At 41.1% G+C, this 72,089-nt stretch overlaps 1 protein-coding gene across 1 annotated transcript; it reads left to right on the top strand.

Moving 5' to 3' along the window:
• The first annotated feature begins 50,555 nt into the window (after positions 1-50,555).
• On the top strand, positions 50,556-51,362 carry LOC117359668 (cytosolic acyl coenzyme A thioester hydrolase-like). Its single transcript, XM_033942873.1, has one exon. It carries the CDS (start codon positions 50,706-50,708, stop codon positions 51,102-51,104), a length of 399 nt encoding a protein of 132 aa, XP_033798764.1. The 5' UTR covers positions 50,556-50,705; the 3' UTR covers positions 51,105-51,362.
• Positions 51,363-72,089: the final 20,727 nt, after the last annotated feature.

Here is a 72,089-nt window from a genome sequence, read left to right as displayed (position 1 = left end):
GTTTTGAGAATCTTGCCCTGACAGTCTGTGTGATTTTTGTAAGTACTTCACCTTTCTTTGCCTTAGGTACAAATTTAAGCTCGATTTACTAGCACGCATGTTCTTTGCTCTTCTCTCAAGAGGCAAGCACTCTCTTTTTGTCACTGTAAGCATCAGCATTATGAATAAGGCTTTTTTTTTAAATTTTTTTTTAAATAATCATAACCCATTCATTCCATGAATTGAGGCTGTTAAAAAAATCAAATATATATATAAATGCATTGATTGCATTAATATGCACTAAATGCAAATTAACATGCATTAGTGCATTTAGATTAATGGTCCAGTCCTTGAGGACCACCAATAAATCAGATTTTAAGGATATTCCTAATAAATATGTGTGAAAGCTATTTGCTTGTCTACTGTCTTCCTTGTGTACACATCTCGCATGCATATTCATTAGGTATATCCTGAAATCCTGACCCACTGGAAACCCTTGAGGACTTGGAGTGAATGCTAAGGCCTTAGGTGTCAAAGTCCCTCCTCGACGGCCGCAATCCAGTCGGGTTTTCTGAATTTCCCCAATGAATATGCATGAGCTCTATTAGCATACAATGAAAGCAGTGCATGCAAACAGATCTCATGCATATTCGTTTGGGAAATCCTGAAAACCCGGCTGGATCGCGGCCCTCGAGGAGGGACTTTGACTGTAAATCTTAGGCAGAGAACTGCCTCATCTGTATGAATGCAGTTTTTCATGAAGTTGTATTTGGAAAGGCAGGTTAATAAATTTAAAATGAACAACAACAGCAAACCCAGCGATGCCTCCCTTAATGCGGTTAAAAGTACGTTTCCAAAACTTAGGAACTTTTACTCGGGTAAAGGAGTAAGCAATTTTTAAATTACTTTATGTCCTCTGTGTGTTTGAAAAATACCCTCAATATGATTTAACCATTTGCAAAAGAGATTCATCACGTCATTCTCATCAGTCAGTTTTCATCTTTCCTGACTATAGCAATCTCACTGGCACATATTAAAAAACAAAGGGGAACCATAGACAAGAAAGTGATCATGTCTTCAGTGCACACAGAATATATGATCAGGCAGGCAGAGAAACACCTCTGATTATTTGCTTACCGTCACCCTGTGCTGTTCAAACTGAACAATTATCATTTGAAAATGTATGTTGTGGCTAAAGGCAAGGCGGCATGTTCAATCCTGAGGCACAGTAACAATCTAAACATTACATAAAGTCTGGGGGATTACTCTACAAAATCTTCCTGTGTCAGAAGTTTGAGTTTTTAAAATTGTATGCAAGCTGGTAGCGTCTTTGGAAAAAAACAATAATTAAACTAATATGTGCTTTAAGAGCAAACACAAAATCATAAGAACAACTGTAGAGGAAACAGAATTTCAGAATAAATATTTACATTAAAAATGGTAAATATTGTTACGATATTTGCTATAATCTAGGGCATTGCTAGTTATGGTACTGTATTTGTTTAGCTCAGTCTTAAGAGTAGAATTTTCTGGATCCAGCTATTAATGAGTTATACCAGCAGATGGCAGTGTAGGGACAGTATTGATGAACAGGATGGCTATTTCTATCATACAAGAGAGGAAATGATAAAACAGAGGTGCTCAGTTCTTCAGAGCTGCTATTAATTGCATTTTTATTTAAAATAATGGCATCATTCTGGAACAATAAGCTGGTTTTAAGAGTCTCCACCATCCTCATTTAAAAAAAGCATAGTCTCGAATAAATATAGAAACAAGTTAGCAGATAAAGGCCAAATGGCCCATCTAGTCTGCCCATCCACAGTAACCATTATCTCTTTCTCTAAAGGTAAAATGACAAGATTTAAAGGAGATAGTCAATGGAAGTGGACATTATTTATTTATTTAGATTTATGTCCCGTCCTCCCAGAAAGCTCAAGGCGGGTAACAAGGGAACATACACAGTTTCAAACAGAAGACAATCTATCTAGAATCTAAGGGTATAAATGGTAACAGCAATCTACATCACAAGGTGGATCAAACAGACTGGACAATCAGTCTGTGAACATAGGAGGTCATGGGGAGACTTGCACAAAGACCTTTAGTTTACATATAGCATGTCAGGTTGAGTTCTTAGGAAGAGAAGGTTTTCACTTCCAGGTCCATGGAAGAGTCAATGGAAGGTTTTTACTGCTTTCCTGAAGTCCATCAGGCTATCCATAGACCTGATATTTGTGGGCAGTGAGTTCTACAATCTGGGGAGGAAGTGGGTATAGGAACGTTTATGAGCTGTTTCCAGTAGGAGGAATCTCCTGGGGGAGGGGGGGGGGATGCTGAGCCATTTCTCATTTTCTGAGTGAAGGGAAAGGTTTGGTAGTAGTTTGGTAGATATGTATCTAGTGTGTTTGCGGTGAAAATTCTTATAGACCAGTATGAGGCCCTTGAAGACATAGCATTTGCTGATGGGCAGTCAGTGGGCTGAGTGTAGTGCTGGTGAGACGGGGTCACAGATGCCAAGGGTCTTTAAGAGATGGATTGCTGCATTTTGCACCCACTGCGGGTGATTTAGGTTTTGTGACTTACTGCTGAAGCAATTCATTGTGTGGTGAAGTTTGAATAGCGATGACTCACATACACAGTGGTGTTAACTGTATAAAGCTTTTTGTTTTTTTGGCAGAGAAAACGTTTTATATACAGAAAGAAGGGACTTGCAAGCATAATAAGAGGGTGTGCCAAACAAATGCATGTAGTTTTATGTGGACTGTGCACAAGTACGAGGGGGTGCTGAAAAGTTCTCAGCCCAACCAAGAAAAGAATGACATGGAATGGTGGATATGGTTCAATCACTGAAACAATGTCAAAACACAGAATTTTGTTTCTGCAAATTGGCACTTAATGAAAAAAGATAACACTCAGAATTTAGGAAGTTGGTTGGTTGGGCTGAGAGCTTTTCAGCACCCCCTCATATTCCTTGAGGTATAGTCAGGGCAGGCCCGAAATGGTACACAAGGAAAAGGAGTGGTATAATTGAACATTGGTCTAGGGCTGGGATAGGCAATTCTGGTCCTCGAGAGCCACAGGCAGGTCAGGTTTTCAGGATATCCACAATGAATGAGATAAATTTGCATGCACTGCCTCCTTGAGATGCAAATCTATCTCATGCATATTTATTGTGGATATCCTGAAAACCTGACCTGCCTGTGGCTCTCGAGGACTGGAATTGCCTACCCCTGGTCTAGGGGATCGTGAGACAGGAGCAGTCTGTCCCCTAGTGATATTCTTATGGGCCTGCCATATAAAGGCCTGACTTATTTATTCAATAGGATTATCTTCCTCTCTGATTAAGATTTAGATTCCGATCTATAGTAATAACGTTTTTTATGGTATATAAATTGTGCTGAAAAGCAGACCAACTTAAGGGGCTTCACAAACTTTTTCTCAGCACTAAATATATGGAGTAAAATAAATATTCCTTTTGGGCAATGAAGTTAATGACACTTTAAGGTTTTGCATAGTGTCTGAATATAATCTTGTATTTTCCTTTGCTTCTGTCCAGGTCTCGGAACATTTTCAGAAATCTGCCTTTGATGTGTATCACAGACAGAGAGGTAACACTGCTTTGGCTCACAATGACTTATCAGGCTAGATTTAAAATGCTTCTGGATTTTTAAAATTCTTAGATTTTTTTTACCTTAAGCCAGTGGTCCAACACTGATAGTTCTTTACCAGCTCAAGTGGACACTACGATTTAGTCAGCAAAAATTATTGCACTGTCCATCTTTGAAAGTGGTATGTAAAAGTGCAATGCAAGTTTGAAAGGCCCATAGCTTGGAATGTGCCTCTGAAGACTGTTTGATTAGAAATATATCTTTGGCTCTTAGGAAGAAGCTCAAATCTGCTTAATGTGGATATTTCCTCTGGTTCAATCTAAGAGAGATGTCGAGAGAGGTTTGTTAGAAATTTATGCCTTTATCTGATTCTGTTGTTGGAATTAATATTGAAATGTTTATTTAGAGCTCTGTGTTTATTGTAAACTGCTCAGGATATCAGATGGATGGTCTATCGATAATGCAATGAAATGAAACTGGTCTTTGGCCAAAGACAGGAATGTAATTCTTAATTTGTAATATGGCCTATCCTCTGATCATCTATCTGTTCTCCAAATTTGTAGAAGTTCCTTTGCTACACTGCACCAAGTCAGGAGTTGTTATCAATGTAGTGGGTTTTCTAGAACAGGTCATCAGTGATAATGTGTCTTCATTTCATTTCATGACCTTATCCTCATAGTTTTATTGCAAATTAAAAGCCTTGGGAGTGGGGGGAGGAGGCGGTGAATTATCAAAGTGTAGTGAAAGGCAAGCTTTTACCACACCTTGCTATACCACTGGAGTGAGCAATCTGTGGTATAACAGTCCCACAGGTTGCTGACTCTTTTGTAGTAATGAATAATGCTGCATGTGAGCCATCTCACATGCAATGTTATTCCAGTGTCCCGTGAGCATCAGGCCTCAAAGCTGCAACCTGATGCTCCCATACTAGAACCGGTAGGTTCTGTGCCATTGCCCCATCCTCCCACCCCGATTTCATCCCTACCCTACAATCACATCTCCCAACTTCCTGATCATGGTCCTGGCCCCTACTCCCTATCCTCTGATATGGCCTATGATTACATAGTAGCACAGTAAATGACAGCAGATAAAGACCTGAACGGTCCATCCAGTCTGCTCATTAGTTATTCTCATTAAAAATACATGATTAAATTAACTTGTTTCTTCTTTGATATTTCTGGGCCATAGACTAAAGTCTACCTGGCAGTGGCGTACCAAGGGGGGGGGGGAAATCCTCCCCGGGTGCACGCCCCAAGGGGGTGCACAGCTGGCCACCCTCTAGTGTTCTCCCTAGGCCGGCAAACTGCGGCTCGCAAGCCGTATGCGGCTCTTTAGCCACTTGAGTGCCACCGCCGCCATTGGGAACAGGCTGGCGCTGAGTTCACCCTGTTTCTTTTCCCGTGGGGCTGACCAACTCTCGCCGCCCGACGTCAATTCTGACATCGGAGAGGACGTTCTGTGCCAGCCAATAGCTGCCTGGCTAGCCTGGAACGTCCTCTCCGTAGCTAGAATTGATGTTGGGCGGTGAGTGTTGGTTGGCCCCATGGGGAAGAGAAGCAGGGCGAACTCGGCGCCGGCCTGTTCCCGATCTGGCGGTGGAATGGGGGAGGGGAGGGCAAGGAGAAAGAAAGAAAGAAGGGGGCGGGACAGGGAGCCAGAAAGAAAGAAAGGGGGTAGGCTGAAACAAAGAAAAAGAAAAAAATGGGGCACAGAGAGAGAGAGACAGACAGAGAGAGAAAGACAGACATAGAGAAAGAAAGAGGGCATGGAGAGAGAAAGAAAGAAGGGGGCAGGGTGAAAGAAAGAAATGGGGCACAGAGAGAGAGAGAGAGAGAAAGACATAGAGAAAGAAAGGGGGCATGGAGAGAGAAAGAAAGAAGGGGGCAGGGTGAAACAAAGAAAAAGTTGGGGAAGGGAATGAGGTCTGGAGGCGAGGAAGCATACAGGAGGCTGAAAGAAGGGAAGAAATATTGGATGCACAGTCAGAAGAATAAAGTGCAACCAGAGACTGATGAAATTACCATACAAAGGTAGGAAAAAAAATTTTATTTTCAATTTAGTGATCAAAATATGTACGTTTTGAGAATTTATATATGCTGTCTATATTTTGCACTTTGACCCCCTTTTACTAAACCGTGATAGCGGTTTTTAGCGCAGGGAGCCTATGAGCGTAGAGAGCAGCGTGGGGCATTCAGCGCAGCTCCCTGCGCTAAAAAACGCTATCGCAGTTTATTAAAAAGGGAGAGGTATATTTGTCTATTTTTGTATAGTTGTTACTGAGGTGACATTGCATAAAGTCATCTGTCTTGACCTTTTTGAAAACCCGCGGAATATAAATGATAATTAACATTTTCTCTGTGTACAGTGTGCTTTGTGTTTTTAAAATTTTATTTTTGGTAGATCATTTTGACTTGGCCACGAAGGTAAGGGGGAGGGAGGGAGGGAAGCTGCTGAAAGACATCTAGTAATCCTTGCAGGCTTGACTGTGCAGGGAATTATTTTTGTAAAATCATGTTTTGTTATGTGACTGGCATTATTTAGACTTTAATTTCTATGAATGAATAGAATGAAAATGATATAAAATTACTTGCTTGTTTTTATGTGCGTGCGCTGAAGGAAAGTGGAGAGAGAGTGGGCTGAGGATGCTGAAGGGAAATTGGGAAGAAAGAGTGGGGAGAAGTCGCTGATTTATAAATTGACAATTGTACAGAATATTGTTTCTTTTTATACTTTAATATAATAAGTTCAATATAAAACAATTCAAGGCTTGTGTGGATGGAATCAGATGGTTTGCGGGGATGGGGACTGAGTTGACTGGGAGGGGACAGAGACAGATTTTTTCCCCTTGTCATTCTCTAGGCTCTGCCACGAATCGATTTCAACTATGTGTGGACGAGCGGGATGTCAGTCGGGTTGACATAGCCGTCGAAGCGCAAGCGGGCATGGGTATGGCTTTCAAAAAAAATCTTAATCGTTGTACTGCTGATTTTGGCTCTTTTGACTAATGAGTTTGCCTATCACTGCCCTAGGGCCTTTTAACCGGGCACTGCACACGGCTAATTTAGATGATCGCCCGGCTGCCATCTATCAAAAATCCTGCCGCTACTCAACATTTTTTTTAAAAAACAACCCCCATCTCTCACCGGCTTGGCGATTTCCCACCTTAGCCTGTAGTGAACTCATGCTTCGGGGCTTTAAGGTGTGCGTGCCAGCTTCCCTTCTCTTCCCTCCGACACTGGAAGTTACGTTCTGGTGGGGGGGGGGGGAGGAGAAGAGAAGTCGGCACGCACACGTTTGAGCACAAGAGCATGAGTTCACTAGGGCTAAGGTCAGCGACGGAGGGAAGCTAAGGGAGACAGGTCAGCGACGGAGGGAAGTTAATACTTATCTTGTTGCTCTTCCTTGCTTCGGGCCTTCCTGGCTGCCAGGTCCTGCCTACTTTCTGTTTCTGCGAAGGCAGGACCCGGCAACGAGGGAGGCCCGAAGCAAGGAATAGCAGCAAGAGGTCAGCGATGGAGGGAAGCTTGCGACTCCGCCGATGGGAAGAGAAATGCTGCTGGTGCTGCACGCAAGGGTGGAAGGGGGAAGAGAGATGCTTCTGCTGCACCCAATTGGGGAGGAAGCAAGAGAGAAATCCTGCTGCTGCACCCAATTGGGGAGAGAGAGGGGAGAAAGAACACCAGGGAAGGGAGAGGAAAGAGATGCCAAGACCATGGAAGTAAAGAAAAGGAAAGGAGCTACCAGACCAAGGGGGGAGTGTGGAGGTCAGGAGGGAGGGGGAGGAGACAGATACCAGGCCAGTTGGAAGGAAGGAGAGAAAGGAAGGAGAAGAGATGCTAGATAATGGAGTGGGAGGGGGAGACGGAAGGAGAGGAGAGAGATACCAGGGCATGGGGGAAGGAAGGGAAACTTAAGGAGACAAAATGCCAGACCAGAGGGAAAGAAAGGAGAGGAGGTGCCAGAGGGAGAGATAGGAGGGGGATGCCAGGGCATGGGGGGAGAGAAGGGAAGGAGATAGAGATGCCAGACTATGGGGTGGAGTGGGAAGGAAGAAAGGAAAGGAAAAGAGAGAGATACCAGAGTATAGGGGAGGGGGTGAAGCCAAAATGAATCATGTACAAAGGAGAGAAAGGGCACAGGATATAGTTTATTGAAGGGACATAAAAAGAGGGAAGATGCCATAAGGAACAGAGAGAGGGTGGACAGTGGATGCAAGGGGCAGAGAGAGGGTAGACAGTAGATGGAAGGGGTAGGGAGAGAAAGAGAGGGCACAAGCTGGGTAGAAGGGGCAAAGAGAGGGCAGATGTTGCATGGAAGGGAGAGAGGACAAAAGCTGTATAGAAAGAAGAGAGCAAAGAGAAGATGATTAAAGCAGAAATGGCAAAAGGTAGAAAGATTTTTTTGTTTCTTTACTTATAATCAAGTAGTATTGTAACTGTATTGATAAAAGTTTATAAATAGGACATGGAAATAAGGCAATTTTTTGGACTAAACCCCTTTCCTCAGGACAGGATACCATAACAGCAGTATACTGTACTGTTCTGAAGAAAGATTTGGCCTCTGAAAGCTAATTGAAAAATGGATTAGTCCAATAAAATGGTGTTTTCTTATTTCTCATTATTTGTTTTATTTTTATTTGTTAATTTGTAAAGTGGTGATTGTTATGTATCAAGTTTTTTTCAAATTTACATCTACTGTCTTTATATTTTGCACAATATTAGAGGACATGTGTTACTGTTTTTGTGGTGTTGTGGTGTTGCATTGTATGCAGAGTCTGGTTTCTTGGTGGTTCAGTTTAACTTTTGTCTACATATTTCTATTTTTAGTTTGTGATTATTCCATATGGGCAAGGGTGTATCTGTCTGTGTGTATGAAAGGGACATGGCTTTCTGATAGCATCGACTGTACAGGATCAATTGACTGTGCGGGATCTGGCTTGTTTAGTTTTACAATGTATGTGTTGGTGTTCTAGTGCTCACTGCAGTGTTCAAGATGCTGCCTTTTCCTAGGTACACTCTTGTGCGATATGTGGATTGTTACTAAAAATCATATTTTTCATATAGATGGGGGGTTGGGGGTGTCAAAAAAATGATGGGCCCCGGGTGTCACATATGCTAGGTACGCCACTGCCACCTGGTATTGTCCTAGGTTCCAACTGCTGAAGTTGCCAACTAAGCTTACTCCAACCTATCCAACCATTCCGTTGTTTGCACGATATCAACTGTAAAGTCTGATCAATAACCTCCTCATGATTAGGTTCATTGGTGGTCCAAAGTAGGGTTACCAGATTTTTAAAGTTAAAAAAGAAGACACCTGGCCCTACTCCATTCTTCCCCCCAGTCACGCCCTGTTCCAACCCCGGCCCTACCCCCATTACACCTTGGTCACGCCCCCACACAAACCTTTATTGTCTTCCCTGAACTCGAGGCCATGTCATCGCATGGCATCTGCACATGATCAGAGGCCCTCCCAGACACAGCCCTGAGCTCAGGCTTTCTAAAAACTTTACAAACTGATGGGTTTTAGAAATCCATCGAGGCACCTGAACAGTCCTCTAAAATGAGGACTTGTCTGGGTTTTCACAGACATCTGGTAACCCTAGTCCAAAGTACATTGGGCAGGAGCGATCCTAGTTGTTCCAGCCCTGACCAGAACCTTATCCAAAATGGCACCCCTAATGAGAACATTACCCCCTAGTGGTAGTAGTGTAAGAGTACTTCTAGGTGTGCCATTTTGGAGATGGTACCAACCAGAGGAGTAGTAGAACTAAAGTAAAAACATTTAAACATCATATAACCCACCGTCTTAGTAAAATAATTATAAATGATAGTAAAACTCATCATACTATATTGCCTTTAAAACAGAAACCTTGTTTGATATCCCTTACTTCTTTGGTTTTTGCATAACCTTAACATATTATCAGGTATTGTCAGAAGCATTGTAACCATTGTTGAGTGCCATAGACATAACCATGTTTCAAGTGGCAACTCTGCACCTTGGAGGCCAAAGTGCCAAACAGAAGAAAATGCACTATTTCATATTCCATAACATCGAAAACACGCTGTTTTCCACCGCAGCAACCCTTCCCAGTGTACATTCCTTTACGTGTTCTCTCTTGCTCTAGAATATTGTAGTTCTTACCTTTTTACGACTTGAGTTGTTTTAAAAGTAATTTAAAAAGTTTTCTTTTTAAAGATGCTTTTAATCTTTAAATTATGTTTAAACTTTATATCAGTCTCCTTCTTTGATTGCACTCTTCCCTCCCTATTGTTTTTTTCCATATATGGTTCTCCTCTGAACTTTAAAACACTGAATTGTAGTTCTGTCTTCTCTTACCTTGTGTGCTAGTCGGTCTGTAAGCCTTGTTTAACCCATTATTCTAAATTTTAAATTGTATGTCTAAATGTATGTTTATATTTTTTATCAATTTTGTACCTCGCTTAGTAAAATTAAATAAGCGATTTATCAAACTAAAATAAAACTTGAAACTTCTGTTCCTGTTTGTCCCAGGTTAAAGCGCCCGTGGATGTATAAACTACCCCTAAAGATGTCTAGTAATTTTAAGTTTGTATTATAGTCAATATATGTTTTTATTATTATTGTACACTGCCTAGAAGTCTGATTAGGTGGTATAAGAAATTTTAAATAAACTTGAAACATGGCTGCAAAATTTTCAAACAATCTAATAAGAAATTCATGTCAAGCAGCTTGCCAGGCTGTGCGAAGTGAAGATGTGGGGAAGCTAGCTGAACAATGTACGTTGCAGAGTGAAGAAATATATGGTTCACTAAAAATTACATTAAGGAGATTGTGGTGCAGTGGTTAGAGCTACAGCTTCAGCATGCAGACGTTGTGGGTTCAAATCCCCCATGGCTCCATGTGACTCTGAGCAAGTCACTTAATCCTCCACTGCCCCAGGTACATTAGACAGATTGTGAAGGACAGATAGGGAAAATGCTTGAAGTACCTGTATGTAAACCACTTTGAATATGGTTGTGTAACTACAAAAAAGTGGTATACAAGTCCCAATCCCTTATCCCACTTTTATGAACATAAAAAATGTACCCCCCCTTTTACAAAACCACAGAAGTGGTTTTTAGCACGCTGAATGCTCTGCACTGCTCCCGACACTCATAGAGTTCCTATGAGCGTCGGGAGCAGCGCAGAGCATTCAGTGTGCCGGCCTGTGCTAAAAACCGCTTCTGTGGTTTTGTAAAAAAAAAAAAAAAAAAAAAGAGGGGGGGGGGTTGGTGGGTTATTTATATACTGCAGTACCTTAGGAGTTCTATGTGGTTTACAAAAGAAAATTGAAACAGTGACAAGAAAAACCAAATGACCTAGAAATTACTAAAATTTCTTAAATAAGTAGGTTTTCAATCATTTCCTGAACTGCTGGTAAGAGACGGAGCTAACTAACAGATTTACAAACTTTTTATCACAAGAAGCTGTCTGAAAAGATAGGAGTTGTTGAAAATAGCTCTCGTATAAATCACCCTTTACCGATGGAAAAGCAAACAAATTACAATTACCTCTTGGGCATTGTGAATTAATGAATAAAAAATGATCCACAAGAAAATCAGGTGCTAAACCATGGAAGACTTTGAAGCATGTACAACCAAACTTAAATCTGACTCTGGCCTCGACTGGTAACCAATGTAGTCTTTGGTGTGACATCATCTGAATTTTTTCAGATTGAAAATTAATTACACTGCCGTGTTTTCTATGATGCGGAGTCTATGATGACTTTTCTGATAACCTGCTAAGTAAACTATATTACAGTAATCCAAAATAATTAGAATTAACGACTGTATCAACAGACTAAAAGAAGAAACATGAAAATATGGTCTAATAGTCTACAGTTCCACAACAGATAGAAATTTTTCCTTACTAAAGCATCTGTATTTGAATTCATTGTGAGATTTTGATCTAAAATAACCCCTAGAAGTTTTATAGTAGGATTAATCTACAAAATATTTGTCTCTGTTTCTTTCTTCATGCAAGGAGTAGTATAGAAGGATTTTGTTTTTTTTTATGTATTGAGTTTTAACTTAAATTTTAGTCATCCATAATTTTACAGTTGTGATTGTGGTGGAAATTAACTGCTTTTAAGCTTTTATATTGCCGGCTGCAGCGGTATTAGCTACGACACTCATAGAATGCCAATGAGCATCAGAGCTAATACTGCTGCAGCCAGTGATAAAAATGCCTTAAGCCACTTTGCAAAAAGGGTGTGTGTGTATGTGTAAGTAAACTAATCCCCCTTTTACATAACCACGATAGCGGTTTTTAGCGTAGGCTGGCGTGCTGAATGCTTTGTGCTGCTCCTGACATTCATAGCACAGAGCATTCAGTGCGCCAGCCTGCGCTAAAAACCCGCTATCACAGTTATATAAAATGGGGGGGGGGAGGTTAAGATATATGTTTAATTTTTATTATTATTATACTTCTTATGGACATGTTTTGATAGTTAAGCAATGAATTTTTTTATGCCAAACTATACAGAAAAAATTGGACTGATGATTAGACTGAAGAATCAGTAGTCCTGAGACAAATATTTGGTGCACTTATGATGGCCCTTTGAGAACATAAGAATAGCCTTACTGGATGTTGGGAGGAGTTAAGATGGCGGCAGTGTGAAGCTAGAGGTTTTACCAGCGGTCTAGGAGTATTTTCCTCTATTGACTACTTTGCAATGCCTCATTCCAAATGGAAAGGTAGTGTCCGTGCTGAGCCCGCTGTGGTCCGGACCTCTACCCCTGTCCAGCGATCCATCCTGGACTTTGCCGCAGCTTCCTTTGGCCCCGATGCTCCGGGAGGTAGGCTCGGGCTCTCTCCGGCCGGAGGAGCGGCTGGGGATTTCAGGCAGGAAGTTTCTCTCTCCCCTCCGGAGCCTGTCCCGCCCCTGCACCCTGCTCAACTCGCGGTCCGATTGAAGGTTTCTTCTGCAGAAATTAGCGCTGGGGAGACCCCGTATCAGGGGCTTGGACTCGTGAAAATGGAAGGAGATCAGGGAGCAGTGAGAGCCAGTACTGTTACTGGCTCTCAACCAACAAAGTTAGAGGCGATTACCCTCGAGAAGATTTGGGACTCTCTCGAGCGGCTAAACACCCAGGTGGCAAGATTGTCATAAGAACTGACAACATTTGTATGTACCTTGGACACTTTGGGGAAATCCTTGGAGAACACTAAAGGAGAATTCTCAATGGAGATAAAAGAAGTTAAGGACAATGTGGTAAATATTCAAGCTATAACTAATAATTTGATAAAGGAACGAACAGTTCTGAGTAAAAAAATTGAACAAATGGAAAATTACAACCGTAGATTGAATGTGCGTCTGTTGAATTATCCAAAGGCCCTGGGAGTTACACCCATTGATATGTGGAAAAGGTATTTAACTGAAATATTAAAGTTTTCCCCTGAGCATTTACCTCCACTTAATAGAATTTACTATTTGCCGAAAAAGAAAATTGAAGGAACCACCCCAGGTGCAGAGGAAATTTTGCCAACAGACGCTCTCAATGTTACTGAATTATTAGAAACTATTGTTTCCAAATCTACTGAGAGGGCCACATTGTTCATATCTTTTGTCTTCGAACAAGATATGAATGCAATTATGCGATTGTATTTCCGAATACAATTATTGTTTCTTGGAAAGAAAGTATGGATGTTTCCAGACGTCACGAGAACAACGCAGGAGCAAAGAAAATTATTCTTAGCAATGAGAGTAGAGACTTTGACCCTTGGAGCGACATTCTTATTAGCATATCCATGCAAATGTTTGATTAAATATCAAGGTGTTAAATATGTCTACTATGCACCAGAACAGCGACGTGCTTTTCTAGATTTGAAAGGTCTAGCTACCGGGAATGTTTAAGAGCAGGAAGGAAAGAAGGGGTTAAATGCCGTTAAGCCTTTCAAGATTATTGTTATTTTCTTATTTTTGGTATCTCTTCAATTTTCCTCCCTCCATTGAGTTAGTGGTCTAAGAAAGAGGGACTTTTTTCCTAGTAGCAGTAAATGCAAGTTTGTTTCATTTTCTGTTTTACATGTACAAGAGGAATATTCTTGTGAATTATGTAAAAATTTCAATAAATATAAAGAATAATTAAAAAAAAAAATAGCCTTACTGGCTCAGACCAACATCAAGCCCAGTAGCTCAATCTCACGGTGGCTAATCCAGGTCACTATTACCTGGCCAAAACTCAAAGAGTAGCAATATTACATGCTACCGATCCAGGGCAAGCAGAGGCTTCCCCTATGTCTTAATAGACTATGGACTTTTCCTCCAGGAATTTGTCAAAACCTTTCTTAAAACCAGCTACGCTATCCGCTTTTACCACAACCTCTGCGTTCCAGAGCTTAACTATTCTCTGAGTGAAAAAAATATTTCCTCCTATTGGTTTTTAAAAGTATTTCCCTGCAGTTTCATCGAGTGTCCCCTAGTCTTTGTAATTTTTGACGGAGTGAAAAATCGATCCACTTGTACCTGTTCTACTCCACGCAGGATTTTGTAGACTTCAATCAGATCTCTCCTCAGCCTTCTCTTTTCCAAGCTGAAGAGCCCTAACCGTTTTAGTCTTTCCTCATACGAGAGGAGTTCTAGATAGTTTCATATAAAGAGTTTGTAAGAGGGATTTTTTTGGTATTGGTCTTTAGGTATAAAAAAGCACTTTTTTTTTGAAATTTGTATAGGTTCCCAGTAATAAATTTACCCCCACATGGTGAATTGCCTTGATTTAATGCAATGATCAAATGGCAGCATTTATGAACTCTAATGACATTAAGCATCTACTGGAATGCATGCAAGAAAATAAAATTAAGGGGACAGATTTTATGATAGGTTCTTCAGATAAATTACAAGATGCTTAGAGGCACATGTAATGCTGGAGCAGTAAGAAAATTAAGCAATTAATCACTGCACTATGCAAGAATGGAGACAAAGTGAATCTGAAGAATTATAGACCAATCAAGATTTTGTGATGGCTTTAAAAGTTGTTCAGAAGGTCAAGTAAAATGGAATAACGTCCATGTTTGTTTCAGTGCTGTAAACACTAGAGGACGTGAGTTTAATTTTAAGTTTCTAAGGGGCATGTTTTCTAGGCAGCACTGAGCACATAGTAGAGATGTTGCCACATGTTAAATATTACTGCAATCTGTGGTAATGTTCAATGTGCATAAAAATGTGTGATAAAAATTCTGCGCCAGCTGCTTAAACACCTAAATGGGCAATGTGTGGGCAGGACCGAGGCAGAGCAGAGGAGTAGCCATCAGTGACAGATAGTGGGCGGGCCATGACTGCGCACTACCTGTCATGACAGCCAATAGTGCTGCTGTAAATATTACCCCCTAAAGAGGAGGTGGTAGGTGCAGCAGAGATACTGATAATGGCATTGGGCTGCTCCTCTTTTCAGCATTGATCTACCCATCAAAGACCATGAACCTCCTCATTAATCAAGACCCCCCACCTGACCTCTTCCCAATGACTAAGAGACTCCCTAGTAATCAATATTCCTTCCTCTGATGCCCCAATAGAAGAAGACCACCAGAGCTGTTATCCCTAGCTAATACCACCTGACCTACCCCCATCACCACCCCATAGACCTGCTAGACCCCCAGGACTAACCCAGGGGTCATCCATGGTGAGCTGGTAGGCCTAGGCAAGAGTGCTCTCCCTTTTCTTCTGCCTGGCCTGGCTCTGGGTTCAAAATGGCAGCCTCTGACCATTAATGGTAGTCTTGAAGTACTACACAGGGCAATTTCCCTGCCTTTTAAAACCTGGAGCCATGTCAAGTAAGAATGGAGGGAGAGTGCTCCTGTACAAGCCCTCTAGTCCATCATGGATGGGTTTGGGCAAGTCTTAGGCATCTGGGTTGGTGGGGGTGGATTATGTAGGGATTGTGTTGGGGTCTTGATTGGGGGAGGGGGTTGACCAGGTAGGGAGATTTGGTCTTTGGAGGGTTAGATAAGAAGTCAGATGGAGGTCTCGATTATTAAGGAGGCAAGGTTGGGTGGGAGAATCATAATCATTTGGGAGGATGGATCTGTTAGCTGCACTGTTAGCATTGCATTACCATGTAGTAAGGCTCTGCATGTAACGCACGGCCTGCACAGTGAGCATCTGACCTGTACTGTATATGTGGGGCAGATATAGGTTATGCCCTATGCATCTACCGTACAGACTTTGCACTTAACGTATATTAACTTTTGCAGTTAGGGCACAATAGTTCTAAACTTGCTGCATTTTAGTAAACATGCCCCTAAATTTATTTATTTTATTTATATACTACTTATATCCTAAGTGGTTTTACATTCAGGTACTTTATCATATTTCCCTATCTGTCCTGGTGGGCTCAAGTTCTATCTAGAGTACCTGGGGCAATGAGGGGATTTGGGCCTAGATTCACTAACAATAGCGACTCAATCGCTGTTGGCTGATTCTCTGGCCAATTTTCCAACAGTGAGTGTTTCATGGAGGTACAAATCATTTGCATGCAAACTCCCCGACTCAATCGTTCAGTGAGCGATTGAGTTGGGACAGAGCCCTGACAGTGGTGACAGGAGAAGCTGTCACTGCTTTCAGAGCTCCCTCCCTCCCTCCCTCTATCGCTTTAAAAAAAAAATGCCATGAGGGATGCTGACTCCCTCCTGCCATTGGCGCTCCTTCCTCCCACCCCCCACCCCCAAACAAATGGCAGGAGGGATGCGCACTCCCTCCTGCCATCGTTACTCCCTGCTGACTGCCCTCCAACTTAGATATGGCAGGAGGGATGCCAACTCCCTCCTGCTACCAGATGCCCTGCCCGCTCGCTGCCTGCTGTCGCCATCAAACTAATGGCAGGAGGGATGCCAACTCCTTCCTGCTGTTGGAATTCCCCCGCTGAACCCCCCATGGTATACCCCCCACCCCCCAGTACCTTTCAAAGTTGGGAGCAGTAAGGGTGCTCAGTCCCTCCTGCTCCTTAGGCCTCCTCCAGTCTTCGGGAGCAGGAGGAACTGCAAAGTTCTCCTGCTCCTACGTGGGGCCGCGACGCAATACTGGCCTTAGGTCCTGCCCCAGTGCAACATGTGGTACATAGGAAGGGGTCTAAGGCTCTGATTGGCTCAGGCGCCTCAGGCTCCTCCCAAGGCCTAAGGCCGGCATTGCATCATGGCCCCTCGGAGGAGCAGGAGCAGGAGGACTTTGCGGTTCCTCCTTCTCCCGAAGACTAGAGGAGGCCTACGGAGAAGGAGAGACTGAGCACCCCTCCTGCTCCCAACTTTGAAAGGTATTGGGTGGGCCTGGGCCTGGCCTGATGGCGGGGGGAGGGGGGTTGCGATGGCAGGAGGGAGTTGGCATTCCTCCTGCCATATTCACACAAGTAGAGGTGGGGGGAGCAGTATCAGGAAGTTGTTTTTTTTCAGGAGAGCCGGGCCCGATGGCATGAGGGAGTCGGCATCCCTTCTGCCTTTTTTTTTGGGGGGGAGGGGGGGAGAGTGGGGCAGCGAGGCTGTGTTTTTGCGTAGGAGGGCTTTTTTTTCATTTTTTTTGTTGCCAGATACATGCAAAATATCAGTGCCATTAAAAAAATGAACAAAAAACAGGCAGACCTGTCGGTAACCATGTTACCGACAGGTCTGCAGCAGTCGGGTTATAGGCTAGTAAAACCCGATTCAAAATAGCCAAGCAATTGTTAGTGAATCAATCGCTTGGCTATTTTGCATGGGGTTTTACTAATTTGCATAAGTGGATCAGATGGGGTCAGAGATTCATCTCACAGTAGTTTAGTGAATCGGGTCTAGGTCGGGGAGCGATCGCAAAACCAGCGATCGTCGGTACATAATCGGAAACTTTAGTGAATCTAGGCCTAAGTGACTTGCCCAGGATCACCAGGAGCAGTGAGCAGATTTGAACCCACAACCTCATAGTGTTGAGGCTGTAGCGCAACCACTGCACCACACACTTCCCTATACATTCTTTGAATGCATAGGACAATTTGCCTTGAGTGAATCAGGTAAACGAAATCCCAGTTCTATTTGCATGATCTAGTAATTGTGCACGCTATTTCATACGCACTAATCAAAATAGTATGTATTATTGCAAAACAAAAAGAAATTTAGGCAAAAATGCAACAGAAATGTCGATGGATGCAGTTTAGAAGTGGAGAATAAATTATGGTGAACGGAAAGAATTGCACAAATGTAGAAATCTACCAGTTTGATAAAGAAAACACAAAATAGCATGTTTGCTTGAAGAAGGAAATATTTCATCAAGAGATGTTGCCTTTGCTTAGCTGTGGAAGACAGAAATAATATGACTAACAATATGGGGACCATCATACAGCGGTTTGGTAGACCATGAAGCTATTTGCTTTTGATATGAAAGACAACTGGAAGGGGAGCATTTTATGCTTGACAGTCATCTAAATGGGAAAAGTAATACAATTAGACAAAGAATAATGAAATCATTAACAGTGTCTGGGTCACTTAACTGGAAAAAGACATGACAGGTGAAACATCTGATGAACTAGTCTGAGGGAAAGCTAGTGAGACAAACACAGACTGTGAATTAGGTGATGATTTGAGAAAGGCGGAGGTGATAACTTAGAGCAAGAAACAGCTCTCATATGTAGACAGGAGGTGTGAAGCCTAAAGAACAGGCACTCATGAGGTTAATTCTATAAGGGAATGCTGAGATTCAGGCACTATAAAAGCACCTATTTGAAGCCCAGTCTATAAAGCAGGCACTTTTTATTATAGAAAATTGGTTTAAGCCATCTCACAGGGGCTTCCTTTGCAGATGCAGACATTGGCGCCACCCATACTTTGCCCACTTGCAAAGAATGCACCATAGTTATGCACAAATTTGTCCGCATATGTGTACAAATGACAAGGATACAGGCATTTACTAAATCTAGGCAGTTCCTTAAAGATCTCAATCTGTATACTTTGGAGGAAAGGCGGGAGAGGGTAGATATGATAGAGATGTTTAAATACCTTCGTAAAAAATGCTAAGCTTCTAGAAACCCTTAAGGACTCTGTGACCAATACTGTCCGTACTCAATATCTAACAAAAATTGGTCCACAGTCAACATTTATTCAAAACAGGAAAAAAGATTGAAAAGGACAGATTGCTAATAAATAAATGATCTAAAAAAATTGATATATATATGTGACTATAAACCCCAATCCTTAGACAAGAAAATACTTTCAAGTTTATTGTGGATTTGTATATATTATTATTATTTAACTGTAGTTTTTTATTTTTTATATATTTATATGTATATTATTTATTTTTTATTTGTTTAATGGACATCAGTATGAGCCCTGTGAAAGGTACCCGGTATCAGGCTCAGGCAGTAACTTTGCGATGACTAGCATCATCCAGATAAAATCTGGATAAAGATTGCTGCCTCATACATCATGTTTGTCCATGGCCAAAAAACAAATCCACAAAAATACCTGATACCGGGTACCTTTCACAGGGCTCATACTGAAATCCATTAAACAAATAAAAAATAAAAAATAAATAATATACATATAAATATATAAAAAATAAAAAACTACAGTTAAATAATAATAATATATACAAATCCACAATAAACTTGAAAGTATTTTCTTGTCTAAGGATTGGGGTTTATAGTCACATATATATATCAATTTTTTTAGATCATTTATTTATTAGCAATCTGTCCTTTTCAATCTTTTTTCCTAAATACCTTCGTGGCATAAATGCGAATGAGTCGAGTCTCTTTCAATTGGAAGGAAGCTCTGGAATGAGAGGGCATAGGATGATAAGAGGTGATAGGCTCAGGAGTAATCTAAGGAAATACTTTTTCACAGAGAGGGTGGTAGATGCGTGGAACAATCTCCCAGAAGAGGTGGTAGAGACAGAGACTGTGTCTGAATTCAAGAAAGTGTGGGATAAGTACATGGGATCACAGAGAGAGGAAGAGATAATGGTTACTGCAGATGGGCAGACTAGATGGGCCATTTGGCTTTTATCTGCCATCATGTTTCTATGAATTACCCCCTTTGAGAGTAATTTTCTAACTGGGCACATGGGTAGGTGCCTAGGTAAGTGCTACTTTATAAAAACATACATAGGTGGCAGAGAATGCACCTGGTTGGAGACACAATGGCCTGCACCTTTCTGAGAAGTGGTGCAAATCAAGGCTCTGCTGAAACGCTGCTCCCGTGTATATCCACCTGAAAAGTACAAACCATCATGTCCTGGCCAGTCCGTATTCTATAATAGATTATGCGTGTGCTTCTGTGGCCACCTGAGGATTCTCAGCTGAACTGAGGCTCCACCTACTACCTCCTGGGCTTGATTAAGCAGCCCTTTAAACTCTGTTTGAAACCCCCCTAAACACAACATCATTCTGATTCTAGCAGAGAGAGGAGGAAGGGAGTCATCTGATTGTCCCTCCTCTCCCCACCTGAGGTTTCTAAGCTGAATTGAGGCCCCCACCTACTACCTCCTGGACCTGATTGAGCAGCCCTTTAAAGGCCGAAGGGCCACACCAAGGGACCTTGGTTCAGCCCTTCGTGCGGACCAAATAGGACCAAGCTAAAACCTCTGCCCAACTTCACCCATAAGTAACAACAGTCCACAAAGCTGTTTAATTGGAGGAAATCACTCTTCAAATTCACCTTCAAGTTTCAAGGCCCCAAAATTTAGAACCGCCTCCTGACCTGCTTATGTCAGACCTCCTGCTATTTTCAATTTAGGAAGGTGCTAAAAACGCAAATGCTTTCATTATAGTCTTGCTATGATTTATGCTGTCTCTGTTGCTAACCTTATTAATCTTATATAAGCTGCAGTGATTCCCAGTTGACATTTGCGGGGTATAAGAAACAATGTGGTACTTATGTGCATGAATAACCCCTGAAATTACCCTCCTTGCCTTCCTGGTGGGTTCATAAGAACATCCTAACTTCTATGGCAGGGGTGTCACACTGCAATTCTGGAGGGCTGCAAATCAGTTAGATTTTCAAGAAATGCCCAGTGAATATTTCTGAGAAAGTTTCCATGTGCTACCTCCATTTTATCCTGTAAACCTGACTTATTTAACGCCCTCCAGGATTGCAGGTTGACGCTCCTGAATTAGGAAGTTAGGGTTTTCGTATGAACCAGCAGGAATTTGCACACCTTCAAAATTCATGCAGTGTGAGATTATCTCTCTGCCTGTCTATGTGAATATAGGGCTAGATTCACTAACCTGCCTGATCCGTGTGTGATCCGTGGCAGGCTGACACATTTTCAACGCGTCCTCATGCAAATGGTGGTGATCGGAGGCATGCCTTCCCCCTCCGACTGCACGGATCGCTGGAGAGCAATCCTGACGCATGCGCAAACCATCTTCTTTGCCTGTAGATGGTTTGTGCATGCTCACCGTGAAGGAAGGGCTGGGAACTTTCGCAAGCCCATGGTTTTAACCCGTGGGTTGAAAGCGGGGCTGCACCATGGGTAAAAACCACAGAATCGGGGCAGAGAGCATGGCGGCAAGAGCAGAAGAATTGGGGCAGAGAGCAGTCCTCAGCAGTCGCTTGTTTTTGGATCGGCCAGCCCAGCCGGTGTTCCTGAAATTGTTTTGCGAATTGCGTCCTTCCTACTTTGCATGCCGTTCCCTCTCATTTGCATGCACGGATCGGATCGGAGGGTGATCAGCACAGGGGTTCGTGAATCGGGTTGTAGGAAAATCAGGTCGGTACACGAGCGCAAACACGATCGGTGAGCTTAGTGAATCTAGCCCTTAATTATTTGTTGGACTCAAGAACAGCTTATTTGGGAACAGCAGAATGTTTGTTTATTTTTTTAAAGGAGGGGGTGGAAACTCATACTTTTTCTCCAAAAAGCTTACAATTTTGATTAAAAGGGCCATCCAATCAAGATGCTTTCTGTAGGTTTTTCTTAATGGTGCCAGAAGAGAGCAGCAGAAATAAGCAAAGCAAATGTCCCTATGATCTTATTTAAACTTATTTTCTCTTTTTTTTTCATCTATTACTTGATATGATTTCTAGATGAATTATAAATATTTTTTAGAAGCCTATAAGTTATGCATCTATTGATTTTTATATAGATATAGGGCTTATCACAAAATATTTTTCAATCCTATTCCTAGAGAGAAAATTTGTAGAGGATAATTTTATAACAGGATACATAGGTTGTGGTGGGGGGCAAGTAGGTGCAGACTGGATGGGCCATATGGCCTTTATCTGCCATCATGTTTCACTGTTTCTATGTTTTGAGGCTATTCTATAAAGACACTTGGAGGGGCCCTAAATGCTGAAAGTAGCAGCAGGGAAAATGTCCATTCTCAAAAAAAAAAAAAAAAAGAAGCCCAAAATGAGTTTTTTTTTTTGGAGAATGGCCTACCTCTACATTCAGCAGTTTAATCGCCCAGACCACCACTACGTCTAACCTTACAACATATTATCAACCCAAAACTTGCCCAAGTCCCAACACCCAAAACAAGACCTTTTAGGCGAAGGAGGGGCATCTCTCCTGCCACGATTGTTGCAGTGGGGGGTGGGCAGGTTGCCTGGGCTGCTGAGCTGATCGCGGCAGCTGTGATCAGCTCAGCAGCCCCTATTCGGAACTTATACCTGTTTTGACTTGGTCTAAGTCCAAATGTATAAGTTCTGATTGGGCAACCTGTTAAAGTTTTTGGTTATACTTGCTGTATGACTAAGTTTAGGTCGTTCCACCTCCTGCCCTTTTCCCGCCTCTTAAAACGCCTCTTTTCGCTCTAGGTGTTTAGAGGCGGCCTAAGCTGGTTTTAGATATATCTGAAACCAGCTTTGATTAATGGTACTTGGATGATCTGTCTTTTTGATCATCCATGTACTGATATAGGCCACTTTTTGAATGGGTTTTTTTTTTTAATTATGAGCCTCATAGGAATCTCTTTATAGAATAACAAAACAAACAAAACCTGTACAACTGTATCTAAAAGGCAGCTACCATATGTACAAATCAGTGGCATAGCTATGGGTAGGCTCAGGTGGGTACAGGCCCACCCAGCAAGTAGCACAGCTGTGAAATGGTTAGCAGAGATCCCCAAGTCCCAACAGCTAAAGCAGTGGTTCCCCAAAGTCTCTCCTTGAGGGCTGAATCCAGTCGGGTTTTCAGGATTCCCCCAGTGAATATGCATTGAAAGCAGTGCATGCACATAGATCTCATGCATATTCATTGTGGAAATCCTGAAAACCCGACTGGATTCGGCCCTCAAGGAGGGACTTTGGGGACCTCTGAGCTAAAGACTTGCAGCATCTCTCTTACCCCCTAGGCAATTGGACATCTCTTAACTCTACTCCCCCCCCCCCCGGTACCTTTTAAAGCCTTCAGTTTTTCACTGGCAGTGAACAGTGACTCATACCCGCTGCTCGTACTGGCCCTGAGCCTTCCCTCCACCTAATTTGAAATGGGAAGCTGCTTCAGAGAGAAGGCTTGAGGCCAGCATGAGCAACAGGTATGAGTTGCTGCTCGTTGTCAGTGAAGAGCCAAAGGCTTTACAAGGCACTAGGGAGTTGGGGGCATAGAGTTCTGAGACACCCAGTCAACTAGGGGGTGAGGGGAGGAAGCGATGCTGGGCAGGGGAGGGGTTATCATACCCACCCAAAATCACCCCAATATGTAATATGCCTCTAGTACATGTGGGGGCAATTATCTGGAGATTGGGATGATGTAAGTGGAGGAGTGGCCTAGTAGGGCTGCAGCCTCAGCACCCTGAGGTTGCAGGTTCAAGCCTAGCACTGCTCCTTGTGACCCTGGGCAGGTCACTTAACACTTCATTGCCCCAGATTGTGAGCCCACCGGGACAGATAGAGAGAAATACTTGAGTATCTGAATGTAAACCGCATGGACGAGCATTTTCGATAGGACATATAAGTCTAAGGTTGGCCATTTTGGGTAGGAAGTCTACAAACCCAGGAGAAAAACTGTCCATTTTCAAGGTTGCCCGATGTCTATCTTTTATTTTTGAAAATGACCTAGGTAGAAACTTTGGTCCTTAGGACATCTACCTTTTTTGGCCATTTAAAAAAATAAAAACACCCACGTAAAAAATGCACAAAAGCAAGTTTTGTAGACGTACCCAACTACCATGTGTGATCGTGGCAGAAAAATCCCTATCAGCTGAGCCAGTTTCGGGGATTCCTGCCAGCTCAGCTGAAGGGGATTCCCCCTGCCAGGATCAATTGGAGTCCTATACCCCTCCCCCCACCATCCCCACCATCCCCTCCACATCCCTAACATTCCTGTCCCCTATCACTCGACACCCCCAACATGAGACAACACCGCCTCACATCACCTGATACCACTCAGTTTCAGGCAACAGTACTCCCCATATCACCCGACACCACCTGACATCAGGAAACACCGCACCCCACATCACCCAACACCACCCGACATCAGGTAACAGCACCTCCCACTTCACCCGACACCACCTGACATCAGGCAACACCGCCCCCCACATTACCTGATATCCCCGTACTTTCCGATGCAAAATTGGCAGGAGGGAAGCCCACTTTCTCCTGCCTACAGGCTGCGTGCTGCGAATGATGGGCCTTCTCCCTCCCAATGCATCTTTGGATTCAGTGAGAGGGGCCTAAGGCCCTGATTGACTCACTTGCCTCATCATTAGTCTCAAATTGAAAAGCATACTTCTTTATTTTAATCTCAAACCCTTTAACACATAGATGTTTAAATGTAAAAATGTACTTGGTTATTTAACCATATCAATACGGTCCAAACACCAACTATGGTCACGTTTCACGTACACCAGATGCTGCAACAGGGCTTGGACCTATAGAATAAAACATGATTTTAAGGACTCATAATCTATCTGTAACAAAGCCTATAAAAATCACACTCACCAAACATTGCTGCGGTCACACTCATATCATAGCTTCCAAATGGTGCTCACTCCATCAGAATGCCAAAATATCTAAAGTCATATATACTCCTCAACCAATCAGAATACCTTTAAATTAAAGAAGCCCAATCCACTTCTAAATCTAAACCAGGATTCAATATATAGATTCATCGCTGTTCTTTGTAGTTAAGCAGTCTCTCTGAATCATACAGCCCCCCCTCAGATCATATGAAATGGAACCTTCTGTTTAAGGTTCCCCCATTTTAGGCGGGTGATGTTAGTTTGAAAGGATTTAAGAGATTCGGAGCAGCTGTAAGGTGATAGGTAACTGTATTCCCAATGTGATGGAAGGTTCAGCTGAGCGGGACTGACACATTTTCCAAATATAAGTTATGGCTGTATCTTAGTGATTATTATGGTGGTAGTTTTAGGCTACTAGGATTTAAGCCTTAGTGGCTGCTGGTGTTCTTGTGACTGTTGGGTTTCAAGTTTCAAGTTTTCTTTATTTTTGATATACCGTTTATCATACAGGTATCTAAACGGTTTACAATCATATGTAGTAAAAGTTTAAAAAAAAAGAATAAAAACATGGCTAAACTAAAAAAGGGGAAACATTTACACATGAACGTACATGATACATTAGGAAAGGATGGGAAGGAAAAGATAATAAATATATCGAGATGAAAATAAAAATAAAAGAGGGAAATGGGAGAGGGAGGTACAATTAGGCTGGGGAAGTCGCTTCTAAAAAAAGCGTTTTGGTTGCCTTAAGAATTCTGTAAAGGATAACTGAATTTCAAAGGAAATAGTATTTACAAGGTAAAGGCATCTTTAAAGAGGAACGTTTTAAGTTTGGATTTGAATTTATCTAAAAGAGTTTTCTAGACGAAGATCAGTGGGGAGAGCATTCTACAGTGTGGGAGCTGTGACAGAGAAAATGGATTTGTGTTTGGTGTCGTAAAAGAGTTCTCTTATTGGAGCAGGTTTTGATTACTAGATTACTAGATTGGAGAGTTCTGCAAGATGCATATGGAATTAAAAGTTTATCAATGAAGGCTGTTTTTTGCGTGCTATTTGCATGTTTTTTGTTTGTTTTGAAAGCAAGTGAGTGATGGGCAGCCAATGAGTTTTGTGAAGAAGGGGAGTAACATGATCATATTTTTTTTTGTGGTAAAGAAGTTTAACAGCAGTGTTTTGTATTAGTTGGAGGCGACGGGTTTCTTTCTGGGTTGGTAATGGGTCAGAGATTATAAGGTTGCTGAGTTGATGCTTTATTGCAAAAGTGGATTTTATGTTGTTATCAACTATCCCCTCCCCCCCAGTGACATAGGAAGGGGAGTGGGGCGGTCCTCCCCGGGTGCCGTCTTGGTGGGGGCACTGGCTCCTCTCTGCCCTCCACTCCTACCCTCCCCCCTTGCCACACACACGCACCCTTTCCCTTCCCCTTCCCCCTTACCTCTTTCATTTTCCCGGTGCAAGCAGCATCACGAACCTGCTGCCTGTGTTGATGTCGGCTCTCTCTCTGACATCACTTCCTGGCCCTGCGCCTAGGAAGTGATGTCATAGGGAGAGCTGACATGAAGAAGAATCACCATATTAGCCCATATTATTGTTTGTTGTACTGGTTAGCGTTGGAAGCAAGAGTTCTATTTCAATTTTCTTGCATTTGCTTTAAGTTGATATCAGGAGAGTCTCCAATTTATTTGTCTTCTCATTTTGAGTTCTATAGACCATCAAGGAATACAAGAAGTTCTTACTTATTTGCCTATCCTAAGCCAAGCTCGACAAGTTGCTGCTGAACCGGAATGTACGCAGGTAGGGCTAGTCCTAGTTAGGGCGCTGGTTTTTGACCAGAGGGCCGCCGCATGAGCGGACTGCCGGGCACGATGGACAACTGGTCTGACCCAGCAGTGGCAATTCTTATGTTCTTAGATATATGACCTTTTTTGATAAGACCTTAGCGTTTCAGGCAGGTAAATTACAATCCTGGCTTGGTGAATGTATTCATCAAGCCATATCTTACTGTTCTTTTCGAAAATTAGTTAAGTCTTCTTTGTTTGACAAATTTATTACTTAGTTGGGCATTTTTAAGATTGCAATTCATTTTTAACTTTTTATGATTTAATTTTTATTGTATGAATGTATTTCGCTGATTATTCAGTTTCTTATGGTGTAAACCGCCTAGAACTCTTGGTAATGGCGGTATAAAAGAATAAATTTATTATTATTATTACTATAAGTGCTCCAAAGCTCATAGGAATTGTATGAGCATTGGTACATTTATCGCACTGGCCTGCACCAATAGCCTGTAGCGCAGCTTGATAAAAGGGGCCAATAAGTTGTTATGTTTTTTTTTTATGCACATTTCACTTGTGATAATGTCTCTGGGTGAGATCCTTCCATCTGTCACAGTATGTCTATCCAATAAGTATCTGCATTTGGTTTTGTTTTTTTTTTCACTTACGACAGCATATTCAGTTTGTTTTGCCACAAGTGAGTCAAATGTACAAAACCATAACTTTATGCAAATCACTATTTGCCCTATTCATTATTGTCATAGCTGCAAGTGGCCCAGACACAGTGGTATCACTCTAGGAAGGACAATTTGGGATGAGGTAGGAAACAAGCCAGAAGCACAAAGCACAACCAATGATGTTGAAATCCCTTGACAAACAGCTACCAAGCTTGTCCCTGTCTGATTTATTCAAATCCCATGGGTGATTATGTCACAGCTAGGCTGGAAAATAGAGCAGAGCATCAAGGCAGAAAACTATTTTGAGAGAGAGTGACACACACACACAGGGCATCCATTCTCTGGTTGGTTGCTCCAGTTCTACTGCAAATTGCAGATATTTATAAAGTGTTTAAAAAAAGGGGGAAAAGCCATAGTACACTGATCTGTTACAAGCAAATTGTGCTTTTTTCCAAGTTTGGCTTGTTGCTGAATGTTAGAGGGAAATAGCTTTTACTTTTGCAACTTGTGGGGTAAATATAGGGCTCCTTTCACAAAGATGCGTTAGGGCCTTAACGCGCGGGGATAGCACGCGCTAAATTGCCGAGCGCGCTAGACTTTAACACCAGCATTGAGCTGGCGTTATTCTAGAAGTGTACCTTGCAGTTTAGCGCATGGTAATTTTGTGCGTGCGCTAAAAACGCTTGCGCACCTTAGTAAAAGGAGCCCATAGTGACAGTGAGGAACAATGGGAGACAAAACAAATAAGTGATACACATTTCCATAGAAAAATAATGGCAGATAAAGGCCAAATGGTCCATCCAGTCTGGCCATCTGCAGTAACCATTATCTCTTTCTTTCTCTATGAGATCCCACGCTTTCTTGAATTCAGACACAGTCTTTGTTTCCACCACCTCTTACGGGAAACTGCTCCACGCATCTACCACCCTTTCTGTAAAAAACTATTTCCTTAGATTACTTCTGAGCCTGTCATCTCTTAACTTCATCCCGTGCACTCTCATTCTAGAGCTTCCTTTCAGATGAGAGAGACTCGACTCATGTGCATTAATGCCACGTATGCATTTAAATGTTTCTATAATATCTCTCCTCTCCCGCCTTTCTTTCAAAGTATACGTACACATTGAGATCTTTAAGTCTGTCCCCATACGCCTTATGATGAAGACCAAGTATCCTTTTAGTAGCCTTCCTCTGGACCGACTGGTACATACTGGTAGTACAGAGATTAGATAATTGATATGCCAAGTATAAGTTAACATCTCTGAAGAATCGTAGAATGGGGAGTTTTGTATGCCTCTGGTGACAATTTTTTGGTTGGAAGTGCTTATATGCTATGTGAGGGAGGAAGATGGGGGTGGGGTGGGGTGGGGGTGGGGGTGGGGGGAGGGAGCAGGTAGTGGGATCTGAAAGTTTGAGTTATGGTTTTTGATATTGTGCAGGTGGGCACCTTCTCTGCTGTGTTTGTTGTTGCTTTGCTGTTTGGGTTTTTATTATTTTGGTTGACTGTTTTCCATAAAGCTACTAATTTTTTTTTTTTTAAAAGCATATGAAGTAAGGAGCAGTTGCAAATTACAAAGCCAGCAATTACCATTAAACTCAGCTGAGAACTGCAATTTTTATTGGAAACCACAAAACTGTATGGTAAGAAAGCATATTGATTAATGGAGCTACATAGGGAAGTACATGCTATTTTGGTCCAAAAAAGGGTCTTTGAAGCTTTAATTAATGTTATTTAACATTGCTCTCTGCGCAGGAAAGGGTAGGCCATAGAGTATTTGGTGTTCCTTCTATGAGTTTTTGGCTGCATCCAGGGCAGGATTAATTCTTCGAGGGCCCCTAGGCACACAAGTACACTGGGCCCCCTTGCCCAGCCCCGCCCCACCATGCGCCCAGGCGGAAACAGGAAGCTGCGTCAGAGGGAAGCTTTGGGCAAGCAGCACCGCTTGCACAATTACAGTTCCCGTTGCCTTTCTTACCCACGTTGCTTGCTAGTCTTACTTTCCGTTGATGGGGGGGTTGGGCCCGCATTGCTGATCGGGGGGGGGGGGAGGCTGCATTGCCGATCAATGCTGGAGGGGTCCATCACTGTTTGGAAAATAACAATGTTGATGCCCTCCTTCATCAGGCCCCCCTGACCATTTTGGGCCCTAGGCACGTGCCTACTTGGCCTATTGGTTAATCCTGCCCTGGCTGCATCAGGGAATACCAGACAGTTGTCCACTTTCAGTACTGTTATTCAAAACAGCTCTTGAGCTGCTGCATAATTCAATTTATTTATTCATTGTTATTTATTTATTTCCAAGATTTCTAGACCACCTATAACTAAGCGGTTAACAATTAAAACATTTACAATAGTTCAAAGACAATACGGATCCAAAATACTTTCAATTACAGTACAATCACATAATAATTTAGTCCACTTAAAATAACGTCAAAAGCTGGAGGAAATTATATGTTATCCATCTTCACTAAATATAGTGTAATAATCACAGTTTAAGTTTCTTATTAAATTACGATCCCCTTAATTTTCCTTTTTGGTGGGTTAGTTTATGCTCAAGCTATAGGTATGAGAAAATGAATGCTGATAGGTTGGGGCATAGCAATTTATTTAAACTGGTTTGGGGCCCGTTAACGTCTTTTATTACTTCATTATAGTTGTCTTTTGTCTTTAAATTTTGTTTATTTCCATGCACATCCAGGACAGGGTGAGAGGGAGGGGGATTATCTCTTTTGTTTATTCCTTGATTGAATGTATTGGAAGGGAGGGGAGGGATATTTTTTTCTGCATTGTTATTGATTGAATATAAGTGCTTATTTTGATTATTAATGTTTGTATAATTTCCTGCACTTTGTATTAGTCTTGAAAACTTAATAAAGATTTTTAGAAAAAAAAAGTTTCTTATTAAATATATTTACTAGCAAAGTTTCAGAGGAAAGCCTCCACAAACAGTGTCTTCAACATTTATCTAAACTATAAATGGTCAGAACAGGTCCTCAGAATGCCAAGGAGGGAATTCCATAATTTTACTCCCGCCACGGCCAATATTGTTGTTCTAGATTTATCATACCGAACAGTTTTCTCCTTCATAGAAGTTAATCTCATGGTACCCTCAGACCTCAGATTCCTCCTCTGCTGCTGTTTGAAAATTCAATGGAACAGATCCATGCAGACTCTGATGTACTATTGATAACATCTTAAAACAAACTCTTTGTGCCGCTAGAAGCCAGTGCAGCTGTTTTAGCACCTCTGCATGAGATTCCCAGAATCAACCTCACAGCAGAATTCATCAATTGCTGCAATGCCTTACATTTAATCTTAGTTAGTCCCAGGTAAAGCATATTACAGTAGTCTAGGCGAATCAAAATCAATGCCTGTATCACTGAACGAAAATCGTATGGACGAAGCATTGGTTTCAGTCGATAAAGTGTCCGTAGCTGTTGAGTATACGAATAGGGGATACTGAATGTAAACTGTCTGCTTATGCAGATGATGTCCTGATTTATGAAAATAATGCCTAAATCCTATTTTTATTGGCATAGGTACATGATTCTCATGTTTCATAGGATATAAAAGAAATAGGTCCAAGTCATAGGTTTCTCCGATGAATAAATGGGAAACAAAGAGCTCTCCCTACCATTTGTAACACACACATGCCATTATGGAATAATAAAATGTTTTGTGTGTCTCAGAAGCCTGTGAATCAGAAAAACTGACAAGATAAGGGCATATGGGTTCTGGGATGAGTGATTGAGTTTGAACTCCTAGTTTCATTCATCTTTCAATGGCTACAATTTCAGTGTTATATGTGGGCATCTCAATTGAATCTGAAGGTGCTTACCCTAGAGTTTAAGTTATAACAATTTATGATGCAAAAGCTGTGTTAAGATGGCATCCAGTTTATATATGTCCTTACAGTCTTGAGGCCTTTTAGCTTTGAGGAGTTCTGGAAGAATGATTTGCAGGAAACGCTGTTCCCTAAGCCGGGGTAGGCAATTCTGGTCCTCAAGAGCAATAGGCAGGTCAAGTTTTCAGGATATCCACAATAAATATGCATGAGATAGATTTGCATCTCAAGGAAGCAGTGCATGCAAATCCACCTCATACATATTCATTGTGGATATCCTGAAAACCTGACCTGCCTGTGGCTCTTGAGGACCAGAATTGCCTACCCCTGCCCTGAGTAATGGGAAATCTACTGGTCCAAAACAGTGTAAGTTTTGCCTTCAGCTGTGGAACTATAATCCTTGTTCTTTATTGCACATACTATATCAATATGGAATCCTACTAAGTCTACTAAGATGCTTACTAAGATCTCAAAGAAGTATTAGACATGTGGCACAGATATTAGCATCCTTTCATGTCAGCTGCATTTTTATGCCAACCTGACTCTCTGCTGGAAGAATGTTTGGACCCAAATATGTGATATTTTTCATGTATATAGGGAGATTTCTTATGAGATAGTTGTTTGGAAGTCTGTGGGTTTATCAGACACGCTAACTTTAGAAAAGGTGAAACTGCTCGATATTTTGTTGGCTGTAGAGGTGATTGACACACAGTCACTAGAAAGATATGACCTCTTTTAAATGTACAGATTACCCGATGTGCAAATGTGAGGTGGCTACAGCTGAGAAGAGAGGAACCCTGGTCAGACACAATAGAGGCTGGGCTCCAGTAGGCTCTTTCTTTAACAGGTAATAAATATGATGCATAAAGCATTATTGTATAGTTATCAAATAAGTGGCAAGCTATAAGCATACGGCAGTTCCATTGTATATTTGCTTAGTATGTTTTAAAACTTTAATAAATAAAATTGAATTAGGGAGTTTCATATGATCTGACTAAGGCGCTCCACTAGTTTAAGACCTCTAAAGAGCAAATCCAAAATGTGTCAACTTCCATGTGTAGGAAATTTTACCATTTGTTCAAGCTACCTGCATCCACAAATGAAATAAATTTCTGGACAGCCACTAAAGAATAGTTATCCTCTCAGAGACTGCAATTGCCAGCTACAATAACCTGAATACAATTCAAAAATGCTCTGAAGTACATTTCTTTTCCACTCCACTGAATAACAGACTAATACCTTTAAGAGGGCCCAAGATCACTAGCAGATATTCACATTCTGATACTGATTTCATTCGGTATGCAACTGTGCCATAAATAGGTATAAATTATCACTTCTCCACCTCCCTCTTTCTCTGTAACACTAGGGGCTAGATTCACTAAACCTTCTTTGCTTCCCCGATCCGTGGCCGATCTGTGCAGGCCCGACACATTCAGAAAACAAAAAAAATTCAAATGAGGGCGATCGGAGGAATGCCCGCCCTCCTAAGATTGCACGGATCGCGAGTGTGTGATCCTGACGCATGCACAGACCATCTGTAGATGGTCTGCGCATACGTCTAAGAGCCGTCTAGAGCCACAACTTTTTTTTTTTAACCTTTTACTAGCCCAGCAAGCCCATGGTTTTAACCTGCTTTAAACCCGTGGGTTAAAACCATGGGCTCATAGAGTGGGGAAGGGCTGGAGAGTCGGGGTGGCAGGCAGGAGAGATTTGGGGCAAGAGCAGGATGGCGAGTAGGGGTGGCAGGCATGAGAGATTCGGGGCGAAAGCATGGTGGCGAGTCGGGGCAGCAGGCAGGAGAGATTTGGGGCAGAGCACGAGATTGGGGCAGGCAGGAGACAGCAGGAGATCAGGGCAGGCAGGAGAACGGGGCTGAAACAGGGCAGGAGATTGGGGCAGAGAGCAGATCGGGGCAGGCAGGCGAGTCAGGGCAGCAGGCAGGTTAGATTTGGGGCAGAGCATGAGATTGGGGCAGGTAGGAGCAGGAGATCGGGGCAGGCAGGAGAATGGGGCTGAGACAGGGCAGCAGATCAGGGCAGAGAAGCAGGGCAGAGAGCAGGGTGGCAGAAGGCAGGGCAATCGGAAAGGACCTCAGCGACTGGTTCTCAGCAGTTGCTTCTTGTGTTGATTGGCCAGCCCAGTCGGTTTGCAAGATTTCTATAATGAATCGCGTCCCTGCTTGCTTTGCATGTCGTTCCCCTCATTTGCATGCACGGATTTGAATTGGATCAGAGGAGAGGTAAGTGAATCGGGCTGGAGTAAAATTGGGTTGCAAATCGAACGGTACATAAGAACATAAGAAGTTGCCTTCGCTGGGGCAGACCAGAGGTCCATCCTGCCCAGCGGTCCGTTCCCCGCGGCGGCCCATCAGGCCCACTGCCTGAACAGTGGTCTCTGACTAATTTTGTAATTTACCTCTAATCCTGTCCCTATAACCTTACCTCTACTCCTATCTGTACCCCTCAATCTCTTTGTCCTCTAGGTACCTTTCCAGACCTTCTTTGAAGCCCTGTAGCATACTTCTGTCTATCACATTCTCCGGCAGCGCGTTCCATGTATCCACCACCCTCTGGGTGAAAAAGAACTTCCTGGCGTTTGTTCTAAACCTTTCCCCTTTCAATTTCTCCGAGTGCCCCTTTGTACCTGTGGTTCCCCTTAGTTTGAAAAATCTGTCCCTATCCACTTTTTTTATGCCCTTCATGATCTTGAAGGTTTCTATCATGTCTCCCCTGAGTCGTCGCTTTTCCAGGGAGAAAAGCCCCAGCTTTTTCAGTCTGTCAGTATATGAGAGGTCCCCCATACCTTTTATTAGCTTAGTTGCTCTTCTCTGGACTCTCTCAAGTACCGCCATGTCTTTCTTGAGGTACGGCGACCAGTACTGGACACAGTACTCCAGGTGCGGGCGCACCATTGCACGATACATGATCGGTTTGCTTAGTGAATCTAGCCCTAAGATAATGTAAAATTCCAAAGCCTTGAGGGCATAACTGAGAGGAAACCACACCCCTGTTCTCAGAGAGTCAGGTTTTAGTAATAAGACAAAATCTGGCTTCTCATGCAATAACAAATCACAAATAACTAAGGTCTTATTTTTTTACAGATAGATCAATCAAAAGTAAGCTTCTAATATATATTCTCTTGGAGTCAGACAGCAGCTAGGAGTCCAGAAGCCAGTTTAATTGGTGTTTCAAGAACTCTCCCCCAGCTTACCTTTCTGGGAGTCAGCATCCGGCAACAGGGGCTGTATCTCCCTTGAGCCGTCTGCTTCCCAACACAAAATTGATCTCGGAGGAGAATACTGCACTATCTTCTTTTCAACGCATGTTTGCAGTAACTCTACAAGACTGCAATGGAGGGTCGCAGAACAAGTTTGCGGCCTTTTCAAAAGGCCCCAGGCTAGCAAGAGGATTTGACTTTTTATTGAAAGAAGGACGGCGGAACGTTTGGGGACTAGTAAGTCCTTTAATGATGTATGGAGTCCATTGACTACTTTTGTTGCATTACAGTAAGGGTCATGTTTCTTTTTTATTAGATTTCCTTACACATCCAGGGAGGGTGGGTGGGGGGGAGGTGAAATATACTTTGAGGAGTTAAATTATTTAATTATAATGTAATCACATCATATGTATTATTGTATTAATAATTAAGATGAGGATGGGAGAAAATGTCTGTTTAATGTAATAATTGTATAGTTAATAGTGCATTTTATGCAGTATTTCTGATTTACCAATTGTATTGCACTACCAAAGTTTGAAAATCAATAAAGATTAAAAAAAAAAGGAGCAATGTTGTTAGAAGGTTGTCTGTAAGTAAGGATTTCTTGCACATCTGCTAGTCGAATGACAAATGAGGAAAGCTGTTCTAAATGCTTTTGAGACGATCAAATGCTGAAGACTTACTTTTTCTTTCTTACTTTGATTATCAACCAGATGTTTTGAAGTAGCATTCATGTATATTTGGTTTTTTTTTTAAATTAAAACAAATTTTGCTGCCATGTGGTGCTTTGAAACAGCTTTATTTCTTGTCTTTGTTTTTATTTTTTGCATTTAAGTACATTGAAAATGACTCATCAGAGAGCAGCTGCGATATTTATGATTTTTAGATTGGTTGTCTAGATTACCATTATTTCCTAATTGGTCACTATTTTTGTAGTAATGCTATTTTAAATGACAGCGGGACTGATGCTACAATTTTTTATTTTTTTTTGAGGGGGGACTCTTTACTGATGGAAAATAAAGACCTCCTTTATGGGAAGACCATGCCTTCCCTTCTACCTATTTGTGACTTTGAAGCAGCTCAGAAACTGGTGAGTGTATTTTCATGATATTTGACATATGAGAGAGAGAATTTAAATGAAGATGAAAGTACTTTGGACAGAGAGTTGGATTAGGGGCTAGCAGCGGATCCCAGATCTTGATAATCCGAGAGGAAATGAAAAGAGAATTAATGGGGCGAGTGAGGAAGGGGGTTCAGATGGGTTGGGGTAAGTTCGCGAAGTAAAGAATGCCTTTAGAAATTTTGACAGTTTTTTAAAAAGGTATATTTTCCATCAGGCAATAGCACCTCTTGTTTACGTGGAGGAGTGTTTTTGATATGACGTCTAAATCTGAGTTTAGACGTTTTGCGGAACATGCACAAAAATCAAGTGCCAACAAGACCCATTTTCAAAATGGCAAAACATTTAGCTTTTTTTTTTAAATGAATGTTTGTGGACTGTGCATCTATCTTTTTGAATCATTTTTGAAAAAAACAAACATCTAAAAGAAAAATGTACAGAAAAGCCATTGGGATGTAGGAGGGTCCAATTTGTTTTTAGTAGACGGGCCACATAGACATCCCCGCAGAGCAGTGGGGCATCTTAGGGGAGTGGCAGAGTAAGAGTGAGCAGCGCCCGGGGTGGTGCCATGCGTGTGCCCCCTTCCCTTTTCCCATACCTTTTTAATCTCTCTGGCGTGAGCAGCATACCCACATCGGTGTCCACTTGCCCTTTGACGTCTCTTCCTAGGTGCCGGAACTGGAAGTGACAACAGAGTGCCGATGCTGGCGCGGACAGCAACCTCGTGCCAGGGAAACAAAAAATGTACTGGGAAAGGCAAGGGGCACACGCTTGCGGCAAGGAGCGGAGAGGGGAAGGGGCAGAGAGGGGGAAGGGTGTTGCGCCCTTAGGAAGACCACGCCTAGGGTGGACCACCCCCCTCCTGAGCAGTAGTGGCTCGTGGCCAGTAGGGGGTGATGTTTATGGACGGTAATGGAATGGATGTCAGGATATGATAGTTCAGTATTTTGTAGAGTTTTTCTACAAAAGGGCCTGGTTTTTCGTATGATTCTGGGTAACTCTAGTTAGATACAAGCATATGTGTTAGTTAAGGCCATGCCCAAATAGAAGCGTACGAAAAACTGAATATGGATGCAGTCAAAGCCAGAAAAACACACTACAGATTAATACTGAGGGACGGTATAATAATATTCTTTTTATGTACTTTGCTATTGGGCTAGATCATGGAGGAAATCGGGATGTGCATGGACTCCATTTTGTGTTCAGTTTTTTCCAAGTCTTTGTTTAGGCTTCCTAGCATCGTGGTGTTAATTGATACCAGATATGCCTTAGGCTGGCTAGGAAGAAGTATCCCAAACTAAGATATAACATGCATTAAATATGAATTAAATATGAGTGAACCAAGTTATGAATGTATGGAATGCTTGGGCCCAAGCAAGTATGAATGTGTGGATATGAAAGAATTGGTATTAAAAATGAAATGGAAGACACAACATCCAGAAATGGTTAACTTAAAATCAGAGACTGTTGTTCCAGTCTCTAACACAGGAAGCCTTCTGTGTGCAGATTAATGAAATCTGAAGCTGTCAGCTCAGGGGGAGGCAGCCCCTCCTTTTCTCTAAGGCTGACAAATTTTCAGCACTGTTTGTAGGTAACATGAAAGCAGGTTTAGAACTTTTCAGCAGCTTGTTTGATACACAGACAAATTTTCTGAAATAAGTTTTAAGAATGATAAAAGAATATTGGAAATGTTATAAAATGTAAATGTATATTCAGAAATGAATGAAAACAAACAAATAGGATTTCTGAAACTTTTATTTTCTTTGTCTAACTTTTAAACACTCCTCTGTTAGTTTGGTTGGCTGACAAACTGATGATGTCATACTGAGCCAAAGGTATATAATGAAAGTGTTTTGAAATATTGAGCTGAGCTCGTTATCAGAAGGCCAGCATTTTGGCAACTATAACGACCCCCTGCAACTATAACTGCTAATGCAATTATGCTTTTTTCTTTTGGTTTCATGATTGCAAAATAAACACAATAAAATTACTTTGGTAAATTTACGTTAGCGCCATTTTGCATGTTTTTTTATTTTTCACATCTTGAGTGAAAGCTAGCAGCTTTACAGCTGCAGCGTTATGAGTGCGCAGACGTCCAATTCCCATGCTCACTTCGCACCCCTTTACTACACCACTTCCTTAGGGGGCACTGCAGTGAATCATATAAAATGTCCCAGGTACACATCTTACCATAATCCCCTTATACGGTGAGCCCTCCAAAACCCACTGTACCCAACTGTACACCACACCAATAGTCCTTATGCCTGAAGGTGGCATCTATATGTGGGTACAGTGGGATTAAGATGGAGTTTGGTTAGAGTGGAACAGGGGCCTGAGTCTCCATCTCTATGGTTGACTACTTTGTCCTCTAGGCTACTCCAGGAACCTGCTTGCTGCTCTACGAGGACTGGCCATAACATCTGAAGCTATCATTCAGGCAGGTATGTACCTTATCATTCACATCTTTGGGAGGTGGGAGGGGATCAATGACCACTGGGGGAGTGTGGGAGGATCATGCTTTCATCTCTCCACTGGTCATCTGGTCAGTTTGGGTACCTTTTAGGCACTTATTTCTGTACATTTTCTAAAATGTATGATTACAGCAGAAAACAAAATATAAGTTGGGCGTGCCCTAGGACATTGTAGGAAAGTTAACTCCCTAGACTCCACTAAAATATATATAAACCTCAAATCTAAAATCTAAATTTTTAAGATAAGGAGCACCCTCAGCGTGAGTTTGAAAGCTTTAAAGAGCAACTCAAAGAGCAGCCCTAGTGCTTAGAATAGCAAAGCCAGCAAACACTGAGCAGAGATAACCACTCCCTGCCAGCCGCCCACCATCATCTGGGTGCTCCTGTGTGCTTTAAAGTGCAAGTCAAGTGCAAACAATGTGCAATAAATAAATATATATAAAAGTGGAAGACAAACAGTTCAATGTCCTGCAATGCCCCGAATGCCTAACCCACTGACCTGAACAGAGAATGAAAAAATTAGTCACTTGTCCTTCCAGTTACTTAGCTGAATAAAGGTGCTGTAGTCAAATAGTAGCAAGGAGAGTCCAGCTTTTTGGGGGGATCAAAGACCAAAATTAAGGCGCAGTCCTCTTTCAACATGACTCGACCCAGCAGGGTTTCAGGGCAATAGCCCCTTCCAGGAACTGAACAGGACAACACGACTGAAGGTCAGAGTGATTCCAGGCAGGCAAAGCACATTGTTTGCACTTGACTTGCACTTTAAAGCACACAGGAGCACACAGATGATGGTGGGCGGCTGGCAGTGAGTGGTTATCTCTGCTCAGTGTTTGCTGGCTTTGCTATTCTAAGCACTAGAGCTGCTCCTTGAGTCGCTTTATACAGCTTCCAAACTCACGCTGAGGGTGCTCCTTATCTTAAAAATTTAGATTTTAGATTTGAGGTTTATATATTTTTGGTGGAGTCTAGGGAGTTAACTTTCCTGCAATGTCCTAGGGCACTCCCAACTTATATGTTGGTGTCTTTTAAGGATATTTTGTCTTGGGGTTTTTGCTATAGTGATTACTGCAGAAAAACATCCAACTCATAAGCCCAAACCACTCATCCAACATGCCCCCTTCAGATTTAGATGCACTGTAGAGTACCACCATAGAAATCTGTCCATGAAATGGCTTTCAAAAATTGCAAATTGGAAGGGTTTAGCGAGAAAAACGTCCATCTGCCTTTTTATACCACTTTTTGGATGTTTTTCTTTTTTTGACAATGAGCCCCATAGTGGAATTAGAAAAGATTCAAAGAAGAGTGACCAAGAAGATAAAGGGGATGAAACTCCTCTCTTATGAGGGAAGGCTAATGAGGTGAGGGCTCTTCAGTTTGGAAAAGAGAGGCCTGAGAGAAGATTTATTTATTTAAAAGATTTCTTAACCGCCTATAACTAGGCGGTTTTACAAAAGACAATCATATAAAATAAAAAACATATAACACACATTATACAAATAACAACAGGTCCTTCATATCGCCGTACTTGAAGAAGGACATGGTACTACTCGAAAGGGTCCAGAGGAAGGCTGGAGGAGTTTCCGTACAGTGAGAGATTAGAGAAACTGGGCTTCTTTTCCCTTGAAGAGAAGAGACATGAACGAAATATTCAAGATAAAGAAGGGAATAGACTTAGCAGATAAAGGCAGGTTGTTCACCCTCTCCAAGGTAGGGAGAACGAGAAGGCACTCTCTAAAGTTAAAAGGGGATAGATTTTGTACAAATTTAAGGAAGATCTTTTTCACCCAGAGAGTAGTGAAAAACTGAAACGCTCTTCCGGAGGCTGTCGTAGGGGAAAACACCCTCCAGGGATTCAAGACAAAGTTAGACAAGGTCCTGCTAGACCAGAATGTATGCAGGTAAGGCTAGACTCAGTTAGGGCTCAGGTCCTTGACCTAGGGGCCGCTGCAGGAGCGGACTTCTGGGCACGATGGACCATTGGTCTGACCCAGCAGCGGCAATTCTTATGTTCTTATATTTTACAACACTCGACAGCACATCAATACAGAAATATTCATAATCCTGGATAAAAGCATTTATTGAAATGCTTCTACAAATAATGTAGTTTTCAGATGTTTCTTAAAGATATAATTGAGTTCTTCAAAAGCCTGAGTGGTTTAGAACTGGTACAAGTGAATTGTTGTTGTTTTTTTTTTCTATCAAAAATGGAAATATTTTTAAAGCCAATATGAGGAAATATTTTTTCAATCAACAAATAGTTCAGCTCTAGAACTTGTTGCCAGAAGATGTGATATCAGTGGTTAATGTAGCTGGGTTTAAAAAAGGTATGGACAACTTCCTGGAGATAATGTCATAGTCTGCTATTGAGACATATCAGAGGAAATCCACTGCTTCCCTGGGATTGGTGAAATGGAATGTTGCTATAGTTTGGGATTCTACATGGAATCTTGTTACTGCTTGAGATTCTGGAATGTTGCTACTCTTTGGGTACTTGTGTTGTACTTGTAACCTGGATTAGCCACTGTGGAGACAAAATACTGGGCTAGATGGACCATTAGTGCGACCTAGTATGGCTATTCTTATTTTACTAAGTAGCATTAGGGCTTAACGACCTTTAACACGCATTAAGGGAGAAATTCTAGAAACTGGCACCTAAGTTAATTAACAAATGCTGTTTAAAATGGCAGAAAACCACAACATTAAAGTGCTACTGGCACCTAAATAAAATAAATCACGTCTACATAGGCGCTTTATTGGGCCTAACTCCACAGTGAAAGGGATTGGGACTTGCATGCTGCCATTTTTTTCTAGTTTTACAGTCACATTCACAGCGGTTATATACAGGTACTTCCAGCATTTTCCCTATCTAACATACCTGGGGCAGTAGAGGATTAAGTGACATGCCTGGGGTCATAAGGAGCAGTGTGGGGTTTGAACCCAAAACCTGAGGCTATAGCTCTGACCACTAATGGGCATGGCTAATGCCAGAAGTAGCATTAGGAGCCATAAAGCGCCTATGAAGGTGCGATTCACGGCAAGATAGGCGCCAGAAATGTAGGCCTGGAAAACTCTGGCCTACATTTCCAGTGCCTATCTTTCTCAGAGGCACAATTCTCAAAACGGCACCGTCACGTGATTGACATGCGATCGGTGGCCAGTTTTTAGGCGGCTGCTGATATTGGTGCCATATAGACAATCCGGCCCTATGTGAATTAGCATGCACTATGTTCTAAAGCCCATTTTATATCTATGGGCTTTTATTGGCAAATTTTATATAATCCACCTAAAGTTTGATGCCTACATTGGTGAGCCTACCCGATGTAGATATCTAAATTATTGAATAGGATTAATCGCTGATGATAATTGGCAATTAGCACCTCATAATTGCCATTAATTGGACTTAATTGAAAGTTAGGGACCTAACTTGAAAAACGCAATTCTATAAAAAGTAGCAACCTAGTCCAAAGTGCCTACCTAAAAGTGGGAGTGGTTGGGGTAGCTCAGAGGCATGCTTTTGAGCTAGATGCTGATTTTTAGGTAAAGGAAACCTTGGCATACAGACGGTGCACTTAAAGTTAGGATGACGGGAATAGACTTAGTAGATAAAGACAGGTTGTTCACCCTCTCCAAGGCAGAGAGAAAGAGAGGGCACTGTCTAAAGTTGAAAGGGGATAGATTCTGTACAAACATAAGGAAGTTCTTCTTCACCCAGAGAGTGGTAGAAAATTGGAACGCTCTTCTGGAGTCTGTTATAGGGGAAAGCACCCTCCAGGGATTCAAGACAAAGTTGGACAAGTTCCTGCTAAACTGGAACGTACGCAGGTGAGGCTGGACTCATTTAGAGCACTGGTCTTTGACCTGGGGGCCGCCGCGTGAGGGGACTGCTGGGCAGGATGGACCACTGGTCTGATGCAGCAGCGGCAATTCTTAGGTTCTTAGGCAGTACGAAGCATAATTCTATTCAGTGTGCCTAACTTTTATAGTCACGCTTAGCGCACACTAGTTGGTGCCAATTTTTTAGGCAACTTATATAGAATCAGGCTGTTAGGCCCTGATTCTATAAACGTCACCTAAAATATAGGCACTAAGAAATGAGGTGCATAGCTCATGTTAATCTTAGGGTAGGCGCTGTTTATTGAATTGCGCCTAGCTGTGCCTAAAGTGGACTTAGATGCCAGTAGGCATCCAAAACATAGGCGTACCCTATTTATACCAGGGTTTTCTTGAACTAAATACTAGTGTCTAAGTCCAAAAAAGGAACCTACATGAAAAACATGGCCACGATCTACCTCTAACCACCCCTACTTTCTGGTGGGCATCTTGAACTAGACACCTACCTGAAAGTGGTAGGTGCTTACCGATCTAGGCACCTACCATCCAATTAATTTTAATTTAAGTCAATTATGAGGTGCCTATTAAGCTTTTTAAATAATTAGGTTATGCATCTAGATTGGCTAGGTGCGCCGATCTAGGCACTTAACTTTAGACATCGCAAAAAGCTATATGATAACCTCCTAGCAACGCAAGCAGCATAACTTGAACCCTCCATCTCCAAATTGTTAACCACATCTGACCTCAAAGCATTCCGTAAAGAAATCAAAACACTTCTATTCAAAAAGTATATACAATCTACTTAATCTCCCCCTCCTCCTATTCCCCTCTTTAACTTGACCAAGAACAGTCCACTCCCTGGTACCATATCCTCAATCGTCCCCCCCCCCAAAAAAAAAAAAGTAACCGGAAACCCAAGTAATCAACCTGAAACCTAATATCTCCTGCCGAAACTAGCTATCTACCAATGTAAGGAAGCAGAATATTTTTCTATGTAACGTAACCTGAAATAATTTCCAATGTAATTTACGGTAATCTGAATCCTCAATTTGTACCTGTACCAGAAATTTTCCAATGTAATGTATCCTCCTGGAAATGTCCAGCTCTCTTCTTATGTAATCCGCTTTGAACCGCAAGGTACAAGCGGAATAGAAATCACTAATGTAATGTAATGTAATGTAATTTATAGAATCTGGGCCTCAGCGTTTAACATGTGCTAATTCCCTTAGGGGCTGATTATATAAAGGGTGCCTAAATTGGCCAGTGCTTAGAGAAATGATGCTGGCCGGGTGTCAATCACACTTAGGCACTGTTTACAAAATTGCGGCTAGCGGCACATATGTAAAAACTTAGGTGCCTGAAATGTAGGTAAGAGTTTAAAGGCCTACATTTCAGGTGCCTAAGTTTTTGGAGAATCACGCTGAGCGGTGCCTAAGTCATGCTCCGCCCAAAGAAATGTCCATTTAGGTGTTAGGTGCCACTAAGCACCATGCGATAGGCACCTATCGCTCAATTAGTTAAAAAAAATAATAATTGAGGCTATTAAGGGTATTTTGCCAATTAACCTCCCCCCCCCCCTCGGATCACATTAGTGGCTACCTTGTGGCAAAAGCCCCGCAGCCTATTAAATCTCTATGGGTTTTGGGGCAGTTACCGCTGCGGCAGGGGCTAGTGCAGTTTTGTAAAAAAAAAAAAAAGTGTATGTGTGTGTGGGGGAGAGGGGGAAGGGGGTAAGTTAGGCACTCTTTATAGAATCAGCTCCTTAATTCTGCCCTAATTCTGCTTAATGAAAATCCCCCTAAGATACACATGTAACTGACCTTATTCTATAAACTGTGCAGGCAGATTTGCACACTAGTTGGTAATTTGGGTGTCCAACTTTCTAGAATTAAGGGGCAAATACCTTTTAGTGCCTAAAAGATAACCCTGTCTTTTAGTAAGGCATGCTAAACGCTAACGTATCCATAGAATATAATGGATGCGTTGGCGGTTAACGCATGCTAATATGTAGCATGCGCTAAAACGGCTAGTGCGCCTTAGTAAAAAGACCCCTAAGTGCATTATTTTAGAATTACCTCCTTACTGGTTACCAGTAAAGGTAGAATTAAGATAGGCGATATATAAAGATTATCATTAAACTTGAAACTTGAATATTTATTGCATCAACCTACTATATCGCCATTCCTACTGCTGACTGAAACAAAAAATATTTCTAGCCAGTTTGGACTGTTGCATTAACATTTTGAAGTCATTTTATTTCTAAACAGATGACTTTGTTGACTGTTGTGATCAAACGGAATCAAGTAACAGGACCTGAAACTGATAATAACGAAAGCCCTGGTCGCAGATGTGTATTCTTGGCTATACTTTGCACCTGGTTGCCATGACTTCTGCTGTCAGTAAATTGCTCAGCTCTGTTGCACTTTGAATTCAAATTTGATGTTATTACATCCACAGACGGGTTCAGCAAAGACTGTGTCAGGTTGATGTGGTTGTTTCTCTGAGGAGTAATAAGGAACATCTAGGGGACGATAATAATGATGGTCTTTGGCTTCAGCAGTGCAATCCCATCTGCTATGTTTTTATCCTTCTGGATAATAATTTCTCACAATGGAAGACGGTTCAGTCTGTGAATTCTACTTGGGTCTATGAATACTGACCTAAGTTTTGCTCTTGACATCAAGGCAGATTTTCTTTATGCATTGAGGAACTTGATTGGCCAAGATTCTTTATATGTTTTCATTTTTTACTTCCTTTGGATCACTGCAAGCAATTGCTCAAATGTGATTAGTATGAAGAGCATTGAATTCACCGGACTATTTTATTCTGTCAAATTGGCTGCAGAAGATCACACGAGTAAATGTGAAATAGATTGTACAAATAACAAAGTGCAGCTTACAAGAAATACTATTAAGATTGACTATGTCTACATTACTTGTATTTCTAGGTAATAACTAATGCAACATGAGCCAGCAATTTTTCAAATATGTTTAGACGAGGTTGTTGTTTTTTCCAGTTTTATGTCATTCCCTTTGGCTATAAAAAAAAGAAAAGGATGTGTATAGTACTATTATAGTTCTAATGACTGGAATAGTCTACCTCTAAACTTACATCAAGTTCCCTTCTATTACTGCTTCAGAAAAATGTTAAAGACTTATCTCTTCTCCTCTTAATGACTGATTTCTACCCAACCCACTACCTAGAATATAATTGCTAATGTAATAACTGATCCTAATCTTATTGTAAGCCTCAATGATTCCTTGTTGAAAACTGTGAGATATATGAAACTATATGCTATGGTATGGAATGACAGTATCTGTAGCAGCCCGAGTAGAATAATTTTGTTTGCTATGGGAATCATGGAAGCATAGAAGATCCTTTGAAAAATGATGTTTTATATCACCTAAAAGGAGACCTGTATTTTTTTGCAAAACTAAGGGCTCCTTTTACTATGATTTAGCATAGCATAGCGATTAGCATGCGCTAACCCCCGTGCTAAGCGGAAAATATTAACGCCAGCTCTATGGAGGCGTTAGCGTGTAGTGCGCGTGGCAATGTAGCACGTGCTAAGCGTACGCTAAAACCGCTAGCGCAGCTTAGTAAAAGGAGCCCTAAAACTCAGCTTTCAATTCAGCAATCATTTTGGAAAGCAAACTGCCCTACTAAGAAAAATTCAGCCTAAATATGATTTTGACCATAAACAAGTAAGAAAAAAATTTCGGTTATGCATACGAGTTCTTTTAGCCGTGTCTTGCAACAAATGACAACTCTGTTGTTAACACCGGGTCATGCATTCAGCTGATGATGATCAGCATTTTGCTGACTGCCACTGGCACTATATGAGGGGGTGCTGAAAAGTTCTCAGATGCTAGGGGGCTCATAATCAAGGAGGAAATACATCTAAAAATCCGCCTAAATCGGTACTTGGACGACCTAAAAGACAGGTTGTCCAAGTGCTGATAATCGAAATGGGTTTTAGACGTATCTAAAAGCAGCTTAGGCCTTTTTACTTCCGCTGTGCACCCAGTGAATCCCCAGCTCTACAGCTCTGCTTTTTTATTTTTATTTTTTGTTTACTTTTTGCTTGATGCAGTTTGATTTGTTGAGTAGGCAGTCAAACTGCATCAAACAAAAAGTAAGCAAACAAAAAAAGCAGGGATCTTAGGCTAGGAATTCTCTAAACCCCCCTGAAGGCCTGATCTGTGCCAGCTCTTAGTACAAAATGGCTGCTACAACCTCTAAGTGTAGTCCCACAGTAATTCAGATAGGGGTTTGGAAATTGCTCCTGCCCATGCAATACTTGACCACCAGGGATCCCTACAGGTATCTATGGAGGGAGGGGGGAGGGGAACCTATAGAGGTAGGGTGGGGTAAGGTCTTCAGGGAAAGCTCTTTGGAGAGACATCTGCTGGGGCAAGAAGTTCTTCAGGAGGGATTGTTCAGGGGTGAAGTACTTTGGGAGAAGGAGGAACCAAGAGTGTAAAAGGATGATCTACGGTGCCACCCAGGAACATTATACTGCAACTTAGTGGCCCAATTCTATTGGAAAGTATGAGGAAAGCAGCATGTGAGGTTTAGCAAAGTTACTTTCTTCAAGTAATGTGGGAGTCAATAATCTTTGGTACTGAGATACTGCAGGTTGGTGATTCCCTCAGTAAATTAAGGTGCAGTAAAAGCCTGAATTTTATAGCACCTTAATAATTATTCTCCTTAGGGTCTGGCACTGTTCAGATTTTAAGGCAGTAATTTTATACATGGCCACAATGATGAAAATGGGAATGGAGTGTATGTTGCACCATTCACTGAAGAAAATGCTTATGAACAACTTGAAAAATTGAAATTGGACAAAGCCATGGGACCGGATGTGATATATCCAGAATACTGAGGCAACTCAGAGAAGTTGTGTCAGGTTCTCTTAAAGGTTTGTTCAATAGATCCTTAGAAACAGGAGAGGTTCCATAGAATTGGAGATGAGTAGATGTGATACTTCTTCACAAAGATGGTGACCGAAAAGAAGTGGGACATTATAGGCTGGTACAAGCTTCACTTTGGTGGTTGGAAAAGTAATAGAGGTAATGATGAAGAAAATAATAGTGAGCTTTCAATGGGTTGCAAGATCCTAGGTAAGATGGTTCTCTACCAAAGACAGATCTGATTGATTTCTTAGACTAGGTGACCAGAAAAATGTATCAATGACGTGTGCTGGATATTTTACAGTATACATGGTTGACATGGTTGCTCATAGGAGGCTCATGAATAAAGTGAGAAAGCTGAAGATAGGACCCAAGGTGGTAAACTGGATTAGAAATTGGTTTTCTGACTGATGGTAAATGGAGTTTGCTCAGAGAAAAGTAAAAGTGAGTTGTGGGGTGCCTCGGATATCGGTACTGTGACTAATTCTATTCAAAATATTTGTGAGTGGCATTGCTGAAGGGTTAGAAGGAGAAGTTTGCCTTTTTCAGATTACATGAAGATATAAAAACAGAGTAAACACTCTGGAGGGAATGGACACCATAATAAGTGATCTCTAAAAATTAGTAGAACGGTTTAATGTTTGATAGTTAAAACAATGCAAAAAAGTACAGAGTGATGTACACAGTCGGAGATGAGAGGTGAATATGCACAGAACAGGAAAGAGATCTTGGGATAATACTGTCCAATGATCTCAAGATGGCAAAACAATGTAATAAGCCAGATGGTTGCTGGGCTGCATAGAGAGAGGCATAACCAGCAAAAGGAAGGAGTTGTTGCCCCTGTACAAGTCAATGGTGAGGCCCCACTTGGAGTACTGTGTTCAGTTTTGGAGACCATATCTCACCAAGGATATAAAAAGACTTGAAATGGTTCTGAGGAAGGCAGCCAAATGGAATGAGGTTTATACCAGAAGATGTATGAGATAAGACTTAAAGACTGAATATGCATTGAAGAGATACGCATGATATAGATGTTAAAAGGTATAAACAAATCTTTTTCAGAGATAGAGAACATGAATTGAAGTTGCAAGAAGGTAAACTCAGTAATATCAGGAAAAATTATTTTCACAGAAAAGGATGGTGAATGCCGAGAATATCCGCAGTAGGGGTGGTGGGATCCAAATCAAGTGAAAGAATTCAAAAAACACAAACAGAGAGGATCCCTATATAGCAAGAGGATGCAATCGAAACAAAACTTCATCTTCACACTTGAGCATTTCTTTACACAAAGCAAATATATCTTCTAGCAATAGAAAAGGTCATTTTTAAAGTTGCAAAAGACCTCTATAGGTTTTCTCATCGGTGGCAAATTCCTGTGAAAGTCATGACTATGTTAGAAAAATGCTTAAAAGTTACAGGGAGAGTCCAACAGGCAAGGGCTGCTGTCAGAGCCATAGAGAAAGTAAAGAGAGAGTGACAGCCATGAGAAAATCAGTTTCCAAAGACCATGTATAATTCTTGTTTCTGCTAGTATAGCGTGTCTTACAAGATTTTACACTATTCCTTTGTAAAAGTCAAGTTCCATGCTTGACAAGAAACTCTGTTACAGTTTTCCTAATATAGACTAGTAGCAATTGAAAAAAAAATATTGGGGAAAAGTTCCCACTAGAATCTGTTAACTTTAAAAATGTACCTTTTCTTCACCTGTGATCAGGGGAGAATATTTTTCCAAGCCATTAACCCAGATATATTGGTCTAAACGGAGGGGAGGTAGCTTGGGGGCTTAGCAAATAGCATTCATAGATTCTGTTTTCAAGCCTGTATGTACTGTTTGGGAAGTTTTTGGTACAAAACAATATGCCCATAGACATTGCAGGTGTAAAGTCTATTGTTACCTTCTCCCTATGCACTCACTGGGCTATTTTTAAAGGAACACTATGCATGGAGCATCCATTTGAAAATTTGCTGCAAAGCTCTCAAATAAAGAGTATCCAATGACTTTGCAGCTTGGAGAATTATTGAAAATTGCTCCCCTCAAAATAGCCTAAAAAGCACAAATTTATTTAGGACATCCAGATAGAAAAAGGAACATCCAAGTCAAGATGTTCATGATTTGCAGTGTATTTTATAACAGCTTTGCTGAAGATGGCGCCTACTGTATAATACACGTATGATCCTATGAAAACAATATTACAAAAAATATTTAAAAAGTGCATGAAACAAGACACTATAGCAAGGTCAATAAAGACTTCTTATCCTCCTTTTACTCTATGGTCATGTAATGATCCAGCTGGGCTTTTTGTTTCAGATGTACTCAAAAAGATTTTTAGTATTAATTCTTGCCTCTAGACCAGTGGTCTCAAACTCAAACCCTTTGCAAGGGCCACATTTTGGATTTGTAGGTACTTGGAGAGCCTCAGAAAAAAACAGTTAATGTCTTTTGGCTAAGTCTTAATAATAATATTGTAATTTATAGCTAAAGAGACATATGAACAAGAAACTGTTTTATTTTACTTTTGTGATTAAGATAAACATACCGAGGGCCTCAAAATAGTACCTGGCGGGCCGATGTGGCCCCAGGGTCGCAAGTTTGAGACCACTGCTCTATAACATATTTTTCCAAATACTGTTAAATAGCTAAAACCAAGCATTATTTTCCCCATTAACACATAATTTGTTTAGCATAACTTAAGTAAAATAATAATGAAATATAAAGCATGCAGATACATGCAATCAGCTCATTATTATGGCAAGTGAATAATGCAGCTTGTTTTGAGCTTACCAACTGTTTTATTCATGGAAAGAAATTGACAGTTTTTGAGCTGACATTTTATTTCCTTCCCAGAAGCATATGGGCCACCAATGCTTAGCCTCATACACTCATAGGAAGCCTCAAAAGGATTAGATCACCCACCATCCGCTAATCCACTGATTCAACTTCTCTCCCCTGATCCTGGATCTAAGATCCAACCTCCCTGATGCACCCTTATTGTTTATTGAGTGCTTCTATACCGCTATTAATGACTAGGGAGTCAATTCAGAACGGTCTACATGAGCCACTATATAGGCGCTGCAATACATGAGCTTCTGTAAAGGTGTTATGATACTTTAGCTTCTGTAGAGATGTTACCATAAGGAGTTGTGAGGTGTTACAATACATGGGTTTCATACAGATTCGCATAGAGCTTCTGCGAGGTGTTACAAAACATGGGCTTTATACTGAAATACACGGAGCTCTGTGGTAGTGTTACAATACGGAATTATTAATATTGGCATGATTATGCCATAATCCATCATCCTATTTATGTTACTGGCACATTGATCATCCTACTTATATGCACATGTTTATAACAAATCAATTGTCCTATGTATATACACATGTAACTAGGTTTACTATTGCAGCTAAATACTCTATACACTATTTTTTTTATACACCTCTTAAGGAGGTTGGTCTTCCGGAGTCTGTCGTAGGGGAAAACTCCCTCCAGGGATTCAAGACAAAGTTAGACAAGTTCCTGCTGAGCCAGAATGTATGCAGGTAGGGCTAGTCTCAGTTAGGGCGCTGATCTTTGACCAAAGGCTGTCGCATGAACGAACTGCTGGGCACGATGGACCACTGGTCTAACCAAACAGCGGTAATTATTATGTTCTTATCCCTGAAAGTTCTAGTTTCCTCTCTCTGTCAATTTCAAAATTTCATTTGAAAACCCCACACCTCCTGAAATCTTTTTAATTATCCCCCTCTTCCATTCTTCCTGCTACCTATCAGAAGTCTACAAAGATCTTCTCTACATTCTTCAGGGAAAGGGCAACATACCAAAGAGTTGCTCTGTTAGTCAATCTCTTTTCACCTGTTAAAATATTTTCAGCCATCACATTAACTTGGACTTCCACAGAGTGCTTGGAGGTGTAGGTTATTTCAGCACTGACATGAGCCACTTCTCCAATGGACACGGGTGAAACAAAGTCTGTTCGTTCCACGCGGGCCAAGGCAGCAAAACACCGCTCCACAGATTTACTGTTACAGTGCCGGGTACTAATAATGGCACCAGCTTCTTCAATCATTTTCAGAATGGTTCCTCCATGCACATTTCCAGCAATATTTGCATCATCAGGACGCATGATCCTGCTGATGGAGGACATGGCGGCCATCCTGCGTAGAGAAGATCCTTGAAGTTCCCCCAATTCATTATGAAAAACAAGAACAAGAGGAGGAAGGGAAAAAACGGTATGAAGCTCAAAAACTAGAATGACTGGAAACCACCAGAGCTGATGATGTTGTTCTGCCTATTGTTAATCCAGAACCTCATACTGTTGGGTTTAGCCAGTCTAGCCTAATCCATCTGGTGGGACCATCAGACTGTACTCCTCAAGGCTTTGTACATGGAGGTGTAACCATGAAACTTATGGATGAGGTAGCTGGAATTGTATCTGCTCGCCACTGTAAGACTAATATTGTTACAGCTTCTGTGGATGCAATCAACTTCCATCGCAAGATCCAAAAAGGTTCTGTCCTTACTGTTTCTGGCCGCCTGACCTTCACAAGCAATAAATCTATGGAGGTTGAGGTTTTTGTGGATGTTGAACCTTTTGTTGATGATACCCAAAGAAGATATCGAGCCGTTAGTGCATTCTTTACCTTCGTATCCCTTAGTAAGGAAGGAAAGGCTCTTCCTATTCCTCAAGTTGTACTAAATTCTGCAGAAGAGAAGAAGCGTTTTGAGGAGGGCAAAGGGCGCTATCTCCAGTCTAAAGCCAGGAGGCAGACCGAAATGCATTCTTTTACTCAGAAATGACTCAGACCTGACCACCTACACCAGAAATAAAAGTATATTCTTAGAAATAATTAACTTAACCAAAAAAAATAGATTGCACTGCAATAGTGTTCTGTTATGTGATGTAAATGCTATGTTAAGTTTTGTCTTAAAGTTTATTTATGATGACAAGAGTATCCTACACAGAATATTGCATCTTAAAAAGCATAGAATTATCAGAACTGAAATGTATCTAAAGAAGTTATCTGTTACAATAAATATGGACAGACATTTGGGATGAAAAAAAAAAAAAAAAAGAAGTCTACAAAGAAATGGATATAGTACAGTTAGGTCATAGTTACAGCTTCTTACTGTGCTGGGCAAAGGAAGACTTCTCTTTTTCTGTCGAGACATAAAAGTATAGAAAATGGCTATCCATTCCCCTCAAACTTTGCTCTTGTGATCGGGACATTGATATTTTGAAATTTACATTTTTTTGCAGAACATTCCAGATTGATTCCAAGCTGAGTAAACCTAGAGGCCCTTTTACTAAGGTGCAAACATCTGGCAGATGCATTTGCTATGTATGCAGCCATTTTATCAAGACGAGAGAAAAAGTACTTCCTAGAAGCATCTGATAAGATGTGCAATACCTACAAGACATATTTCTGCATGCCCGTTGGGGATCAAGACAAACTTTGGGCACCTCACTTAACATGCAAGCACTTCCAAAACCTCTGGAAGGTAAGACAATTTTGTTTCTTACTAGGATGGTGGAATTTTCTGCTATAAAATTTCTTAGAATGTTTCATTGTTATGAACAAATAATTTTTATTGATGCAAAAAACAAATATAATCACCAATGGCAAATTTAGGATTACAGTGGTACCTTGGATTACGAGCATAATCCGTTCCAGGAGCATGCTCGTAATCCAAAATGCTCGTATATCAAAGCAAGTTTCCCCATAGGAAGTAAGGGAAACTTGCTATGATATGTTCCCACCCCTCACTTCCCCCCCCCCGAGGCCAGCAGTGCTGCTCCCCCCCCACGAGAACCGGCATTGCTCCCCCCGAAGGCCCCCCTCGCGAACCGGCACCCTCCCCCCCACGATCCGGCATTCCCCCACCGCCATCGTGCACACTACCCCCGCCGCCATTGGGCACCCCCCTGCCGCGACCTGAGATCCCCCAACCCACCCGAACCCTCTTCTTACTTCCAGTGTAGCCTCCACATAGGCATCGGCACCAGCAGACCTGTGCCCGAAAATCTGCTTCCTGTGCCGGGCCTTGAGCATGCGTGCATGCTCAAGGCTCGGCACAGGAAGCAGATTTTCGGGCACAGGACATGCTGGTGCCGATGCCGATGCCGATGTGGAGGCTACACTGGAAGTAAGAAGAGGGTTCAGGTGGGTTGGGGGATCTCAGGTTGTGGCGGGGGGTGCCCGATGGTGGCGTGGGGGTGCCCGATGGCGGTGGAGGGGTGCCGGATCACGGGGGGGAAGGTGCCGGTTCGCGGGGAGGGCGCTCGTACAGCGAGGCAAGCTCGGTTTACGAGGCACCAAGTTTGCGAATGTTTTGCTCATCTTGCAAAACACTCGCAAACTGGTGCACTCGTAAACCGAGGTACCACTGTATAGCTAATACAAAGAACACTATAGTCCTGCATCAATTTCAAATTGTAACATCAGAAGGCAGAATAATACAGAAATATTGACACTGCAAGAATGAAAATACAATAGAATGTTTAATTTTAAAAAATATTTAAATTTTTAAAAATTTTCAATATTATTTAAAAATATATCATGTATGAAATATGTTCCAAGAAGCTCAAACACATTAGTCATAGGTAAAATAAATGTATTGTTTTCATTACCACAATTTCATTTTGTTCTTCTACAGGATGAATGTGTGCTGTGGACCAACAGAAAAACTAAAAAATCGAATCTGGAAGAGCTCAAACCAGTTATATCACTCAAAGCCCAAATGATGAAGTTATGAATGTCTTATTTTGGTCATACCGTCAGAAGAGAAAGATCATTGGAGAAGGACATCGTGTTTGGGAAGATTGAAGGAATCAGGTGAAGAGGGTGACCTGGAATCAGATGGCTGGACACATTGAAAACAATGATGGGGATGACATTGGAGGACCTTACCAGACTAGCACAAAACTGATTTGTTTTTAGATCTATAATTCATCAAATTACTAGGACTCGAACACAAGTCGATGGCACCTAACAACAACAACAAGATGGAACAGAGGGGAAAATGAGCTATGAAGTTTTCTATCCCAAGACTTTGATGGGAAGCCACTGACCACTGAAGCATCTGCTACTTTTGCATGGTGGACCCTTTCAAATGGTGAGCTGGAAAGTATGCATCTGCAATCACATATCCGGTCATTTCTTCATCCATCACCCTGGTGCCACATTGCCCTGAGTTCCCCATACCCAATTTCCCAGAGAGAGAGTAGCTATCTTCAGAAAAGAGCAGGACATCAGAGAGTGAGGGAGATGTTATAGATCCAGTTTACAATATCCGTGGTGCAGCTGATGAGAGAAACCCATACTATCCAAACCAAAAAGACCTCAATGACTTGATCAGAGATATTGGTCTCACCAAGTCCAATGCCAAGCTTTTGACATCTAGGCTCAAGCAGCGGAACTTGTTGGATGAAAGTGTGCAAGTCACAGATCAGAGGAAGCATCACCAAGCTTTTTCCATCTTCTTCACCAATCAAAATGGGCTCTGCTTCTGCCACAATGTGACTAGTCTCTTTGAGGCAATTGGAATTGCCTGTAATCTGTAAGCCTATAACCCGAAAGAGTGGCATCTTTTCATCTAGGAGTATCAAAGCTATGCTGCTTCATAATGGGAACAAGTACCCATCTCTTCCAATGGCTCACTCTGTGCATCTCAAAGAGGATTATAACAGCATCAAGACCTTACTAGGCACCTTGAGTATGAGGAACTACTGAAAAGTTCTCAGCCCAACTAAGAAAAGAATGATGTGGAGCCATGAAACTTACAAGTTAGTCCATATTTTTCTTGACACTTTTAATTTAATTTCATATCATTGAAATGAAAAGTGTCAAGAAAAGTGTGGCATAACTTGAAAGTTTAATAACTCTACCGTTCTCTTCATGGTTAAGCTGAAAACTTTTCAGAGACCCCTCGTATGAAGAGTATGGCTCGGAGGTCATTGGAGACTTCAAAATAGTGGCATTCCTAATGGGTTTCCAAGGTGGTTTTGCTAAGCTTCCCTGCTATCTTTGCCTTTGGGACAGCAGGGAAACAAAGGCATACTACCAAAGGCAGGATTGGTCACAGCGGACTAATTTCTCTGTGGGGAGAAACAATGTGATATGGGAACAACTTAAAAACCCACGGAAGGTATTGATGCCACCATTGCACATCAAATTGAGCCTAATAAAACAATTTGTCAGAGCTCCAGATAAAGAATCAGCAGTCTTCAAGTACCTTCAATACATCTTCCATAGTCTGACTGAGGCACAGGTCAAAGCTGATGACTTTATTGGACCACAGATAAAGAAGATCCTGGAGTGCAAGGAATTTCCCAAGAAGCTAACTTGGAAGGAGGTAGTGTCTTGGAACAGCTTTATCACAGTGACGTGAGGAGGCAGTTGATTCCAATAACTTGGTAGGAAGTGGGAGTAGGAATGACATCTGGTGCTCTGGAGTTGGAAGGCGCGACCAGGAGGTATTTGCAAATGTTTCCTTTTGTGAGCAGAGTGGTCTGTTTGGGACATATGGATGGGGTTTAGTTGATATGCAGCTGGGTGCCATGTTGTATAGGAACTTGTATGTTATTAGTAGGCTCTCGAAGATACATTTGGTAATGGATAGCTAGTGGGCTGATGATAGTGCTTCTGAGATGGATGCTGGAGATTTTTTGCTGTCAATCTGTTGAATACTGTGTTACAGTAGTCAATGCAGGACAGGACAAAAGCATAGAGAAGTTGGGTGAAGTCAGTTTCTGAGAACTAACTTCATATTTTCCGGAGCTGTCGGAGATAGTAGAATGAAGAGGAGACTACCTGAGAGATGTGACAAGAGAGTGAAAGGTTTGCATTGAGAAGTATTCCCAGGCTGCGTACTTGGTCTTTTGCAGTTAGGGTAGTAGTTTCCTAGATAAGAGAGGGATGAGTGTAGGTATAGTATTCTTTGTTGATCCAAAGGAGTTCTGTTTTTGAGGGTTATTTGCAGTTTATTTATAGACATCCAGGTTTTGATTTCTGTTAGATGGTTGAGGAATTTTGTAATCTGGGAGTCACGTCTCTTCCCTAAAGGAAGGTATAGTTGGATGTTGGCGAAGGAGAGGATCTGAATTTGGTGTTTGAACACTATATCTAAGATGGGTTTAAAGTAGAGGTTGAATAAGAGAGGGGACAGTAGGACTCCCTGTGGTACCCTATATTTGATTGGTTTCGGTTTTGATAGGGTTGAGCCCATTAATACACTTTGGGTTCTGTTACTTAAGAAGGAAGTGAATCAGTGCAATGCAACATCTTGGATGCCAATCTCAGCAAGTCGCATAATGAAGAGGTGTTGGTCAATAGTGTCAAAGGCTGCACTGAGATTAAGTAGCACCAGAAAAACATAGTTTCCCTTGTCTATGAGTTTCCAGCAATCGTCGATTATGTCAAGTAGGACGGTTTCCATGCTGTGAAATTTCCTGAATCCCGACTGGTAGGTGGATAGGGCTTCCTGTTTGTTGATGTAGGAGTGAAATTGGTAATAGGTAAATAACAAAATATGACTATCCTGGTCACAAAAGCAAAGTTTTATGGAAATAACAGGCATTTTCTATACTTTTTAGGCATGTGCAATTAGGAAATTATATTTAAACTGCCCAGGAACAAAAGTCGTGTTTCATAATGTTATGAATTTATTTTCCTATATGGATTTTAGACATAATCTAAATACTCATTTATTTGGTAATTTTTTTTGCTTCTAGAGGATTGTTTTTAGCTCTGTTGTTTTTAATTTATAATTCACCAGGTATGTCTGTTTTTTCTTTTTCTATAAACCATGAAGTACAAGGTATTTATGGTATATAAATAAAATGTAATGTTATGTTATACAAATTGCTTGTGCATGTGTGTATCTACAAATTAATATGTGTACAACTGAATTGCCCACTTAAAAAAAGTTTCACCACATATTTTAAAACACATGAAAAAAGGTGAACATCAGAAAAAATTTAGAAATGTGAAAACAAGTCAGTTGTTTTTGGCCTAATTTATACAATCTTACCTCACTGAATTTAATAGGACAAAGGCAAATGAGAGAAGAACAGTAGGTAGGAACTGAAAGATCTAGGTTCATGCCTCACAGCAGCTTCTTGTGACCTTGGGCAAGACACTTAAACATCTGTCTCGGGAGAATGCAATGGAAAACCACTCTTGTATCATGCCAAGAAAACCACAAATTACTGTATGAATGCCAGGAATTAAATCTGACTCAAGGACACATCTGGATCAGGGAGAGGAAATACCCATGCAATCTTGACCACAGGACTCAGGCAAACCACTTCTACATTTATACCAATGGGTTGAAGACTATAGAACGTGATTTGGAAGCTCTCAGAAGCATTTAAAAATAATAAGAAAAAAGAACGAATCCTATTTCAACCCTGTGAATGCTCTGTCTTTCCATTTCTCTATTATCACTAGCAGAGAACGAGAGGGTGCTGAAAAGTTCTCAGCCCAACCAGCTTCCTAATTCTGAGTGTTATTGTGCCACTGTAGTTGAAAAGAGTGTTATCTTATTTCGTTAAGTGCCAATCTGCAGATACGAAATTCTATGTTTTGACATTGTTTCAGATCATTGAACCATATCCACGTCATTCTCTTCTTAATAATAATAATAATAATAATAAATTTATTCTTCTATACCGCCATCACCAGAAATTCTAGGCAGTTTACACCAAGAGAAGATGTACAATCAGCGAGAATACATTCACATAAAATATACTAGTTACAGTCTTAAAAATTCCTAAGTTAGGTAATGAATTGGGCTGAGAACTTTTCAGCAGCACCCCCCCACCCCATACATCCGGAAGGATAACTATTTTCACAAATAACCAGGGCCATGTTTAGATTAGTGTGGCTAGTATGATTGTACCTCAGTGCTTAAAGATGTGCCAGAAGAGGAACAGAGCTAAGACTGCACAGGGCAATTGGGAGGAGGAAGGAGGAAGAAGCTGAAGCTTTGCCCCACACTCACAGTACAGCTGCCTCATCTTGCACCTTTCAGTGCTGTGTGTTAGGGGAGAGTCACTGGGGGCAGCAGGATGGGATAAAGGCACTTCTGAGGTTGCAACTGCTTCTCTGACTCCTGTGCCTTTTTGTTTCAGTCTGCAAAGAGGAACCAATCAGTCGTAGGAGTCAAGGAATCGGCAACGTGCTTTCCAGCCTAAAGCACAGTTTAATTAAATTAAAGCAATTTAATCTGAGTTATATTTGTCATTTTGTGGCCGTGAACCTGCTCAACACAGAGTACATTAAAACAAGCAATTAACAAGACATAAAAATTAAACACAGAAGTCATCAAAAATACCATAATAATAACATGAAATAGCCTTATAATAAATTATTCAATTATCGGTCCTTACTACTGAAAGGCAACAAACCCAGCAATTAAAAACATAATTGAAACTAAATTTAATATCAAGCACAAAATAAACCCAGACATACCATATACCCCCAATACTGTACATGACCTGCTTAAAATGGGGTATAATTCGAAATATCCCAAACCCCATGATCAGGTCTAAACTATTTTTGAGAAATAATTTGGATGAACAAATATGTTTGTAAGGACTTTTGAAAAGCATCAAAATACATTGCACTCACTGATGTTAACGGGCAGAGATTCTAAAGCTTAGGACCTCGTTTTTCTGCTGACAAAACAAAGTGAAATAAATACATATTAACTGTTACGCTATAATAAAGATTTATTTATTTTTTAAAAACCTGTTATGCTGGACAGTATCATGTAAAATGAGTAGCGTCCCGTAACTTGCCTTTAGGTTATATTCAGAAAGATGAATAATGTAAATCTAAAATCCAAATCTCAAATAAAGGGGCCCTTTTACTAAAATGCTTTAAAATTTGCAGCTACTGCAGCTTAACGTGGGATTTTATTGCATGGTAGCTGCAAATTTGCCGCAACAATTTTTGGGATCATTCCTGCTATTTTTATTGCAGGTCTTGCATGAATATTCTTATTAGCACATGGTACCTGCTGAGATTTACTCTCCCCCCCTCCCATTTACAAAGCCGTATTAGCAACTGTGGCATGGCTAAAGCCCTGAAGCCCTTTAATTCCCTATGGGCTTTGGGGCAGTTACCGTAGCGGCAGCTGCTAATGTAGCTTTGTAAAAGAAGGGGTTAATATGGAAGCATTTACCGCTTCCTATTTAGGTGGTATTAATTCCTATTTAGGTCCTGTATTAATTTAGTTGACTCCACAACGCCCAGACTTTTTTGATACTGAACATTGGTACATAGCATATCATCTGGAATTATTGAGAAAACTCTCTAGGCTCCTGAAGCAGGCCGGTTTGACCGAAACATGTACATGTCGAGTCATTGAGGTATTGGATGAATAAAGCCATTTGAATCATTGGATGAATAAAAGGACATTTTCATAACAGCTTATGTTCACAGTTCCTGAGGTAACATTACAATTTAATATTGCTTTTGAATAGTGAATCACAAAAGGAATAGTTCCATTTCTGGTGAATTTTTTTTTTTTTTTTAACAAAACTGAAAATGCAGATTTTATTTAAAATTCTGTCCAGTCCTGTATGAAACCCAGACTTCCACAGTGTACAGAAGAATTTATTGAATGATGTTATCAATTACAATGATAATTTTCCTGGGTGGCTGAAACTGTCAAGGGGTTTGTTAATGCATAGAAGGTTTTAATGATTTTTTTTTCTTGCAGTATTTTTTTATAGCCATTATGTGCCCTGGTCCCATTTTTATGGTCAACTCCATGTGGGCAGGCATAGATCCATCAGAATGCTTAAAGTGTGCTGAATTCAGAGTTCAGCATTAGGGGGTCTCTATATGGTGGTGATTGTTGCTTTTATATAGCTTTGAGGTACTTGATGTCAAATATAAGCTTAGATCACATTCCCGTTTTTTTACCCTGTGTGAAGGAAAGCATGAATTTCAACCTACTTAATTCACTGCCTTATTTAGAAACCCTTTTGAATGCCTCTATGATGCTTAGCTTTGAATTCATCGCATGAGAGCAGATTCCACATTGCAGATATTGGGTTTTGTTGTTTTGTGTATATTCTATATTACTGCATTGGGTATGAGAGTCTAACTGTGATTCTAATAGGATTGAAACGGAAATTTTATTTTCTTGTAATCTGCTTTGGGTTTATTGAACAAAAGTGGGGAAATCGAGCCTTATCAATGGAATATATGTTGTGATTATATTTACATGTGATAATGGTACCCAAGCCTTCTTCTGCATGCCTAGAATCTACTCATCATAGTACCTTTCATTTCTTGGTCCATCGATATGGAACAGTCTCCCTTTGTCTCATCTCTTTTCTATAGCTTTCTCAGACTCAGCAGCTGATAGAATGTGGGAGTTTCATCCTGTTCATAACCACCTGAATTCTATAAATGGCGCTTTCAGTTGTATGGACAAACTTGGGTACGTATCCAATTTGCACATACAACTTAGGCCTAGATTCACTAAGCAAACCAATCGTGTACCAATCGGTTTGAGACCCCTTTATGACCCCGACCCAATTCATTAACCTTCTTGCCAATCCTGTCCGCACCCGATCCACGCATGCAAATTAGGTTAATGGCATGCAAATCTAGCAAGGCAGCGATTCACCAACATTTTTCAGGCACACCAACTGGGCTGGCCGATCCGAAACCAAGTGACTGGTGAGGACCAGTTGCTCACTCTTTTCCTGCTCTCTCATGCGCTGAAATACCAGACTTGCAGCCCTGAAACTCCATGCTTGCAGCTGACTGTAGGATTTGAGAAACTCCACTTTTTTATATAGTGTGGGCCAGCCATGTGTGCGCTATGTGGAGGAGCCACCGCAGTGCATTTTTTAAAGCAAGAGCAGCAGCAGAAACAACAGTCCTTAGGGGAGTTAATAAGATGCGCTTAAAAAAACTCTACTCTCTGCCTTTCCATTGTTACAAGCTCAGTCTCATACTTGTGAGTGGAACTTTCATTCTCAGTTCGGCAGTGCACGTCGGGATAAGCAGCCTGAGACCTGGTATTCTTGGAAAGAGAAAGGATAAGTTGTTCTTCCTGGAAACAAAAATGTACTTCACAAATTGAAATGCATGGATTCAACTGCCTTTGCCTTGCTTGCCTGTCATTACTTCCCCAACCCTTCCTCCTTCTCCCGCTGGTGCAGGAGAGCGGCGCATTTGGGATCGCATGTACAGCCATCAATGATGGTCTGCGCATGCGTCACGATCGGTCTTCAGCAATCCGTGGGATTATTTGTGGGAGTGTTTACGATCAGGTGATTTGCATGGGGAGCCTTTAGTGAATGGGTCGCTCAGCAAGACTCGGAACAGGATCGGACAGGTAAGAGGGCTTTAGTGAATCTAGCCCTTAGTTGACTAACAAGCCAGTTTGCCCTAATTGATTTTTTAACAAGCAATTATTAACGTTAATGGGTTTTAATTACATTTATGAATGCAAATTTATGTGCAAGATCCACACCTAAAATCTATATGCAGCGCCAAAAGGGGGGGAGGGGGGCATGGGAATGGGAGGGTCATGGGTGGATCTGGGATGTTCTTCGAATGTTTCTGTTGATGTAAAAGGTTATCACACAACAGAAACCCAATGATTCCACAGTAAAAAAGGAGTATACCAAAAGTACACAAAAAACTGTGAAACCGATGTTCTTGATGACAATGTTTAATGTCCAGTAACAGGATAAAACAAAACCAGATGGAAAAAAAATATAATAAATCCAAACTCATCCAAATTGAAAATCATCGATGAGGACCCAACATGGTCAAAAGGCTTTACAAGCCGAAACACGGACCGTGTTGGGTCCGCACCAATGATTTTCACTTGATGCTAGCCATGTAATAATAATAATAATAATAACTTTATTTTTGTATACCGCAATACCATAAAACAGTTCAGAGCGGTTTACAGGAGAAGAGACTGTACATTTACAGCGAAGATTCAGTCAGATTAACCAGGGTAAAGTAACCAGTAACAGTAACAATTAAAATTAAAAAGTAAGATAGGTACTTAGAAATTCCCTTACTGTCCTGAAGGCTCACAATCTAACTAAAGTAAAAAAGTATACCATAACCAGCAACTTGTAACGTATCTCTCCAATTATTCTTTTTTACTTTCAATGCCAGGGTCAATACTAAATCCAGTAACTTTTGCTTCTTTACTAGAGCACTCTGCTGCAATGCAACAGACCAGCAAATGTCTATATATGAAGAAGAATTGCACCATTTATTCCAGTTGTTAACAAAATATATTTCAATATCTTATCCTAGAAATCACTTCTAGTAGGTCAGGCAAATAACATATAGAAAAAAATATCCAGGACAGGATTAAAATACAGGCAAACAAGACACATGAATATAAGAACAGCTTTCCTGGGCCAGACCAATGGTCCATCTAGCCCAGTATCCTCCTTCCAACAATGGTCAATCCGGGTCATAAATACCTGGCAGAATCCCATAGAGTAGCAGCATTCTATGCTATCTATCCCAGGATAAGGAGTAGCTTCCCCTATGCCTAGGGCCCAAATATTTAGGAGGGTCTCTCTCAAATTTGCTGATTCAGAGACCAAGGCACAAAGCATATGTATAGTTTTAAACCGGTTTAACTGCGGCTTTAACTGACTAATGCTCTAATGGTTTCAGTGCAAGTATTAACTCATGGGGAAACCGTTACTGCAGACTACATTAAAATGCATATTATTGTGGTCATTTGGTATTCCTGGCCATACTAAAAAAAAAGTTTCTTATGTGCATTTAGTACATTTTTGTCAGGTTCTTCTCTCTCCAACCCAATGACCCTGATTTGGATCTGCATACCCTCCCTCTCCACGACCTAGTCCTACCCAAACACCCCTCCATCTCTAGCTTAAAAATTCCACCCTGGTAGTCTAGTGGGCTCTTCACTTCTGACTGCGTTCCAACCTACACCAAGGGTCAGATTTAGATGAAAAGAGGCCCTAGGCTATTCCACTTATGAGGCCCTTTCACCTCCCATTTTTAAGTTTGTAAATTACATGAGAGATAATAAAATGCATCATTACTGTGATATATATCAATATGTTAAATGAAACATGTTGTTATTGGTACTAACCTATATAAAAAATGTGACACGGATCTTGAGGCCCTAGGCCAGGGTGTCCAATGTCGGTCCTCGAGGGCCGCAATCCAGTCGGATTTTCAGGATTTCCCCAATGAATATACATGAGGTCTATTTGCATGCACTGCTTTCATTGTATGCTAATAGATCTCATGCATATTCATTGGGGAAATCCTGAAAACCCGACTGGATTGCGGCCCTCGAGGACTGACATTGGACACCCCTGCCCTAGGCTGAAGCCTAGTTAGCCTATAGGAAAATCCGGCCCTGCCTTCTTCCCTGATATATAATCTTGGGTAGTCTAATGCAGTGATTCCCAATCCTGTCCTGGAGGACCACTAGGCCAGCTGGGTTTTCAGGATAGCCCTAATGAATATGCATGGAACAGATTTGCATGCCTGACACCTCCATTATATGCAGATCTCTCTCATGCATATTCATTAGGGCTGTCCTGAAAACCTGACTGGCCTGGTGGTCCTCCAGGACAGGGTTGGGAACCACTGGTCTAATGGATTTAATCCAGAGCAAAATGAATGACTTATCTAGCAGCTAATACTGTGCATTAGCTTTCCAAACTTTCCCAAAGCTCCTAATCACTGCTTGAGTTCCAACAATAAAGGGGAGGGGGAATTTAGTTGTCAATGTGGGCTACAGTTAAGACACACTATTTTACCACTAACGCAAGCTGTTTTAACACAGGTTCCATTTCATGCAGTGAGACCTAATTTCTAATGATTAGGGTTAATAGCCCAAGTTAGTGGTAATATAACATGCCATAATGGCATCCCCTGTTGATAACTAGACTCCCCTAATACCTTTATAAAATTCTTACACACGTTTTCCTTGTTAACTTAGGTCTCCTTTTATCAAGCTGCGTTAGGGTTTTTATCGCCGGCTGCTGCGGTGAAAAGAATTCTATGAGCATCAGAGCTTCTTCTACTACAGCGGCCAGCGATAACCCCCCCCTAAAGCGGCTTGATAAAAAGGGGCCTTGGACATTGTTCAGGTTGATTAACCAGGCTGTCTACAATGTTTGAGCTGCAACCATCGTAACATTTAAGAGAAACAAGGATGTCATAGTTGAAGGGGTGTCAATCATTCAGCCTTTTCTGGCCTGCTAGGCCCCTTCATCTGGCCCACAGTAACTTTTTAATTAAATCTCATTGTGAGGTGTTGAGTGCCAATATCAGCACTGATTAAACCTATTGCTCATTAACCCCCCTCCTTTATAAAGCCACACTAGCGTTTTTAGCACTGACCACGGTGGTAAGATCTCTGATGCTCCCAGAATTCCTATGAGCATCGGAGGTCTTACCACCACAGCCGGTACTAAAAATGCTAGTGCGGCTTTATAAAGGAGGGGTTAATGTAGGCACTGATATCAGCAACTAAATTTAGGCAGACTTTACAGAATCAGGGCCTTTCTTCCTTCTCCCCCCTTCCCAGGACTGATCAATAAAATCTCTTCCTTCATGTTAAAAAAAAATTAATATATTGTATATTAACTGAACACACAAAAATGTGAAAAAAAATGAATGGCTGGCCCGCTGAAAGTATATTTTTTTTCTAGCGTGGCCTGATATTGAAATGAGTTTGATGCCCCTATTGTCGCCCTTTTGCAAATCTCCCAGTGTTAACAATATATCTTCTTGAAATGTAGACTACATCCTTCATTTCTAGTTCTTAAAACGGAATGCTTCTTATAGTGGTAAAAAATATTTCTTTTGATTTTCAAGTCTGAGTAAACTAGCAGAGCTTTTAGAAATCACAATCCCTCAGGAAAATTCAATGCACTGTGCCATCCAGAACTTGATTCCTTTACAGGAATCAATGGTTTGATTTTATTTTCCATAACACACTCAGAAAGCCTATGGTTTCAAATACACATAAAATGTACCACATGATAAAAAGATGGAGAAAAAAAATGTCTACTGCAGTTACCTGCAAATTAAGTCATTTCTTCCCCCTTTATAGTTTCCTGGCTTTGTAGGTCAGTGATGCAAACAATGTGTTTTCATATTTTATTTTTAGGCACAGATAAAATGTGTTTCATTTACAGAAAATATAGCAGCCCCATAAAGCTATTACATTTATCATAAGTTACAGGAGAAACAAACAAATCTTGTGGCTACATGTTCTCGGAATGGAATTTAACAAGACGATGGTTCTCTGAGCAGACCTCCCGGTGCTATTCAGCATTGCCAGATAACTCATAAAGCTGACACTCAGTTTATTTCCATACAGATGAAATTGTAGGACTTTATCTGGGTAATGGAAACAAAAAAACCCATCACATATATACATCCTCAGCCTGAAGAAGGCTTTCTTCACTCAGAACAATTACATTATCTGGATAATGCTTCAGTGCATGTTGAATTTGCTTTTAGTGTGAAACAGATGAATAGATTTCAAACTTCTTCTGTGATTCGCCAAGTACTTTGTCAGTAAAATTACTGCCATATCTTATGCCATCTGTCATATTCCCTTCCCGCAGCAGGAATCGTCTTCAGTTGTAAAGTTCTGAGGCTAAACCGACATTTGTAAAATTATTAGCATGTAAGAATACATTCAGTGGGCATTTTGCCATTCTGCCAAAGGATGTACAGTCAGCTTAGGAATAGCATGTTCTAGAAAAGAGCGTGGAAGGCGGGTGTACCAACAGCTGGCTAATGCTCAAAGGCATGCCCTAAGTCAGTGCAAGAATTATCAGGCTGTTGAATGCCTCTGCTTTCTGACAGCTGTCCGTTTCGCTTCCGTGCTCTCACTCCTCTTATGGCCGCATGGTCAGAGTAGAAATCTTTGAAAACACTATTCATGAGAGCAAATTAAACGATGGAGCCATGCCCGAGGGTTGCAGAGCTCTGAATCTACAAGTATTTAACAGCCATCTCTCCCCATGCAAGGCATATGGGTGGCAGACAATCTTTTATATGACTGCAGGGTTGGCATTAGTGTGTGTGTGTGTGGGGGAGGGGAGTATAACTATGGCAACTGCCCTGGGACCTCATGTCACAGGGGGTTTGAACCCTGGCCGAATCTCAATGGGACACAGCCTGCCAAACTTTTTGGGGGTCTCGAATTTCTACCCTGGGCTCCTGCATCTCCAGAACGGGCCCTGTGTGGCAGAGTTTACTTAGCAATGACATTTTTTTTGTCTCTCAAACATTAGGAAACTTCTCCTGAAGCATATGAGACTTAACATCAGAGACGGAGTTCCTACAATGAAACAAAAAGCAAAGTAGGGCACATCATAGGAAAAAGCAGTGCAAGCTTCCCCCTACTAATTCCAGTCTCCTGAAGATCCCATGTAAGAAGGTCTAGAAATAATGCTTTTAGAAAAGTGATTGCTTAAATTACAAGATTGAAGGCACCGAGTAGAAACACTATCATCAAGGAATCAAAGCACAATATCAATCATTTTCCTATCTACCAGAAGCATCCTTCACATCTCCCCATTTTGCTCTTACAACGGGAACTAACACAAAGAAAGAGAGTATGAAAGACTTGGCAAGGTTTACTCAAAACAAGGCTCTTTGCTCTGAGACACAGGATTTGGCTTTTATTTATTTTAAAAAAATTTTTTATTTTTATTAATTTTAGTATAATTCACAAGTATAAAGTACTTGTTATAGAAATACAGAGTCATATTCCAACGGAATTAACATCATAGAACAATTTAACATTTAAAAGTAAAAATTGTTATTGAATTGACTCTTCCTTAGACCTCAATTGAAAAAAGAAATAAAAAGATTACATTACAATAAAATACAAAGAAAAGACTTAAATGCTACAACCCGGCTTTATTCTTGAGCTACACTCCCACCACTAGATAAATCCTTAAGATCTAAAAAGGATCGTTGATGTTCTGGTATGAAGAACACATATTTTAGTCCCATATACTTAATAACACATTTGCATGGATAGGTTAACAAGAATGTAGCACCTAGCCTCCTTGTTTCTTCCCAAAAACAATTTTCGCCTTTCCTGAGTTACTCTAGTTACATCATGATATAACCATAAACGTTGACCACAAAAAAGTGTTCCAGACTTTTTAAAGAATTAAGGTCTTGTTCAAAGATATAGTTAAATTTGAGTACTGTTGATATTTATATTTGAACTTAACATCAAAACTGATTTTAAAAAATTACAGTTACTCCAGAATACTACAGTTAGATTAATTTCTGGTCTAAAAAGATATAAAAGTGTTGCATCAACAGATAAAAATCTTCATCAGTTATCAGTTGAGAGGCGAATATCGTATATTATAGACTGACTCTTCAGATAATCAGATTTTGCTTTTTGCTCATTTGCATTATTCTTCCATCAGATTATGTGGTACTTTATTATTACATTTTCCACAGATTAGAGGATTACGGTATAAATAACAGCTCAATTCCTCTTGTGCTTATGCTGCCATTACAACCTGGAATAATCTACCTGTTTACATTAGGACTGATATCAATCACTTAAGGTTTCATAAAAATTTGAAAACTTTTTTATATAACTTGTAATATTCATGTTATGATGGTATTTTAATTAATGATTGTTTTTGTATTTTCCCATAGATTTTGAATGTAAATCGCCTGGAACCTTTTTGGTATAGTGCGATTAATAAATTGTGTATTAGATTAGATTAGATTAATTTTGCACTTATTATTTTTAAGGTGCTCTTTTACTAAGCTACGATTTTACTAAGATACGTTAAATGCTCCGACGCTGTTCCTCACTCATAGAATTCCCTTGAGTGCCACAGTAGCATTGGAGCATTTAGCGCCGTGGGCCGCAGTAGAAAGAGGGAGGGAGGGGGCAAATGAAGGCTAACAAATTCAGAGCCCAAAATATATAGATGCATAGCAAGTTATTTTTCATAGGCTTTTTAATGCATTATTTGCTTATGATGTGCCTTCATTTATATGCAAATAAGTAGTAATTTTATCAGTTACATAATAACAGGATGAGGACCTGACTAAATGCATGATTAAGGTCTTACTGCATGCAATGTTATTTTTAGTAAATGGAAAAAGGCCCTCAGGTGCATATCACACTTTATTACATAGGCCCTAAAGTATTATGTTAACTGAAACATTACAGAAGTCAGCATGCATGGTGCATCTTAACTGACTTAACTGCCATCCCCCCTGTGTAATTTAAGGAATTCTGGATCATTCTCACTTGTCAGCAAACACAAGATAAATGTAGCAAAATTTTAAGTTACCAATTCTAGGAGAAGCAGTGGTTTCTCCCATGTCTGTCTCAAGAGCATACTATGGACTCCAGGAACTTGTCCAAATATTTTTTAAACCCAGCTATGCTAACTGCTGTTACCACATCCTATGACAATGAGTTCCAGAGCTTAACTATTCTTTGAGTTCCAGAGCTTAACTATTCTTTCCTCTTATTTGTTTAAAGGTGTTTCTCCATAACAGTGAGTGTCCCCTTGTCCAGTGATTCCCAACCCTGTCCTGGAGGAACACCAGGCCAATTGGGTTTTCAGGCTAGCCCTAATGAATATGCATGAAGCAAATTTGCATGCCTATCACTTCCATCATATGCAAATCTCTCTCATGCATATTCATTAGGGCTAGCCTGAAACCCCGATTGGCCTGGTGTTCCTCCAGGACAGGGTTGGGAACCACTGCCCTAGTCTATGTAAGTTTTGAAAGAGTAAAAAATCAATTCACTTGTACCCATTCTATACCACTTAGGATTCCATGCTACTATCTGTTTCATATAGAATGTTTATTCTATTTGACTCAATACCTTCTTTAACATATAGCACAACCACTCTCCAATTTGATCCACTCTGTCATTGTGATATAATGTGTATCCTGATAATACAATGTACCACCGACTGTCATAAGAACATAAGAATTGCCACTGCTGAGTCAGACCAGTGGTCCATCATGTCCAGCAGTCCGCTCACGCGGCGGCCCTCTGGTCTAAGACCAGCACCCTAACTGAGACTAGCCCTACCAGCGCACGTTCTTGTTCAACAGAAACTTGTCTAACTTTGTCTTGAATCCTTGGAGGGTGTTTTCCCCTATAACAGCCTCCAGAAGAGCATTCCAGTTTTCTACCACTCTCTGGGTGAAGAAGAACTTCCTTACGTTTGTACGGAATCTATCCCCTTGGAGAAGAAAAATTATTTTATTTTCAATTTAGTGATCAAAATGTGTCCATTTTGAGAATTTATATCTGCTGTCTATATTTTGCACTATGGCCCCCTTTTACTAAACCGCGATACTGGTTTCTAGCGCAGGGAGCCTATGAGCGTCGGGAGCTGCAAGGGGCATTCAGAGCAGCTCCCTGCACTAAAAACCGCTATCGCGGGGGGAGGGGGTATATTTGTCTATTTTTGTATAATTGTTACTGAGGTGACATTGCATTTTTTAAAGTCATCGGCCTTGACCTCTGAAAAAAAAACCTCAAATACAAATAATAATTAACATTTTCTCTGTGTACAGTGTGCTTTGTGTTTTTTAAAATTTAATTGTTGGTAGATCATTTTGACTTGGTCCTTTTAAAAGTAGCTCGCAAGCCAAAAAAGTGTGGGCACCCCTGCTCTAGATATTATGACCATTTCTAAGAAATCAGCACAGCAAACAAGTACATGGAGTAGAATAATGGACAGAGAGCAACAAAATCCAGGCTCAGTTTCCACTATAACTGTTTCCTTTCAGTACGAATATGTGAGTTGTCCTAGAACAGTGTTGGCATCAACCGCTGATCTGTGGACTGGTGCCGGTCCGCAGACATTTTCTGCCGGTCTGCAGGGCCAGAACCTCCATCGGGTCCAAGAGATTGTTCTGTAGCCGTCGGTCCTCAGTACGATCAATGCGGCATCTTCGGGCCGGCTCCCTGAGTGCTACAGTGCACAAAGCCGTGGGAAGCGGCTCCTACCCGCGGCCTGCGCCTGACCTGGAAGCTTCCTCTCTGATGTTGCAACTTCAGAGAGAAGGCTTCCAGATGAGGCGCGGGATGCTCACGAGGAGTCGCTTCCCACAGCTTTGTACAATGCAGCACTCAGAGAGCCGGCCCGAAGACCTTGCGTTGATCGCGCCGTGGACCGACCTGAAGCTAACACCGGGGGGCAGGCCAGAAGGCAAGGCACATGGAAGGAGAGAGACAACAATGGTAGGAGAAATGCTTTTATTTTTTTAATTTAGTGATTTTACATCTGCCCTAATTGTCTGTCCTAGCTGTCTGTTCAGGAAGAAATGCATTTGTTTCTTTTCCTCTGGGGTTGTACTGCTTGCAGAGTCTTGCATCTTAGGGTTTGTTTGTGAATATTAGTACTTTTAGTTTTTGGTCCTGCATTTGCATGGGGTTATCTGTTTTCTGGTAGGAATGAATGTTGAAAAGCATACAGTGGGCATTGTGTATTTTAATTTTGTGGTTAACCATTATGTGTTATTAATACGATTATATTGTGTGTGTGTATATATATATATGAACAATGAATGGAAAAAATGGTGTTACAATTAGTACTATTATGGGGACAGGGTCTGGGATGGAGATGGGCATGACTTAGCCCAGTGTTCTTCAACTGCCGGTCCACGGACCGGTGCTGGTCCACAAAATAATTATTTTATTTCCGCCGGTCCATAGGTGTCAAAAGGTTGAAGAACACTGTCCTAGAACATAGGAATACTTCCTCTACCTATGTAACCTGTAGGCCTGGGGGCTTTTGTAGTGGTGGACCTTTAGGCACAGTAGATATTCTCTGTTCCTGGAGGGCTCATCATACAAAATGAAGGGGTTTAGTTGGGATTTGTACCTGGGTCCCTTTATGTGAAGTCCACTGCACTGACCACTAAGTCGCCCCTCTGCATTGCCAGGATGTCTGTGTGGCCAGTTTACCAGGAATGCTGCTAGACAGACATCCCCATGGTTTGTTTTTTTCTATGTTATTTTCCCCTTGGGATTTTTTTTTGGTTTTTTTTTTTTTTCCTGAAAATGGTATTTACAGATGAACATGTTGGGCATGAAGGCGTTGTTTATTAAAACAATCAAATTGCAGAAAATATACAACCTTATTACCAACCAGGGGACCCGACACGGTTTGTGTTTCGGACAACACCTTCCTCAGGGGTCTGTGGTGGTTAAGGTGTGAAACTAAACCGCACAAAAGATATCAAACGAACGTCTATATGGAACAATTGTAGAGAAGCGAATACTACACGCTGGCATTTAGGTTGTATATTTTACTGCAATTTGATTGTTTTAATAAACAACGCCTACATCTTGTACATCTTCTGCAGTTTTTACGTTGTTTTCTGCTTGCTGCTCACTTCACTGCAGACCACGTTGGAATTCTCTTTTATGCTTCATGTTGGGCATGAAACATCTAGCTCAATACTATAATCAAATCAGAAAGGTAGACATTTTTCTGATTCATTTATGGCTGTGAGCTATACATTTCTTTGAGGCATTTTTGTCAAAACATCTCAATTTAGACTTAGGCATTTGCCAGAGCTTTTGTAAAATACAAGGGGAATTGTGCATGTCGTAACCACAATACAAAACAAAAACAGGCAGAACGATACTTATTCATTTATTTAATTCATTTTCTCTCCCGTTGTCCCCAAAGAGCTCGGAACGGGTTACAAGTTAAACATGCATAATTTCAGCACAAGATTACAACACAATTGTAACATTTATTGGTTCATTGCCCATATATTATGAATTTTTGGAAATCAATTTGGGACCAAATTAATAATTTATTAGACAACCCAGTGGCATTATCCTATGATACTGTGATATTTGGTATGGAAATGAGAGCAAAAAGTCAAATTTCTGCAAATAATAATAAATTACTGCTTATAATGACTGATGTTGTCATTCAGCAAATTACATATAATTGGAAGGATTGGAGGAGATTAAATTACACCTTTTAGTGGAATTCTTTGTCATATCTATAAAATGGAAAGATTTATTGCATTGCAAAGAGGATATTTCAAGAAGTTTCAGGATGTGTGGAAACCATTGACAAGATATTGTATGGAGTAACTGAAGATGTTTCCCTTAAATATATCAGTTCAAATGGATAGGGTGGGGGATTATGGTATTGATGTGTATTTATATGATTATTGGTTATGTGGTAGGGAGGGGTGGGAGGGGGGAGGGATAAGAAGTTATGTAATAAACAAATGATAGAATGTAAGTGATATCTGTATTGTTAATGTGACTGAATATATACTTACACTTTATGTAATTTTGAAAATGAATAAAAAATTTGAAAAAAAAAAAGATTACAACACAAATTTTTATCCTAACTTGGCACATACTAGGTGCTCTGTTTACAAAGGCGTGCTAAAATGCCGCACGCGCTAGCCGCTACCGCCTCCTTTTAAGCAGGCGGTAATTTTTCAGCTAGCGCGTGCTATAACGCGTGCTAATCTTGAGCGTGCTCTAAAAACGCTAGCGCACCTTAGTAAAAGGAGCCCTAGGTGTCTGATATTAATATACATAATATACTGTACCGTTTACCAAGTTATGACTCGCCATAGTTATCCTTACAATACAAGTTTTATCCTAATTTGACATATAAAGACAGTTTACAGGTTAGATTTGCCATAGTTACAGTGCAAGATTTTGCAATGGAAGTTTTCCTTAAGGAAATTATCCCCATGGGCCAATCTCAAATAAAGG

Source organism: Geotrypetes seraphini, chromosome 4 (genome assembly GCF_902459505.1).
Source record: "Geotrypetes seraphini chromosome 4, aGeoSer1.1, whole genome shotgun sequence".
NCBI lineage: Eukaryota > Metazoa > Chordata > Amphibia > Gymnophiona > Dermophiidae > Geotrypetes > Geotrypetes seraphini.
The sequence above is the reverse complement of the archived record's forward strand: the minus strand, read 5'-3'. Positions and strand labels throughout refer to the sequence as shown.

What these genes read in the sequence shown, in the direction of transcription:
- LOC117359668 (XM_033942873.1), top strand. Translation starts at nt 50,706, where the DNA reads ATGAAACTTATGGATGAGGTAGCTGGAATTGTATCTGCTCGCCACTGT.